The 72,089-nt window shown below is 41.5% G+C and overlaps 1 protein-coding gene across 1 annotated transcript; it reads right to left on the bottom strand.

Moving 5' to 3' along the window:
• Positions 1 to 16,247: 16,247 nt before the first annotated feature.
• Positions 16,248 to 49,810, bottom strand: LOC126335197 (chromosome transmission fidelity protein 8 homolog). The gene is made up of 3 exons (XM_049998206.1): positions 49,662 to 49,810; positions 29,217 to 29,334; positions 16,248 to 16,609 (listed from the first exon to the last, which is right to left on the bottom strand). Exons 1-3 carry the CDS (start codon positions 49,679 to 49,681, stop codon positions 16,403 to 16,405), a joined length of 345 nt encoding a protein of 114 aa, XP_049854163.1. The 5' UTR covers positions 49,682 to 49,810; the 3' UTR covers positions 16,248 to 16,402.
• Between the last annotated feature and the right edge of the window lie 22,279 nt (positions 49,811 to 72,089).

Raw genomic sequence — 72,089 nt, forward strand, 5'->3', positions numbered from 1 at the left:
ACAGAAAATTTCTGATGCTTGTACAGTTTCCAAAAGTAAAAATCGGATCATGCAAAGCTGTTTTTCAACAGCAAATTCTTTGAGTGGGCACGCCTTCGTAACTAAGGCCTTAGAGTTTAGACGTTATGTTTACATCAATATTAATCGAACAAATGCTTAACACTCTTTGCGAGGTTGCCAACAATCACTTAACAAAAGTCTCAATTCCATGCACGTCTCAACTACAAGCGTTTACATTCTGAAATTATTATTGGATGACCCTTGTAATTATAATTAATCAGTAACCCCCAACACCTGATTCCTTACATAATCGAACTCCCATGTACAAAACACCTTCAAATGTCTATTTACTTTACCAGTGAGTTATTGTGTCAAATATTTGACATTAAATGTGTAAAACCCTTATTATGTTGGATTAGTTGCTGTCGGATTATTCACACATAGACTAATGAAAAAGTGAAAACCAAAACTAGTAAACCAAAAAAGTAGTAACCATTTCATATGCTCAAGTGGAACCTTTCAGGCAAACAGCGCATATTGTCAAACCGGTTTATATTGGGCTTGATCACAGTAAAAGTAAGTTATAAAAGAAAATGTCAGTAAATTTGTTTGGGTGCATTATTAAACACTATATGAGTATACTGTGGCTAGTCTGCGCTCCGTTTTAAGACAAGCTAGTTTTCACACATCTCAATTTTTGTGACGTCATCTCTCCTCAACTACGTGTCATACGGTGATGTGATTTGAGGTGACACAAGTCATGGGATACCCCCTAACACCGTGTCGAAACTTCATTTACTCGGCGTGTGCAGCAGCTCGACGTGGGATGGATTCAACAAGTCGTTGGAAGACCCCTGCAGAAATTTTGAACCATGTCCCTCTACAGCCATCCATAATTGCGAAAGTGTTGCTGATGCAGGATTTTGTGCACGAACTGACCTCTCGATTACGTCGCCTAACGATTCGCCTGAATTGGCCAGAATGTTCTCCAAACAACTGTGGCCTGGTGACATGGCGCATTGTCATCTGTAAAAATTCTATCGTTGTTTCGAAACACGGAGTCCATTAATAGTTGCAAATGGTCTCCAAGTAGCCGAACAGTTTCTGGTCAGTGATAGGTTCAGCTGGACCAGAGAACCCAGTCCGTTTCATGTGAATACAGCCCACACCGTCCGCCGGTGTGGCCGAGCGGTTCTAGGCGCTTCAGTCTGGAACCACGCTGCCGCTACGGTCGCAGGTTCGAATCCTGCCTCGGGCATGGATGTGTGTAATGTCCTCAGGTTAGTTAGGTTTAAGTAGTTCTAAGTTCTACGGGACTGATGACCTCACATGTTAAGCCCCATAGCCATTTGAAACATTTTGAACAGCCCACACCATTATAGAGCCACCACCAGCTTGCACGGTGCCTTGTTGACAGCTTGGGTTCATGGCTTTGTGGTGTCACATTCGGACCCTACCATCAGCTCCTACAAAATGAAATCGGGGCTCATCCGATCAGACCACCGTTTTCCAGTCGTCTAGAGCCCAAGCGATATGGTCACGAGTCCAGGAGAGCACCGCAGGCGATGTCGTGCTGTTAGCAAAGGCACTCGCGTTGGTCGTCTGCTGCCATAGCCCATTAACACCAAATTTCACAGCACTGGCTTAGCGGATGCGTTCGTCGTACGTCCCACATTAATTTCTGCGGTTATTTTACATAGTGTTACTTGTCTGTTAGCACTGACAACTCTACGTAAACGCCGCTTCTCTCGTTAAGTGAAAGCCGTCGGCCACTGCTGTGTCTGTGGTGAGAGGTAATTCGTGAAATTTGGTATTCTCGGCACACTCTTGACACTGTGGATATCTGAATACTGAATTCCCTAACGATTTCCGAAATGGAATGTCCCAAGCATCTGGCTCCAACTACCATTCCGCTTTGAGAGAATGTTAATTCTCGTTATGCTGCCATAACCAAGTCGGAAACTTTTTCACGACTCACTGCCCTTTTATACCATGTGTACGTGATGCAACTGTCATCTGTGTAAGTGCATTCGCTATCTCATGATTTCTGTCATCACAGTGTAATTTTCGAAGTACAACCAGTGGAATATGTACGGGACCGAGACTTGAACTCAGGACCTTATGCCTTTGGCGATCAAGTGCTCTACCATCTGAGCTACCCAAGCACAACTCACGCCCCGTCCTCACAGCTTTACTTCTGCCAGTATCTCGTCTCCTACATTCCAAACTATGCGCATACTATTCGGAAAACGTGTTGTAAATAAAGCTTGTAGTAAAGAAGCAATAAATTAAAACGTTATTTCCCATGCTGAAGTTTTACTGCATGAACATTGAAAATGTGGCCGGCTATACGTAAATTTTATAATTTTTTTTTCCTTCAATTATTTTGTGGTGGGTGTCAGTGAGAAATAGTTTCAGAAAGGTTGGAAATTATGTGTAAAGTTTGTTGGAAGTTGCTAAATGCTCTCGTTCTCAAACACTGAATGAATGTACGGCCGGCTATACGTAAATTTCATAATTTTTTTTCCTTTCATTATTTTGCGGTGGGTGTCAGTGAGAGATAGTTTCGGAAATGTTGGAAATTATGTGTAAAGTTTGTTGGAAGTTGTTAAATGCTCTCGTTCTCAAACACTGAATGGATGTACAGGGAATATTGAAGGCAGAGAGTTAAAAATTGACACATATGCTCGAAATGACATGGAGTTTTATTGAAACCAAAACAAAGTGCACAAACAAACAACTAGTTCTCCGCAGCCAATTTTTCTCCATTCCTGGCGCCTTCCAGGGCTCAGAGATAGTGTACACTGATGGTTCGATGGTAGATGGTCACGCTAGCTTCGCTTATGCTCACGCTGGAGATACTGAACAGCGCTCCTTGCTGTATGGCTGCAATGTTTTCACTGCAGAATTGGTAACCATCTCTCGCGCTCTTCAGCATATCCGCTGTGGCACTGGTGAGACCTTCCTCGTCTTTAGTGACTCCTTAACCAGCCTACAAGCTCTCGACCAGTGTTACCCTCACCATCCTTTGGTAACGACTATCCACGAGTCTTGTTTACATTCTCGAACAACATAGACGTTCGGTGGCCTTCATCCGAACCCCAGGCCATGTCAGAATCCTGGGAAATGAACTTGCTGGTCCTGCCGCTGTGGCCGATCGGTTCTAGGCGCTTCAGTCCAGAACCGCATTGCTGCTATGGTCGCACGTTCGAATCGTGCCTCGGACATGGATGTGTGTGATGTCCTTGGATTAGTTAAGTAGTTCTAAGTCTAGGGGATTGATGACCTCAGACGTTAATCCCATTGTGCTTAGAGCCATTTGAACCATTTTGAACTTGCTGACAGGTTCGCCAAACAGGCTACCAGTAAACTGACTCTAGAGACTGGCACACGGGAAACCAATCGCCGATCAGTGTTACACTAAAGGTTTATGGGATTTGGAATACCAAATGGCACACCCTGTCTGCGCCAATAAATTATGTACCATGAAGGAGGCAACAAATGTGTTGAGGTCATTCATGCAAACCACTTGCCGGGACTCCATTGTCCTTTGCTGGCTCCTCATTGGCCATACTTAGCTGACTCGTGGTTATCTCCTCCCCAGTGTCGCTGCAGTTCTCGATAGACAGTCGTCCACATCTTGTTGGATTCTCAAAATTTAGCCGTCCATCATAATCTCCCTATGATTTCAGGTGACAATGCCACAACGGCTAATATAGTTTTAAGTTTTATCCATGAAAGCGGTTTTTAACATTCTATTTATGGGTGGTTACCTTAGCTTCAACTTTCAGACCTTCACTCTACTTGCATTCTTCCTCACTTCATCTGGAGCTGTCTGTTCAACTTGGTGTCCATCTTTTCAGCTTCTGTGTTTCTATTGCCTTGTGTTTTTTGGCTGGAGATTTTAGTGTGTTGCAGAATGACTGTCTCATCCTTTTTTTTTATTCTTGCAATCAACCAGGCAAGGCTGGTTGTTATATTATTTTATCACCTTCTACCGTCTTTTCCTTTTAGTTCATGTTTTCCATTTTGGCTTTACTCTTTCGTTTTGTGCTTCATTGTGGTTACACACATAGTTTTATGCATTTTGTTCCTTTCCTGAATTTCAGACGATAAGATACTTGTGGGGGTATGGTTTTAATCCGAGACTTGTGTGACTAAGGAAAAAGGGACTGTTGACTTTACAGTTTGGTCCCTTTAATCTATAAACCAACCAACCAACCGTCATATCACTCGTCTTGCCACTCATATGGTAGCAGGCCTGGCCAAGACTTGCACTCCCAGAGCAGTCTTGCACCCTGCAAGTGTAGCCAAGTCTGCTCTATGCTCTGGCTTCCCCCAACACTGCTCTATTCTGAGCAGGTTTGAGGTTAGACGGCTATATGCTGAAGGCTGCAAGTATGGTAAACTTAGGAAGACGTGTTTCCAACACAAACTACTTCTAAGAGGCGAACATTGAAGCATGAATTTATAACCAGGAGTCTACTTTCCACTTTTTAATTTTTCTGCCCAACAGTAACTTGTTGTTTTGTGTGGCCCTACCACAGCACAGGCCTACATTGATGTTTTAAGCGCCTTCTTGCTTCCCACTGTTGAAGAGCAATTTGGGGATGACAATTGCATCTTTCAACACGATCGAGCACATGTCCATAATGCCGGCCTGTGGCAGAGTGATTACACTACAATAGCATCCCTGTAATGGACGGGCCTGCACAAATTCCTGACCTGAATCCTATAGAAAACCTTTGGGACGTTTTGGAACGCCGATTTCGTGCCAGGCCTACCGACCGACATCGATACGTCTCCTCAGTGCAGCATTCCATAAAGAATGGGCTGCCAATCCCCAAAAAACCTTCCAGCACCTGATTGAACATATGCCTGAGAGAGTGGGAGCTGTCATCTAGGCTAAGGGTGGGCCAACACCATATTCAATTTCAGCATTACCACTGGAGGGCGCAACGAACTTTTAAGTCATTTTGAGATGTCGAGATACTTTTGATCACATAGTGTACAAACACATGGAGTTACCGAGATCAAAACCTGTTGAACCCTAACATTGGCTGGATGTCAATTTCATAAAAGTAAAAAAACTTTGGCACACATGTTTTGAACCAAGCATTGAAAGATCTGTATGGGATTCTTTGCACAGTCACAGATCTTGCTCTGGGGGCAACATTTTATGACAGTCTTGTAAATTACTGGATTGGACAAATAGGTCGTTGAGCTGGGTGCTGCACCGAGTGTCCATCAGCTCAAGTTCAAAGTAATGAGGTGCATTAGCAGCCAAAAGTGACAATGGTCTGACAAATAAATCTAAATCTGTCTTCAGGCATGCAATGTCTTGGAATCTTTGAGAATTCATGATAAAATGTTTCAATTACTGATATGTAATGTCACGTCTTGCCCTCATATGGTTGATTTGAGTTACTGGAAATGTCGCAAACTAGAAGCTCATTTGTCCATAGACTTACTGTTTTTTATATCATCAACCTTGTCTGTCATGTATTTACCAGATTTTTCTCCCCTTGGATTAAAACATTTAATAACCCTTGGATTAAAACATTTAATAAATTCAAATAATTGTTGATATCGACCATAAAAAGATTTTGTCATCACTCTGATTACCTTCAACTCAGATTTTCTCCCTAATAGCAGCCTTCAGTATGGCCACCATTCACTGTCGTTTTGCAGAAAAATTCATACTGTAGATAGTTTTGGAACGACGTTCCAGTAAGTGTTTTCTCTGCTCATGAAAGTGCGATGATATATTAAGCACTTTGCGTGGCGCTGAGACAATACAAAAAGTAAAAAATTCACATTGGGCACTCAACGATGTGGCTTCTACACTTTTTCTTCTTTGGACAAATGTGTAGACACCATAGCATTTTTAATGCAGAGCACAAATCCAATTTAACACAAATAGCATTGTCAGCAAACTGCTTGGCGTCTGACAACTGAATATTTCTCATAATAAAATCAACATGCGAAAAATAATGTATACAGGGCAACTCGAGATCACAAAAAGTATGCATCATCATATGATGTTTCACTTCAAAAATGTAATTATACATCCTTGATTTACAAGGATTAAGAAACTTCCTGGCAGATTAAAACTGTGTGCCCGACCGAGACTCGAACTCGGGACCTTTGCCTTTCGCGGGCAAGTGCTCTACCAACTGAGCTACCGAAGCACGACTCACGCCCTGTACTCACAGCTTTACTTCTGCCAGTATCTCGTCTCCTACCTTCCAAACTTTACAGAAGCTCTCCTGCGAACCTTGCAGAACTAGCACTCCTGAAAGAAAGGATATAGCGGAGACATGGCTTAGCCACAGCCTGGGGGATGTTTCCAGAATGAAATTTTCACTCTGCAGCGGAGTGTGCGCTGATATGAAACTTCCTGGCAGATTAAAACTGTGTGCCCGACTGAGACTCGAACTCGGGACCTTTGCCTTTCGCGGGCAAGTGCTCTACCAACTGAGCTACCGAAGCACGACTCACGCCCGGTACTCACAGCTTTACTTCTGCCAGTATCCGTCTCCTACCTTCCAAACTTTACAGAAGCTCTTCTGCGAACCTTGCAGAACTAGCACTCCTGAAAGAAAGGATACTGCGGAGACATGGCTTAGCCACAGCCTGGGGGATGTTTCCAGAATGAGATTTTCACTCTGCAGTGGAGTGTGCGCTGATATGAAACTTCCTGGCAGATTAAAACTGTGTGCCCGACCGAGACTCGAACTCGGGACCTTTGCCTTTCGCGGGCAAGTGCTCTACCAACTGAGCTACCGAAGCACGACTCATGCCCGGTACTCACAGCTTTACTTCTGCCAGTATCTCGTCTCCTACCTCCCCAGGCTGTGGCTAAGCCATGTCTCCGCTATATCCTTTCTTTCAGGAGTGCTAGTTCTGCAAGGTTCGCAGGAGAGCTTCTGTAAAGTTTGGAAGGTAGGAGACGAGGTACTGGCAGACGTAAAGCTGTGAGTACCGGGCGTGAGTCGTGCTTCGGTAGCTCAGTTGGTAGAGCACTTGCCCGCGAAAGGCAAATGTCCCGAGTTCGAGTGTCGATCGGGCACACAGTTTTAATCTGCTAGGAAGTTTCATATCAGCACACACTCCGCTGCAGAGTGAAAATTTCATTCTACAAGGATTAACATCAATAAAAAACTAATGACATTGTGTAGTGTAAGACAAACAATGTATTGTTGGTTTTATTTACAAAATAAATACATAAAAATACATAAGGAAAAATCTTAGGCTAAGGCATTCTTGTAACAAATTTTCTGCATATTATGTACCAATTTATGCATATTTTTGATACTTGCTCTTAAACAAACATTTCCTCTGTGAAATGTGAACTTTATTTCAGTTCTTGCTCAAAATTTGTTTCTCTCTTTCGTTTAGCTGCAGGCCTGGTTTCGACCTTACTTGATTCGTCCGGTTTTTGACGAAATCATTTAGTACCGTATTATCTGCAATATGTGTAATTCGTTCCTGGATCCCTCTTCCAAGAATGACCCAATAAAATATTAAGCAAACACCTTCCAGCTAAATTTTTTTTTGGGTCCACTGGTTCTTTCTTTGCAGAAACTGCACCCTGAAGTGGTTGAGTAATGCGGTTATCACAGCATGTACGTAAGATGCACACCATCACTCTTAACAGTACACTTTCTAGAATAATTTTTGTTGATAGTATTCTTAAACGTATGTACCTACAGATGTGTGCACTCTCTGCTATTAAATATTTTAGTTAGAAGGAAGTCGATATGATCTCACAGCACTACTAATTGCGAGTGAACATATTGTGGAAAAAGTCTGCATTGACGTACCACATAGTTGAAACCATTGATCAGCGGATAATACCACTTAAGCATCACACAAAATCGTGAATTCTCAAAAACAACCACCAGAAAGAAGCCCCCAATCCGACGACATAGGTGGCCTTTGTAGACTGGTCACTTCAACCCTCACCAACCAACCAACCAACCAACCAACACGTCATACCTACACTGACATTTACAACAGGTGTCGTTTAAACAAAATATTTAGCTCATCATGTAGCTGCTTCTTGAGCTCACCTATTGTGAATACCCACATATTCACCCTTTGCCAGTTCTCTCATGACTGGGTGAACTATTTATCAAATTCTGTTAATATACAGTATTTGCAGCATTGTGTCAACGTTTTTTAAAATTAACATCACATTATAAAATACGAATATAGTTGCCTCTACAGCCAGTTCGTCCTTGGAATGAACAAGATTATGTTCATTTGTGGAGCAATGGTGCTTGTTGTTAACTAATCCGAAAACAGTTGAGTGTATACTATAGGTGATGCCTGTTAACGGGTCCGCCATTACCTCTCTGTTGGGGTCAACAGTAACTGCACAACTTCGGTGTATTCAAGGAAACAACTTAATCCTGAGGTTTTGGATATTCCTGAATATGTTACAACGATTCAGTCGGAAAATTATAGTTTCCAAGATGATGGCAGTTGTGTCACTATTTTTTTTTCTTCTTTCAAATAACCCATTTGGAGAGTACGATGAATCAACTTTGGCTACTCTTCATTGTATTAGATTTGCTTCATCCTTTTAGTGTGTTGTTCCCTTTCTTCTTGAGTCCACATTTGTCTAGTTGTTTTCTCTCTCTCCTGAAACTCTGCCTTTTGAACTGCCTATCTGAAATGTGTTCTGTTTTTTATTGTGTCTATTGTAATTTCAGCCTTTCCCATGTTCTTTTCAGTCTCTATGAACCATAGGGGCTTGGATTTGTAGCTACTGAGTAATGTGAATATCCACTTGGTCAGTCTGTTGTTATCTACTCCGAATATATGTCCAAAACACTGTAGTCTTCTCTTCCTCATTACATCAATTATTTTTTCAGTTTTCAAGTATAGCTCTCTGTTTAGACTAAACCTGTATTCTGCATTATCGTTTCTTTTAGCTCCCAGTATTTTCCGTAACATCCTTATTTCGACCTTCTATACTTTGTCAAGATTTCCATTTCTTGTTAGTTTAAGTGTTTATTTGTTCTTGGGCATTATCTAGTGAATCTGTCATCAATGCCATGTCATCTGTGAAGGCTAAACAGTCGACAGTGACCTTGTTTGGATTTCTTCCTAGTTGAATCTATAGCATTGATGGCCTCCCTCCCTTCTCGAACTACCTTCTCTAACACACAATTGTAAAGCAGAGGTGACAAACCATCTCCCTGTTGAACACCTGACTTTATTTCAAACGATTTTGAGAGCTCTCCCCTAAATTTGACTTTCGATTTTGTATTTGTCAAAGTTGCTTTAATTATTCAAGTTGTTTTTGTATCAAGTCCCAATTCTTTTAAGATATCAAGCAGTGTATTTTTGTCAATTGAATCATAGGCTTTTTAAAAAAAATCCACAAAAGTAATTACATATTTTAAGTTCCTGATTTTCCTCATTTCTATTATCTGCTGTAAGTTTAATGTTTGTTCTACACATGACCTTCCCTTCCTAAGTCCAGCCTGATATTTTTGTCAAGTATTTCTTCTGCTCTCTTTAAAATTGCCTTAGACAAGATCTTACAGGTCACTGATAAGAGGGAGATTCCCCTACAATTGCTAGGGTCTGTGCCACTACTGTTTATTACATATTCAAGTGGCTGAAATCATGAAATATTTGTTCTTTTGAGCATTTATAGGAAAACTACTGAAACTCGTCACAGTCTGAATGCTGTAGACCATGTGTGGGCAACCTGGGATCTGAGGGCAGGAGCCCCGAGACTGGTTTCAATCCTGGCCAAAGGAGAAATTCACGAAGTTACTCCTAATCGTTCATCGCCTGGAGTTGCCTATCTCATCGCCATACTATGTTTTCTATTCTTTCTCGTATTAACAGTAGTAAGTAATTCTTATCTGTTATAGACACACAAGAACACTGAATCTATTGAAATCTAAGGCAATTAATAATGAATTACTTACAACCAGTTGCTTCTACAGATGGTTGTTTTTCTATGATGACATTTTCAGATGCATGGCATTCCATCTTCAGATGTTTACAACGATTTACATGGCATGAACATTGTTTCTTAATTAATGGCATTGCAAAATTTTGTGACAGAATTTTTTAGACAGCTATTATTAAACACCATAAGTAAAGAAACTTCCTGGCAGATTAAAACTGTGTGCCCGACCGAGACTCTAACTCGGGACCTTTGCCTTTCGCGGGCAAGTGCTCTACCAACTGAGCTACCGAAGCACGACTCACGCCCGGTACTCAAAGCTTTACTTCTGCCAGTATCCGTCTCCTACCTTCAAAACTTTACAGAAGCTCTTCTGCGAACCTTGCAGAACTAGCACTCCTGAAAGTGAAAATGTCATTCTGGAAACATCCCCAAGCTGTGGCTAAGCCATGTCTCCGCAGTATCCTTTCTTTCAGGAGTGCTAGTTCTGCAAGGTTCGCAGAAGAGCTTCTGTAAAGTTTGGAAGGTAGGAGACGGATACTGGCAGAAGTAAAGCTGTGAGTACCGGGCGTGAGTCGTGCTTCGGTAGCTCAGTTGGTAGAGCACTTGCCCGCGAAAGGCAAAGGTCCCGAGTTCGAGTCTCGGTCGGGCACACAGTTTTAATCTGCCAGGAAGTTCCATATCAGCGCACACTCCGCTGCAGAGTGAAAATCTCATTCTGGACCATAAGTAAAGATACAGTGTTAACAATGCACAAATAAACATAAATATTTGAAGATGGGGTGAACATAAAATGAATGTACTCTGACAAACATGTGTTTTGCGGCATAATTTGTTGGTGTGGACATTGTGAAAGGGGTGCCATTCATATTGGTGCGTTAAACAATTTCATGGACACTATAGTTTTGCCTTTATGAGCTAGGAGCACTGCTGTCGTCTCACGTGATGACATGGTCCTTCAGCTGATGGCATAGGCTCATAGGGCACTAGAGGTTTCCCACGGCTGGTGTAGATTACTCATTTCCTACACAGCTTTTACCTTTGCTATGAGATATTTCACACAGATTTAACTTCCTCTCTCTGGTGCATTTCTTTCTGTATGAGCCCTGCTAGAAATATTATGTGGATGCATGTTGCCAGACTGATGGGCCTCCTGCTAAACTGCACAGGGTTGTACATAAAAAGGAAAATAATTTTTTTTCTATGAATGTATTTTTTTAAACAATAAGATATGTGTAGACACAGCAGCTTAGCAGGTATGTGGCAGTTTATAAGACACTACTGACTAAGCCACAGTGTCTACACTTTTCACAAACTATTTATTTCATACTTCAATGAGGCAGCTGTCTCTTACTTCGTCTACCTGTTCCAAAGTGCAAGGGATGTATTCGCAGTTGCAAATATGATGACAATGAAAATTTCTGCCAAACTGGTTCTCGAACCTGGATTTCCTGCTTATCGTGAGCAGTTGCCTTACCATCAGGCTATCTGAGCACGACTCATGGCCAGACCCAAACTTCCACATGTCACAACCATTCGCCTACAACCTGTGTCCATACGTTCAGTAGCCACTTGCCTGGTGCCAACAGAAGTACGCATGCATGAATGCATGTCTGAAGAAACATTACATTGTAATTCAGGCTAACATAAGCACCACAATATCATATTTATCCGCTAACACCAGGCAAGTGACTGATGTATAATGTCTCACCTGTGTGGGAATATACATAAGGATGTACAAGTACAGGTTATAGACAAATGATTGATGACACACGGAAGTATGGGTCTGGCCATGAGTCGTACTCAGATAGCTTAATGGTAAGGCAACTGTTCATGTAAAGTGGGAAATCCAGGTTCGAGCTATGGTCCAACACAAATTTTAATTGGCATCATTCCATTGTGCAGTTGCAAACTAGCTAGCAACTTCATACAAAATTATCCACAGGAAATTATTGCATATGTACCCATACCATTTCCACGCCAAATGTCAAAGGTGAAATCCTAAAGTACTTACATTTGATCTAAAGGTAGAGTGATCTTATTATTGTAATGGATTTTACTGGAAATTACCCATTCAGGATATATGGCTTCCATGGGAAAAAATAGTCAAGCATCATTCCATCCAACTGTTTGTATTCCTCAAAAATCAGGAAGTGGAATCTATTAGTTTTTGTATTGTCATTAACTGACTATGGCATGAAACAATTACTGCTCATGTTTTGATCAAGGAGCTGATAAAATATGTAAAAACTCAAGTGGTTCACATTTTCCACACCCCTTATTTCAATGATTGCTCAAAAACCAACACAAATCATTCAAAAAATTTTCTCAGTTTGTGCTACAATAAAAGACTTTGGAATGACAACAGAATGCATTTTTTTTGCTACAAGTCATAAAAAGCCGCCTTCTAATGGGACTTGAGGTACAACACAGTGATTAGCAGCAAGAGTAATCCCACAAGTTAATAGGCATATTTCTACACCTGTAGACCCGTTTCATTTCTGCACTCAAAGTATTAAATTTGCTTTCATCAGTAAAAGAGAAATCAAAGGAAAACAGTCACAAGAGGAGATGTCTATACATGGGCAATCTCTGCAGGAATGAGAGAAAAATTATCATTTTTGACAACTGATAAAACAAAATTCAGGTCAGGAGAGTTTCAAAATATGCAAAATCTTTTCTAGCCAAAACTAGTGCCAGTAGAGAATGGGATATGTTAACATCGGACCTAGAGCCAGGACAATATGCTGCATGCACTTATGAAAAAAAGTGGTAAATTAGAATTTTCTGTGAAATATCTGCTGAATGGAAGAATGCTTAAGATACTTTATGTCTCCTCATGGCCCAGCAAATTAATTTCATTAGCCATCAAGCAGTGAAAAGTGTTGGGTTCTGCACCACAACATTACTGTAGGTTATTCCAGTTTCATCGGTGACAGTGTTTGGCTGGCAATGTAGTCTTCCTTGTGATATTCAACAGCAAATTAACAAAACCTTTAAAAAATTCAAGCTTATTGGAGTAAACGTAAGCTGAAGATCTGAAAAGAAATCTCTTCTATCTTTGGCCTGGAAAATTTAAAGAAAAAACATCATTAGACTTGGGATCTTGTGGAAGGAAACCCTTATCAGGTTTGGGATCCTGTGGTAAAGAAACCCACTCATGGCTGCTGTTGGATATCTTCAGGCATGACCCTTAAGTTGGTCGGGATGCTTGTTTTCGCACTTTACAAGAAACCTGCAGTGTGAAGCCACCATGAGCCATAGCAATGCAATTTATACAATTTTTCAGTACACACAAGTTCCACATAAACAGCATACTATATGAACAGAAAATATGCTGCACTCTAGATCTGAATTAAACTAACTCATCAATAGCATCAAAGAATAAAAAAGATACACTCAAAATTCTCATTAACTGCGTTTTATTGGCGGGACACTTAGAAAATGTAGATGTCGTTGTAGAACAAACCCTTTTTCAAAAGATGCCAGGCAGACTGCTATCCACATCACCAAAATTTACACATGTGACAAGGTGTGCGCAACTATTCTGCAATAGGTTTACTACTAAGTTTGTAGCAGTTGTTTCGATTGTGGCAAGTATTATATACAGCTTCACATTAGTCTTACTCTGAGAAACAGAAAATAGAGGATAAAAGCATTTACTTTTCGAACAAACAATTATGAAGATAACACAAATGTTTGTGAGTAAACTAATGTTACCGTTTGAAGCAGACTTATTCCATCTTTATGTAACTGCAAAAGTTTAAACAATAAGTATGCTAACTGGACAGTATGAAGATAAAAACATTGTTTCTGATAAAGTAAAAAGTGTGAGGTTATATTACCTAAAAAATATCTTTTTGAACATTCCATCTGTGAACAGTGACTGCAAATGTAAAAGCATGTAAACAACAAAGAAAACTCAAGAATATTCTGTCTCTGATTGGTGTAGTGAGGTTTTTGTAATTGTGATTTGGTTTTCACATGAGAGGATTGTCGTTTTACAAGAAAGTTAAAATGCTCTTTTGGGTTAAGATTCAAACCAGTAATCTATGATCATCATCTTATAAAATTTGACATTGTACCGAGCAAACAACTGACTTGAAGTTGGATAAAATTACAATATTCACTAGGAGTTTAATTTCATTGAAAGGTGCTATCCTTAGTTGCAACAGTGGGAAAGCATATCTCAAAGGTAAGTTAATGTTAACTTCACAGTGCAACACATTTTTAATTAAGTTCGTGAACTTGTGCAATGACGTGATGGCAATCCACCGGCACAGTGCCACCACATTTTACACATATTCTCATTCTCTGGAACACTCAAAAACAATTTTTCCATCAGTTTTTATAAATGTATTTGTGCAATATGGTACTAAATGCCATTTGTAACTCATTTTTCAAAACATAAATCACAAAACAATACATCAATGTGAATTAGCATTATGACAGTCGGAGCAATGAGCTAGTCAGTGACGTCAGTCATCACATGATTCAAATGGAATTTCATTTCCATTTTTATAAAAGAATACTGAAATTCAAGAGGGGAAAAAAGCTTGTTAGCAGCATAAAATGACATAATTAATCAATTAAGATAATTTCCATAAAACAGTCAAATGCCCTATTGTGTCTACTAGGGGTAAACCGAATGAGGTAACACTGTCTTAAAGTGCCCTTGTATACGGGAGGGTGAAGGCACTTCATCCAGCCATCCTGACTACAGTTTTATATGGTTTCACTAAATTATTTCTGGGAAAGACCACGAAGGTTCCTACGATAAAGCCATGGCCTTACCTGCCTCATACTTATCATTCTAGACCTGTACATCTGTATACGCGAATTACTTTATTTTTGTTGTTCTTAAATTGCAGTACCAAGGTATGTCCAATATCTTTGTAAACCACTACTACTGTAAATTACACTGCAGTTGTATCATTGTCATGGGCCCACATGCCATTCTCGTGAAAAATCTGTATATCTTTCAGCTAATAGTAATAGACGGCAAATCATCGAGTAAAACTGAAGTGATATCAGGTGTTCCCCAGGGAAGCGTCCTGGGACCTCTACTGTTCCTGATCTATATAAATGACCTGGGTGACAATCTGAGCAGTTCTCTTAGACTGTTCGCAAATGATGCTGTAATTTACCATCTAGTAAGGTCATCCGAAGACCAGTATCAGCTGCAAAGCGATTTAGAAAAGATTGCTGTATGGTGTGTCAGGTGGCAGTTGACGCTAAATAACGAAAAGTGTGAGATGATCCACATGAGTTCCAAAAGAAATCCGTTGGAATTTTGATTACTCGATAAATAGTACAATTCTCAAGGCTGTCAATTCAACTAAGTACCTGGGTGTTAAAATTATGAACAACTTCAGTTGGAAGGACCACATAGATAATATTGTCGGGAAGGCGAGCCAAAGGTTGCGTTTCATTGGCAGGACACTTAGAAGATGCAACAAGTCCACTAAAGAGACAGTTTACACTACACTCGTTCGTCCTCTGTTAGAATATTGATGCGCGGTGTGGGATCCTTACCAGGAGGGATTGACAGAGGACATCGAAAGGGTGCAAAAAAGGGCAGCTCGTTTTGTATTATCGCGTTATAGGGGAGAGAGTGTGGCAGATATGATACACGAGTTGGGATGGAAGTCATTACAGCATAGACGTTTTTCGTCGCGGCGAGACCTTTTTACGAAATTTCAGTCACCAACTTTCTCTTCCGAATGCGAAAATATTTTGTTGAGCCCAACCTACATAGGTAGGAATGATCATCAAAATAAAATAAGAGAAATCAGAGCTCGAACAGAAAGGTTTAGGTGTTCGTTTTTCACGCTCGCTGTTCGGGAGTGGAATAGTAGAGAGATAGTATGATTGTGGTTCGATGAACCCTCTGCCAAGCACTTAAATGTGAATTGCAGAGTAGTCATGTAGATGTAGATGTACACATTGACTATTACAACTCCTCAGATATATGAGAGCAAAATGTATGCATACTGCTGCTGCCACTGCTGCAGAATATTTTCAGTAAGAACATAAATCGACTGGGGGCTGAAATACATTAATCTTGAAAATTAATTTCTTATTATTGAATACAAATATGCAGACATTAAGTAATCTGATACATTTTTTTAAGTTATACAAGCATTTAGGTTGATGGTTCTGTAATGACATCACATATGTAACATATTTTCAGACATATCTGCAACTGCATAAGATGACATTGGCATTTTTCAACGACTGAAGTCCATCAAGTTTAATAAAATTTGCTTTAGAAAGTTACTGAATAAAACACGGGATAATGATAAACACTCCATTTAATTTTTATCATGTTTATTGTTTTCTTCGAAATATTTACAACACATACTATCAAAAAACTTTAGAGACAGGGGCGTATTAAATCTACAAAATATATGGTACACATAAAATAAAATATACGGTCAACACATTTCAAACCACTGTTCATAATGTTCAAACAGACTTATTTACTGTTGCGATAATGGGTTTTGGACGTGACTTGAAGAGAAGTTTTCTTTTTACAACTGCACGCACAAGGTACTCTGTTCTGGTGCTATCTTCTGACTTGTGCCTGACACGCTCTGCCACAATAAATGGTTTCTCCAGTGCTTGTTCCTTGCCATAAAGGATATGGTGGCCAACTATTAGAACAGGGACTCCCTGTATTAACAAAATCAGAGTCATACAAAGCAGGCTTTCACAACTGGTATTTAAATTCTAGGCCATATTATTTGTATAGACTTCTGTGTGATAGGTACAAGACATAAAACCATGCCTTAGACCAGGCCTAATGCCCATTAAACTACATTATCAAGAATGAAAATCCAAAGTTTTAATCATAAACTTGGGCATACAATTTATGACAGCTGTTAAAATCACAAACCTAAACCAACAAAAGTGTACAATGATTGCAAGGATTTAGATTGTTCGTTATGCAAGGGCTGTTTGGAAAGGAAGGTCCAACTGGTTGTGAAATGAAAACCACAGTGAAAATCGAAAATAATTTATTCACAACAGTTAGTCACACCTTCCAGCTACCTCTGTAAATAGTCTCCACTCTGACTTAGAACATTTGACGTGGGAGTGTACAAACTTTCTAGTATCTTCGTCACAGAAAGCATCTGTCTGTGCTTTCCACCAATTCTCTATGCTGGTCTGCCTTTCGTTATTTGTGCCAAAATGTTGTTTTCGTAGCCAGTGGTTCATGTAAGCAGAGATGAACAATGGAGGAAGCCAATTAAGGGCTGTATTGTGGGTGATCAAACACTTCCCATCGAAAATGCAGCAGTAGCATCTTCTTTGTCCCTGCAGAATACAACTGAAAATTGTCTCGAAGAAAGAAATGTATGTCATTTATGTTATGTGGGTTGCTTACCTTCAGGCCGAAATCTCTCACCAGATACACATACTTGACAGGAGATACTGTTGTTTTAGGCATTTCTACGTGATCATTTTTCACTCAAATGATACGAGTGACACGAGGCGAAAAGACACCACACTAAAGACAATGCCAAGCAAATCTGTGCAAAGTTTTATCAGATTTTCACAGTGGTTTCCATTTTGTACCTAATTGGACTTTTCGAATACACCTCATAAATCTAACATTACATACACTACAAAGAGTCTTTACATACCTCTTGGTGTTTTCTTGTGTATACGGATGGTATTATATGAAGTGAAACACATACTGTTTGAAAACTAGAATGAAAATAAATTGAAGCATTTGAGGTTTGGTGCTTTATAGAAGGACACTGAAAATTAGGTGGACTGATAAAATAAGAAATGAAGATGTTCTCTGTAGAATTGGATAGGAAGGGAACATGTGGAAATCATTGATCAGAAGGAAGACCAGGATGATTGTACATGTCTAAGACATCAGCAAATAACTTCCACAGTACCTGAGGGAGCTGTTAAGTGTAACAACTGCAGGGGAATGCAGAGGATGGAATACATCCAAGAAATAACTGAGGACATTTCATGTGGCTCTTAGATGAAGAAGTCGGCACATGACAGGAATTTGTGGTGGGCTGCATCAAACCAGCAAGACAAACAATGGATTAAGTTGAGTTTGTGTTTACAGCGTGAGTCATGTGGTACTTTATATGCGAAGACATTCACATAGTTAGGGGAAAAATAGAAAATTTAACATTAGCATTCTCTCCTTGGGGAAAGAAAAACAAAAGAATAAGTACAGACAGCACTTTAAACAGTCGCAAAGTGCACTGTAACAGTGCACGGATATAATCGACCAATGGAATGGATAGATTAATGACATTATTGTGAAAAGGATAGATCATTATCATGTAATGGAGAGGTTGAACTGCAGATAAGCACAACAAAAAGATTGTCAAACAAGTAAGCTTTCAGCCAGAACAGCCCTCATCAGAAAACACACACACACACACACACACACACACACACACACACACACACACAGGCTGGCAGCTGAGGCGCGCATGTGCGTGCACATGCATGTTTTTTCTCATTCTGATAAGTGCAGTTTTGGCTCAAAGCTTATCTGTTTGACAGTCATTTTGTTGTGCCTGTCTGCGACCTAACACCTCTGCTATGTGGTGAGTAGCAATCTATCCTTTTCACAATATTTTCTTTAGTCCAGGAATATAGTTGGAATTTTTAAAAGACGTTATGCAAAATTACAGTACTCAAATATAATACTAAAAGAGAAATACAAACACTTAATAGTTGTGCTAGACTTCAGTAGAAGTATAGGATCCTTCTCGGAGAAGTGAAAGAAACTGGCTGAGGTACGTTTGCCAGGGGGAGAAAGAGGGAGGGTGCTCAATGACAACACAGGCTGGACATGCCTACAAGTAAATGTAGCTCCAGCCTACGTCCGGAGGGCGGGACTTCGGCTTGTCGATTTCCAATAATAAAATACCAATAGCCGTTATTTTGTTTTTACTTCTTAGGCAACCAGTTTCGGTATTACATTACGCCATTTCAGGCCTGCATACATCGAGTTAGGATACTCACGTGACTTGGGACTCAGAGAAAGATAACTGAGCAGGCAGCATGGCCAAGGAAGGAGACAAGGTCACGGAAAGCAGAGCCCAAAATATGATTAGAGCAGCACGCTGCTAAATGAGTTGGTACATATTAAAAACTGTGGAGGGAGGCCTGAGTAACAAAATGGAGGGCCTTGGTAACAGCTAGCAGCTCTGCTGTGAACACACTACACGATCCAGCAATAAATGGCGTTCTAAGCCATTAGGAGACGTGAAAGTGTATCCCACTTTGTCTATCGTCTTAGAAACATCACTGTGGAAGACAATAGCAACCTAGAACTCTGTAAGGACGGAATGTACAAAAGGCCAGAAGACCATAGGGGCAACAGAGACCTTACGACACTGGAATAGGTCAGTCCTAATACGTGATCTAAGCACCATCCAAGGGGGGGGGGGGGGGGGGGAGGAAATACACAACAGGCTTTTCAGTGAAAGGAGATGGAGATCCTGAACAGAGGGATGTGAGATGCATTCCAACCGGCTATCACACCCGTGGGCAGTGATCAGGAGGAAGATGTCCCTTGCTTACAAAAATGACAAGGTATGCAGGATGGTCAGGGAATCTGCAATGGCGATTGCATACGGAACCAGGAGTTGGGTTCCATCATATTTATAGAGTGGAGAATCCCCACTTCTGTGAGGAGACTGTCAATGGGACTAGTGCGAAAGGAACCAACAGCCAAATGCACCCCACAATGGTGAACAGGATCAAGTATTTTCGGAGCAGAGGGAGCCACTGAGCCATAAACTTTACTTCCATAATCTAGTCTGGACAAGACCAGAGCACTGTAAAGATGGAAAGAGTAGCATGGTCCACACTCCAAGATGTGTGGGCCAGGAAGCAGAGAGCATTAAGCTTCCGCATGCATGTAGTCTTCAGATGGCAAATATGGGTTAGCCATGTCAACTTTTAATATAGAACCCTGTGGGATACCATTCTCCTGAATCCGAGAGATGCTGAGTGAAGAACCAACTGGAACCCGGAAGAGCCGGTGGGATACAAAATTGCGAATAAAAGTCGTAAGGGGGCCGCGAAAGCCCCAGTCAAGGAGGTCCAGCCATGTCGTATGCCTTATGTAGGTCAAAGAAGACCATGACAAGGTGCTGACTGTTAGTAAAAGCCAGTCTGAGTGCAGTTTCGAATCTGAGTAAATGGTCATTTGGAGATTGTCCTTCCCAGAAGTCACACTGATATGGGGAGAAAAGACCTCGAGATTCGAGCACCCAACATAATCGGAAACTAACCACCCCGTCAAGAAGTTTACAAAGTATGTTCGTCAGGCTAACTGGGCAGTAGCTGTCGAGAGACGTTGCGTCCTTCCCAGGCTTAACAGGATAACAATACTGTCTCGCCATTGTGAGGGGGAGGTACCTGTGAGGCAAATGTGGTTGAAAACCCTCAGTATATGAAACTTCCTGGTAGATTAAGACTGTGCTGGACCAAGACTCGAACTCGCAACCTTTGCCTTTCACGGCCAAGTGCTCTACCAACTGAGCTACCCAAGCACGACTCGCGCTTCGTCCTCACAGCTTTACTTCTGCCAGTACCTCGTCTCCTACCTTCCACAATTCACAGAAGCTCTCCTACATACCTTACAGAACTAGCACTCCTGAAAGAAAGGATATTGCGGAGACATGGCATAGCCACAGCCTGGGGGCGGAGTGTGCGCTGATATAATCTACCAGGACGTTTCATATCAGCGCACACTCCGCTACAGAGTGAAAATCTCATTCTACCCTCAGTATATATTGCTTCTGCGTAATGCCCAAGTGCTGGATCACATGGATGTGGATGGAATCTGGCCCTGGGACCACATCATGTGCCTGCAAGAATTCCCATTCAATGAAGGGTTCATTATAGGGATCAGTTTGTTAAGGGTTGAAACAGAAGGGGTGTCTATTCAGCTCTGTGTTTCTGCCAGAGAAAGGTGGCAGGATAGGAAGAGGACGCCGATATTGTTGCGAAGTGTGTTGCAAGGTGTTCTGCAAGGACCAATGGATCAGTAGCCAGAGCACCTTGGACAATAAGCCCCTGGACAATTGACTGTCACTGGTGGTACGTAAGGCTACAGAGCTTGGACCAAACCTAGCAGTGCCAGCAACATGAAGAATAGTGGCAGAAATACCCTGCATGACCATATCAATGCAGTTTGAGAGAGAGGTATAGTGCACAGCAGATGTACATAAAGGCCGATGGGCCCTGTGGAATGCCCAACGTGGGGTCCTGTCTCCCTGGCGGTAGCAGGAGAACGACAAAATCACTGGGAAGTGGTCACTGTCACAAGGATCATCAGGGAGTGACCAATGCTGTCAAGCCAAGAGAGCACGGGAGGAGATTGTGAGATCAAGAGCAGTAAAGGTTCCACGAGCGGCGCTGAAGTGGGTCTGCATTGTAACTGCTATCGCTTCCAGGTTAGTATGAAGAGGATCCAGTCACTAATGACGTTGGTGTGAACCAAAGTGCAGACACCTCCAGAAGCTATCCCGGGGCTGGCACAGTTCCGAAAGAATGCTCAGTAACACGAAACTTTAAAGTGGTCATCACGAAAGTGACTTTCTTGAGGAGCAAGACAGAACGAAGCGCAAGAGGAAACAAGGTATTATATTTCTGGGAGGTGGGGATAATATCCATTGCAATTCCACTGGATTATCATGTGATGAGAGCCCAGGTGAGACAAAGAAGTCGAGGGCAGGTCGAGTCATGTGGTCAGTGGTCTTCGCAAATCAGGATGAGGTGACATCCATAAAAACTGGGTCTGATTCGGAATGAGGTGGAGGGGCAAAGCCCTCTGGGTAGCAGATGAAGTGTCGTCCTTTGACATGTACTACTTCTTCTTCTTCTCCGTCAGAGGAGGAGGAGATTACTGTTTAACGTCCCGTCAACAACGAGGTCATTAGAGACGGAGCACAAGCTCGGATTTTGGAAGGAAATCGGCCGTGCCCTTTCTAAGGAACCATCCCGGCATTTGCCTGAAGCAATTTAGGGCAATCACAGAAAACCTAAATCAGGATGGCCGGACACGGGATTGAACTGCGCCCTCCCGAATGCGAGTCCAGTGTACTAACCACTGCGCCACCTCGCTCAGTCTTCTCCATCAGAGGGAGGAAGGAGGCGTTATCAGTAAGAGAATAGGTGGCAGTGACGTCACGATCGGACAGAGACTGAGCAGCTTTGGGGCCCTCAGAACGCGGGTCTCTCCTCCGGCCCAAGGATGTCAGCTTCCTATCCTGCGAATGCCAGGGAGGGATGTTCCAAGATGGAGCCCCATCCCTAGCAGGAGCCAGACAGGAGGAAGTTTTTCCTAGCTGAGGAGGAGGAAGAAGAGGAGTAGTTCCGTGAAGGGAAGGGACTGGACGGGAGCCACCAAGGGTGAGAAAACAGAAGGAGGGCAGGATGGTGGCGAAGGGGAGGGGTGAGGAGGGGAAGGCGTAACTGATATTTACAGGGTGAATGCTGTCAAATTTCTTACAGGCTTCAAAGTAGCTGAGACGGTCAAGGGTCTTTATTTTCTGAGTTCTTTCTTCCTTCATGTACACTGGGCACTCCAGTGAATGGGGAGAGTGGACACCGGAGCAGTTTACACAGTTAGGCAGTGGGATACAAGGGCTCCCCACATCAAGAGGGCAGCCACAGTCACCACAGATGGGAGTGGCATCTGAAGCAATGCATGGGAGGTGAAATGTACGGTTTCACATCACATCCGTACACCATTACCTTGACCTTCTCGGGCAGGGTACCCCTCAAATGTCAAGATGAACGAGCCAGTGTCCTTCACGAAATATGCAAGTCACAGTGTACAAACTGCCAGTGACTCAAGTCACAGTGTACAAACTGCCAGTGACTCAAGTCACAGTGTACAAACTGCCAGTGACTCAAGTCACAGTGTACAAACTGCCAGTGACTCAAGTCACAGTGTACAAACTGCCAGTGACTCAAGTCACAGTGTACAAACTGCCAGTGACTCAAGTCACAGTGTACAAACTGCCAGTGACTCAAGTCACAGTGTACAAACTGCCAGTGACTCAAGTCACAGTGTACAAACTGCCAGTGACTCAAGTCACAGTGTACAAACTGCCAGTGACTCAAGTCACAGTGTACAAACTGCCAGTGACTCAAGTCACAGTGTACAAACTGCCAGTGACTCAAGTCACAGTGTACAAACTGCCAGTGACTCAAGTCACAGTGTACAAACTGCCAGTGACTCAAGTCACAGTGTACAAACTGCCAGTGACTCAAGTCACAGTGTACAAACTGCCAGTGACTCAAGTCACAGTGTACAAACTGCCAGTGACTCAAGTCACAGTGTACAAACTGCCAGTGACTCAAGTCACAGTGTACAAACTGCCAGTGACTCAAGTCACAGTGTACAAACTGCCAGTGACTCAAGTCACAGTGTACAAACTGCCAGTGACTCAAGTCACAGTGTACAAACTGCCAGTGACTCAAGTCACAGTGTACAAACTGCCAGTGACTCAAGTCACAGTGTACAAACTGCCAGTGACTCCACTATTTTCTTTCTCTTATCAAAGTGCCAAAATGTACTAGAATAAATAAAATGTCTATAAAATGCTGCACTGTACAATGTTCTTGCAGTGAGACAGTCAGAATTTCTGAAATCCATTGCTCGTGAGCTCTGGCCTGCCAAGGAGCATCACAGTCCTGAGTCCACAGACAAATCACGAAAATCTGCCACATTACATCACACACTGAGAGACTTGGCCTGCAGGAAGATCTGCGAGACTAGATCCAATGGGCAGGATTTGCACATTAGTGGGAAATGATGGGCTTCAAATTGGCAAGCCCAATCAGTTAGACATACTCACAGAAATGTTCTGCAGTTTTGGCCGTTATGGAAGTCCACTGGTGTGGCCAGCTATTTACATGTCACAGACACCATGTTGACAAAATGAGACTGCAGTGACAATCCATGCAACAGATAACTTGTGTGAATACTCTGAAAGTCAATACTAATGATGATAGTTAACAACTCAGTGAAGAGTCGCATACAGGCACGTAGAAAAGACAATCACACTCTCACAACTAAATTTTTGGTCATAGCCACCTGTATCAACAGCCTCTGATAACCAGATCCAAACAAACCTCTCCTCACACCTCCCCTGCCTCTTGTCAGCAGCTACTAGGCTAGCAGCAAGAAATGGTGGCAACAGTGGCAAAGCTGGGGAGGAGCAGCAGAAACGGAAAACACAATAAAAGGGAAGCAGCTCACATACGCAATGATGATGCATGCCGTCTCAGTAAACATACCACTCCATCCACTGAGACGAAAACCAGACTTTTCCAACTTTTTTCCCCCCCAAATTTCCCTGACACGTTTGAAATTCCCAATTTCCAGAAGTTGTGGCAACCCCGGGTTCAGAACGGATTTATGTTCTCTGGTGTAAAGCTATGCAACAAATACCCAGATAGCACAAAGCAAGAAATTTGGAAATCAAACAAGTTCAAACAAAAATTAAGAACATCCTTCCTCAGCCTGTCTTTTAGCCAATTATCTGAATATCTAGATCCAAAAATTAGGAAGTTAGCAACATGATACAGCAGAATCTCTATAGTATGTCGTTCTTTTCAGTATTTTCCTGCATATTACATCCATTTGGAATTCGCAACCCCAAATGCGTCAACCACATGTTAAAATGACTTGTTTGTAAATTTTCCCCATCGCTTAGCATGGTCGAATTTGGCAGTATCTGTACTGTTTGACCACAGCAACTTTTGCTGCCCTGAGTTTTGCGAGTGGTGGGAGTAGGATGTTTGGAGCCAGAGGGGGTGAGGACACTTGAGGAGAGAGATTCCAGATTCCTGTTTAGTACAGGTAATTTTGCCACATCCTGCGGATAATCTGCTATGGTAGAAATGACATGTAGAAATAGCTCATATGGCCAGAACATCTCTTGGACATGGGGCCGGATCAATCGATCATTGTAGGGCGAATTTTCAACAGTATAAAATGTCATCATCATCATCATCATCATCATCCATTGACTGACATCCTGGGCCTGTGGATGCAGTATATATACCTCCACTAACCCTGTGTAAGAACTTCGCTATGTTGTGTGTTCAGTTTCCGCTGCATTTCGTGAATTTCCAGTGCCGGAGCACACACTATATTAAGTTGAAACTGATTATTCTTGTTGATGAGGTTCTCATGTAGCCACATTTCGATAACATGCTTGTACGCAGTTCCAATAGTGGGTTGTGTTTTGCCGATTTTGTGTCTTCGTACTTCACTTTGTGGTTAGTTTCAAGACAATGTTCACCAATTGCTGATTTTGTGGGGTGCTCGAGGTTGCTTCAATTGTGTAAATATTTTGTCCGATATACGCTTTCCCATACTCGCATGGTATATAATACGCTACAGATTTCCGGAGTCCCATATAAACTTTTACTGTCGCCATATAGTCTTTTACTGCCCCAAAATGAGATTTGGTCTTTCAACATCTCTATTCAGTTCTAGTTAATTAATCTTTGCTAGTTCCAGTAGCCTACACATGTGAAAGAAAATGACTGGGGGAAGGAGTCAAAGAAGTTATGAGAGCTACCAGTGAAATCTTGCATTTAAACGTATGATGAGAAAGAAAAATAATATTCTGAAGAAAAAAACCATATGCAAGACAATAATCTGTTGACGAAAAACAACAACTAAAAAAAGGACACAAAGCTGAAACACAACAACTGCCATTAAACCAGTACATACCTATGTTTGAGAACCATTACTTCTTTACAAGAAAGCAGATACCCAACATTCTGAATAAAAAAATTAAGAAAAATCCTAGGACAAAACTGCAGAGATGATCAGATTAAGAAGCAACCTACAACACCACACAGTGCAGAAACATTTGCAGCGACATTAGAAAATGCCAATTAAACCTAGGGTGAGCATGTTAGTGTATTTTATACACCAGAGTCACCTTTTGCACTTTACTGGAAAAATGCCAATTCTTGAGCTATCTCACTGGTGATACCTTTTTAGTCACTGTTCAGTTGTAACAGAGCGATTGCAACAAGATCAAGAGCAATAATAAGTTATTCGTGGAACTGCAGCTACAGTGGAACATATATACCTTGCACCTGGTCATGTAAGTACTATTTCAAATTGTCAACGTTATCTCTTGTACGTTTACACAAAGCATTGCGCTAGTAGTATATTTTACAGAAATCCATTATTATATTTGATAGGTACACACAGAAGAATGAAAACTCACCCCCCCTCTGCTCTCTCTCTCTCTCTCTCTCTCTCTCTCTCTCTCTCTCTCTCTCTCTCTCTCTCACACACACACACACACACACACACACACACACACACACACACACAGTACTACATGGTGCTAGCTGGAGTAACAGTGCCAATTCTATTTTTTGCCAGGTGGACAGTGTGTGGTGGGTAGAGGGAGAGGGAGGTGGGAGACAGGGAGAAGCACAGAGGTTGGCTAGTGGCTCAGATGGACACAGTTGGTTTGCCGGCTAGGAATGAAGGAGGGACGGGTAGCAGGTGTATGGGTTGGCATGACTGTATTGGCTGGTGGGGAAAACAGCACAAACTGAAGGCAATGTGGGGACGTGAATTGGAAGAGTGCAACATAATGCAGGAAGTGGAACTGTTGGGTGGAGGGTGAGGGGACAGTGGATTACATGAGAGTGATGCCAGAACGATTATAGGAGCAGAAAATGTGTAGTAAGGACAACTCTCATCTGCATAGTTCAAAGAAGCTGGTGGTGAAAGGAAAGATCCTGATGGCATGAGTTGTGAAGCACCCAATGAAATTGAGCATGCTGCTGCACATCATGCCACTGGATGGTCAACTTTGTTCTTGACAAGGGTTTGGCTGCAGGCCATTTATCCTAGTGGACAGCTGCTTGATAGTCATACGAACATAAAGAGCTGTGCACTTTTGCGGCAGAGTTGGTATATGACATGGCTACTTTCACATGTTGCTTAGCCTTTGATGGGATAGGATAAGCCTGTGACAGGACTAGAGTACGAGGTCATGCGTGCATGGATTGAGACCTTTGACTGCCACAGGTATGTGATCCCAGTAGCAAAGAGTTGGTATGGCAGTGGAACTCAATTTTAGGACTGGTGGGAAGGTTCTTGGGTAGGAAGTCCATTTTAAGGCAGGATGAAAGATAACCAAAGCCCTGGCAAAGAAAATGGTTCAGTTGCTCCAGCCCAGGGGCATACTGTGTGACGCGGGAATGGCCTTCAGCATACTGGGCAAGGGAGTTGTCACTGCAGATGTGGTGTCCATGGGTGGCTATGCTATATGGGAGGGACTTTTTGATGAAGGAATGGCAGCTGTCAAAATGCAGGTACTGCTGGTGGTTAGTAGGTTTAATGTGCAGAGAGGTGCGGAAAGAGCTGTCAGAGGTGCAGGTCAATGTCCAGGAAGGTCACGCATTGAGTAGAGGAGACCCACGTGAATCATCGTGAAGCCGATATGAATGAACCTTAACCTTACGCAAAATGTAAGTTGGTGGCAGTAGGGTTATACTACAACCAGCTTCAGATGCCAGATATCTAAATTTTCTCAACAGTGTCCCTCAAAAAGAACATTGCCTTCCCTACAAGATTTCACATTTGAATTCATGAAGCACCTCTGTAACACTTGTGTGTTGATCGAACATGCCAGGAACAATTCTAGCAGCCCACCTCTGAGTTACTTCAATGTCTTTTTTTAATTTGACCTGGGGGAGATACCTAACACTTGCACAGTAGGCAAGAATGGATCACACTTATGTTCTAAATGTGGTCTCCTTCACATGTGAACCACACGTTCCTAAAACTCTCACATGAAATCAGAGTCTAGCATTCGCCTTCCTCACTACAATCCTTACATGCTCTTCACATTTCACATCGCTTTACAGAGTTACGCCTAGATATTTAATCGACCTGACCGCATCATGTGGCGCACTAATACTGCTGTTTTCGAACATCATTGGATTTTTTTCCCCCCCAACTCATCTTGTATCATGCTACGGTCACTCAGTGACATCACCTTTCCATACACCACAGCATCATCAGCAAATAGCTGCAGACTGCTGTTCACCCTGCCCGTCAGATCATTTACGTATACAGAGAATAATAATGGTCCTGTTACATAATTTCCCTGAAGCACTCTTGACGATACCCTTAGCTCTGATGACCAACTGCCATCGAGGACAATGTACTAGGTCCTTTATGCTATTTACACATCTGGGGACTTATTCGGTACACTCTTACCTTTGTTAAAAATCTGCAGTGGAGCATGGTGTCAAATGCCTCTTGGCAATATAGGAAAATGGAATCTACCAGTAATTCTGACTTGTTCCATTTCCAAATGCAACAACACACAATAGGACATCTGCGATCAACAAAAATCAAATCAATTTCAATAACTCAAGAGAGGTGAAAAAGGAGGTTCTCCACATGTTATTCATGTTTTCACTGCATGCTACATGAGAACTTTAAACTTCCCTTGCCTTTGCCTGGTTGGTTAGATTAGACTGGAATAGGTAATCAGGTAGTGTGTGTGTGTGTGTGGGGGGGGGGGGGGGGGGTATTATTAAGGAACTGATGTGCAAAAAACTTATGAAGGGTCCAGACATACTCAAGAGAATAATGGAATAAGCTTACAAATGATTCATACCCAACAGCTTAGCCCTTAAACTTAAAAAAGGTCTATATTATGCAATTCCAAACAAGATTACCTGCATAATTTCATCCAATACTGCCCTGTAGTATAATATTCTGTAACAAGGCAGTTATTCCAAAGAAACAGTAAGAATATTGTGTAAAATTTATAATCAAACCCTTGCGGAAGTTGGTTTGGATACCCAAAGTGTCTTACACTTACATGACAATACAATTTCTCCCTAGTGGAATTTGTTGTTAACAGTGAACGGGAACCTGGAATGAACTGTGAAATCTTTAACGACAATTGTAGAACAATTATATATATACTATGCACCCCTAGCTAAGTTTCAGAGTAGCTTTGTGGTCCGGTGCTGAAGTCTGCAAGTCTTGCTGGGAGACATCTGGCAGGAAACTAGTACCTCATTAGCCACCTGTACATGAGAGGCTGTTCATAAAACAGAAGAGGAAAAATCTTTTATAAAAATGTGTGTCCCTTTGAGGATGACACGTAAATTAAAAGCTAGAGAGCTAACCAGCTGACGACACAAAGAAGCATGTTTACTGTTATGTAATAACACTACTAAATTAAGTGAATAACACTGTTACATTCACCTTTTCTGTGTAATGCAAGTCTCCAATAAACTGAGAATGTAGAGTGTCATTTGATCTGTTTCGAAGGTCTCCTTGTAACTCAATAAAGGCCCATTCACCCAGTTTACTGCCATCAGCACTGAAAAGGAAAAATACATTTTGTGAATATAAAAAATGTCAAAGTTGATTACATTCACACACTCCTAATAGCTCACATGATTACAAGATCAATAATAAACTATTAAAAGTAAAGACCATCTGCCCATTCAAATTCCAAAATCAATAGTGGCAAAATTTCTGCTCCAGAAAATGTAGTGTGCAAACATACTTTTTGAATACAAGTAGCAATAGAAAGGTCAGTTTGAACATTACTGTACTTTACAATGCTTATGTTTCTAGTAGGCAGTTCTTGTCATTCTTTGACCTTGACGTGACTTACCAACCCGGAGCTAAGTGGACTTATAATTCAACATGTAATCAAAATAACAGTAAAACTTGGCACTTTCCACTGCAAAATAAGCCCTATTACTGGAGGAGAAGGTAATGATAGTAGCAAGAAATATCCCAAGGGTACCATCAGAGCAAAGCTAACTAATGTAATTACTATAAAAAAGCTGGATGCTGATATACTGTTGGGAATTACCCAAAGATAAACAACATGGTCATGTATGCTTATGTACAAATCGCACAATTTTACTTAGCCCCTCTCCAATGGGTGCACTTCAGCTGAATTTGTGCCACTCTGGAATGTTTGTGGTCATTGCCAACCTTAGCTATGTAACAGTAATGCATACTGTAGCAGTAAATGGCCATTGGGAATCTAGTGTTGATTCATTTGTGGTATTGTAAGCAGTGACTGACAATATTATTTGTAAAAATAATCAAAGAGTCCTTCTAGTGACTTGCTATCAACTTCTGAGGTGCATTAATAAATTATGTGTTCTTTCTTCTAACAGCTATAAGCTGGCTGCTCTGGGAGGAGGAGGTGGGGCTTGTCCTAACAACTAATGTGCTATGAGCCAATCACAAGCTTCTGCTCCCAGCATCCTCTGCTCATAGGCCAATTTAAAGTGTGTGATCTGCCAATTATCATTTTGATGGAAATTTTTAGAAGCCACAGAACTGACAAGATGTCTTACAATACACTCAGAATACTCTTAAGATTACCAAAAGGAAAACAAAAATAATCCACACAAAAAATATTATTGTAAGACAATAGCTGCCCAAGGACTACGGCAGCATTGCACCACACTGTGGCCCTTATGAGTAAAAAGGACCAACTGATTGACCACCATGTCATGTGTTGCATGATATTTCGCAGATGCTGTGAGCATACCAATCTCCCAGCTGTTGCTGGTTTGGAGACCTTGCAGCCACTACAATTCATTTAAATAGATCCTCAGTTCAAAGTTGACATCACAATGAACCTACAAAGGAGACAGTTTACAAATGATTCGTCAAATTGTTCTAAAATATCGCTCAAGTGTGTGGGACATGTACCAAATAGGTCTAACAAGGGATACTGGAAGTATACACAGAAGGGGCATTTTGTTACCTGACATAGATCAACAAGCGCATATTGTAATCGGAAACAGTACAGTTCACAACTTGACATAGACATGATACTCATAACTGACAATAGTCTTTTTATCAATTGATGATTGTTACTCTGCAGCATACACTACAGCAGACCATTGGAAATTTCATTTTAACAGTTTTAAACACGGGTTAAAAAAAAAAAACTGTTCACTGTATGGATTATCAAGCAATCATGTCAACTGGATGACCCTTGAAGATAGATGTAGACTCTCCTGATGAAGTATATTAACAAAGTTCCAAAAACAGACTAAATGATGATTTTACGAATATACCTACATATGGCTCATATAGAGATAGTGAAGATAAGATTAGAATAATTACTGTATGTAGAAGCATTCAAACAATCTTTCTTCCCACGCTCCATATGTGAATGAAACGGGAAGAAACCCTAATGTAACTGGTACAATGGGACGTATCCAGTGCCATGCACTTCATGGTGGTTTGCAGAGTATAGCTGCAAATATAGAAATACTATGCAAAGCTGCAAATATTTTCACTGATAAATATTAAATAGTTCTATGATATGGCGACAGAAAATCCGCATCATGAATGAAGTACAGTATTTGTCCCAAAGTCATTTTTGTTTTGTGCCAGTTATGTACAAGGCAATGAAACCAGTACATTAAAGACATTATGTGTGTACATGGGAGATGTTGCCTGTAATTGAAAGAGAGTAAAGATCTTAGCCAAAGATCCTCAGTCTCCCCATCCCCAGTGCATCTTGGGTCACACAGAAGAATTTATGTTCTGTCTGACCCAAGGGCATCAGCTGTTGTCCAATACCACAAAGTTACTGTTGCAAATTCCTAAAATGAGATCACAAAAGCAAACCTTATTAAAATGAATTTTGGACTTGAAATTGTACTTGGCTGTAATAATATCCCCACCTCCTCTTATAAAGTATGTTGTCTACTTCTTCGAAACTTTTTATTGGGACTTCTGTATTAGTTTTTTATAGCATCTCAGCATTCTGAAACAAATTTATTACTGTATTTACTCGAATCTAAGCCGCACCTGAAATTTGAGACTCTAAATTCAAGGGGAGAGAAAAGTTTTAGGCCGCACCTCTAAATCAAAACGAAGTTGGTCCATTGTAATATGAGACAATTCAGATCGAATGAATGATGATACAGCTACAGTAGTTTGGTTCAAGTCGTAAGCTTAGCAGTTAAGCTTTACCAGGTAGCCATTGCTGTGTGTCAGGCACTCCGTCCGCATTTATACGGGTACCCTTCCTTTTCCATGTGCTTCACCTGGTTTGAATTGATTGCTTAATTTTCTTTGATCTGTTAAGTACCATTCTCTTTGTTATAGGTGTTTACGTCACTCTAAGCTGAAGGTGCATTACTGTACTGTGTCATGCATTGTTTGTTGCATTCTGATAATGAGTGCTGACAGCCTGCCACTGCTCGCAGCATGGCTTGCTTTTGTGCGTATTACCGCCACTTACAATTTTTTTTTTAAAAAAGAGAGGAACAGTCTCATTAGTGAAACAATGGCAAGAGACTGCTATTTGTTGAACGACAGTTGAGCGAAAAATTTTCTCCATTTGAAAATCTTTGCAGGCACCTCTAGTACATTGCATTCTGCACAGAAATTAGAGTCATCTTAGATTTAAAAATCTAGTCAATTGCCGTGCTTCATTTCTGACTGTATCACTATTATGCATAAGAATAATACAAATATAAATATGACATGATATGTATATTCTTCTGTGTTTGCTGTTGTCTCACTGTAGTTTCGTAGTTGATTAGGCTGACAGAATTTAAATGAGATAGCAGCAAACACGAAAGAATACATGGCAAAATGTTTATATTCATATTATTCTTATGGTGAAGAGAATACTGCATGTGATTCACAATTCATAAAAGTTCCTATTAACAACCATCTCTTCTCACAGGGAGGAAAAAATTCAGAACATAGAGTTGGTCATATCGACAAACATCCCTAACAGTCTTGCCAGTCGGATTTTCATTGTACAATGAAACACTGTAACATGCGAAGATGAACAAAGCGGAATTTGTATTTACTTCGATGGATAATGTATGAAAATGCAGTGGTTGAAACTCTGGGCAGAGGAAAAAGCTCCTCTCCCACTTTTTATTTTTTTTAATTTAATTTATTTACTGGCGCAGAGGTTTTGGCACCAGTAAATATCTTTGCACCTGCAAGGCAAGCCTGTGTAGCGCTACATATATTCGACGGCAGAAGTTAGTTGTGGCGGCACCTACAAACATTTTTCAGAACTTCCACTTTACACTCAATTCTAAGCCGCAGGCGGTTTTTTGGCTTACAAAAACGGGAAAAAAAGTGCCGCTTAGATTCTAGTAAATACAGTAACAGTGATCTGTGTGCCAAATGTAGATACAGGCACTTTGAAGAGAGAGTAATGCAGCTGAGCTAACTTTGAGGTAGCTTGTGATGTTGCAAAAATTGACAACATTGTTATCTGAAATATCAATTGAAAACATCAGTAGAATATTTCCATGAGCAGCTCATACAAGTTAAAATCAGCTTTTCCTTGTAAAAACCACTGATTATGTGTATGACTGATTACATGAGAACTCTTAAGTATAAAAATTAGATAATAACCTCTAGCAAACTGTGGTACCATACGAAAAGGTACTCATAAAATTAAACAGAAAATAACCATACATGGCCACCGACCCCACAACACCAAGACAAAACGGAAATATTGCTTGTAATGAGTTAGTGGAAAATATTGGCAGAATATTTCACGAACCACCTCAACTGTTACGAACTCTTAGAAAAATGGACTTTAGTGCCTCAAAAACCAACCAACCAACCCTACCTTGTAACTATCCACCGTGTCAATGTGCTACAATCAACTAAAGCGAATCTCAAAAACTATAAGGCCTCGGGAGGAAACTAAATCACAGCTGAACTTTGCAAAAGTCTCTCTCCAAAAATCTTTGAAACAATTTGGATAAATGAAAGATGGCCATGATTCACCTACTGCATAAGAAAGTGTCCAAAGCAAATCCCAAAAGCTACAAAGGTACCTCACTCATAGACACAACCTACAGGATATTCTTTGAAGTCTTACTAAACAGAGCAGAACCCCTACTTGACCATTAAATTAGAGAATATCTAGGAGTTCTCAGGAAAGGAAGATTCCTCTCACGACAAATTCTAAACGTCAATAACCTCAGGGCCTACTAAAAATAAAGAGGAAAACTATACACACTCACTTTCACTGACTATCAGAAAGCATATGACTAAATGGACTGGGAGTCCCTCATCTCAAAACTAAAAGAACTAAAGTTACATAACAAACCTAAACAGAGAAACCCCAATCAACACAAACTCCAAAGTGAAAGTCATTAGAGAACACACTAAACCTTTGAAGATAAAAATTATTGCATGGCTATGAGATGGACTCTCTTAACTGCTATTCAACTACATCCCATAAAAAGTAGTCAGACAGTGGAACACGCAGTCCCATAGCGGAATCCGGCTAAGGACAAGAACTAAGGTATCAAAGTAAACTGCCTAGCCCTTGCAGAGATCTCGCAAGAAGCCAAAGAATAGACTTTCGAACAGCGCTCTCTCTCTCTCTCTCTCTCTCTCTCTCTCTCTCTCTCTCTCTCTCTCTCTCACACACACACACACACACACACACACACACACACACACACACAAAATGGTCTCAAAATCTCCTTCATAAAGAACAATGATAAACACAACCACTGAAATATTTTACAATGGGTGAACAAAATATAGAAATCATTAAAGAAGTCAAATATCTTTGAGAATGGATCAGATGTGAAGTCCTTTAGAAAACACAATGGAATACAGAAACAAAGTTTAACTGGCATTCCAAAAAGAATATCCTCTCTTGAAACACACAAATAGACACTATAATACTAAAAATCATGTAGGAAAAGATAGAAAGCTACCTATCCAAAGATGCCATGTTAAGTTGCAAACAGGCACAATTGAGAAACACTTATATACATCATGACACTACGATCTGAAACATGGTTGTGAGCCAGCAACCACACAAGATTGTGTTGTGGTCTTCAGTCCAGAGACTGGTTTGATGCAGCTCTCCATGCTACTCTATCCTGTGCAAGTTTCTTCATCTCCCAGTACCTACTGCAACCTACATCCTTCTGAATCTGCTTAGTTTATCAGGGTGTATACCTGGACAAGGAAAAAAATTCCGGGATTTCCTAGTTGAAAATACACTTTCTTTTGGGTGAAAATACACATTTTCTGTGTTAAATGACAGTATACTTTTCTTCGGCACTGTAAAACTTATCAATCATTAGAATGTTTATGGTTTTTCTACAGAAACGTAGAATTTGCCAGCACTTTAGGAAACGAAACCCAGGGGGGGAAAAACACGTTTTGGAAAGATCTTTGATGTGCAGCAACATGTAGGCTGCATTTCTTCGTTTTACAGAGGTATAAATTCGAATTCCACCAAACACTGCATGTTACTTTCCGAAGCAATGAAATCAAGATTGCGACGCACTTTTGTAAGCCAGTCATAGCTCATGTCACGTGACCTCGGCAGCTGATGATAGCACAGGACACGTAAGGTAGTCAACCAGTAGCAAGGTAACTTAAGTAGCACAGACACACGAAAAGAAAAGTTAATGGTTTGCTAGAAGAAAAACAAAGCTTTCACAAATAATATTGGTCTCGAAGATTAATAAGCTACAAGAGAAGCTAAACTTTCCCATATAATGCTGATCATTTTGCGCGTGTTACACAAATGTGCCAGTAAAATTTTTAATAGCGACGTAAAGGTCTGATCTTCTGGGCTAGAAATTCTTCTACATGGTCATCCTCAAAGAGTTGATTTTTAGATGAAAGTCAAACGCTCTGTGATTTAAGAAATTCATAGTACATTCTCGCACATAGTTCATCTTGCGTAAAAGGAAATTTACTTTGAAAGTAACACTTTTCAAACCACCATTCGTAATATTTTTCTGTGACCTGCTAGAAATTGGTTCGTTTTAGCAATTGCCAGAGAGCGCCAGATAACAGGCATCACTGCGCTTGCGCAACTACAGTATTGCAGGAAGCCCGCAGGTTCGTACGTGCAAAACATTAAAAGATCTTGCATTATGTCATAAAAGAAACAAGACATCAAAGGATACTTCAGGATCATCGGAACTTCATGAACTATACTAAAATGCATAATTCGGCTTAAAGTGCACAATCATATGTTCAGATTCGGATGTAAATTTTCTTGAGTACCAGTACTGTATTATCTCGTGTTTGGTTCTTTCTTATGGCATTATGCCATACGAGCCAGAAGATGGAAAACGTGCACTTGAAATGAAGCGAACAGTTGAAACTAGCCAACAGTGTGAAATTAAACACTTCGTTTCAAATAAATTGACTGCCTCAGCACAAAATATTAATAAAAGCCAAATCTCTTTAGCAAACCGACAAAAATAACTTCATTGTTCTGCAATGTGATTAACACTTGACTGTCAGAAAGGTGAAACTAGTAACGTATTTTAGCCTTCCGTAACTATGCGAACGTATTTAATTCATCTGGTAGCTCCCAGCCACAGAAATCAGATTTTTGTTTTCATTTAATGCGAGAGCAATAAACGAAGAGGAAACAGCAAAATCACTAAACGTAAACACAGGTCACGCGGAGACTACCCACCTCCCCACTACAACTCAAGACTGCTCTATGCATCAGCCCTGGATCTATAATGTTTCCGAATCAGAGCAATTAGATAGTTGCGCCCAGCCACACATCTGTAGCCAGAAGCGGGAGAACATACTACTCACAGGTGACAACTGCGCATGCGCAAGAGCCCGCCCACAACAGCTCAAATGAATCAAATGTAAACAGTTGTCACGTCACGCTCATCAGAGGCAATTTGTTGTTAGGAAGCATTGCATAATCTTCCTAAAGCCTTTGACACACTGTGGTTGGCAGACACTTGTATGAGCACTGTGTGTTGTTGTTGTATATGGCGCATTTCCTTTGAAACTTAAGTTTTGTGTGTGTGTGTGTGTGTGTGTGTGTGTGTGTGTGTGTGTGTGTGTGTGTGTGTGTGTGGTTTCCCCCCCCCCCCCCCCCCTGCAGCGTTATTCTGCAGAAGCAGGATACAGTAATATCCTTCGTTAGAGTATTGGTTCTTACCAGTCAAAAGAACAAAAATTTAATTGGCGACTAAAACAAGGAAAAGTTCCTGGAATTATAAAAAATTCCCAGGTTTTTCCAAGTTTCCTCCCGGACAAAAAAATTCCCGGGTTTTTCCCGGATCGTATACACCCTGTGTATTCATCTCTTGGTCTCCCTCTACGATTCTTACCCTCCAATAATAAATTGGCCACCCCTTGACAACTCGGAACATGCCCTACCAACCGATCCCTTCTTCTAGTCAAGGTGTGCCACAAATTACTCTTCTCCCTAATTCTATTCAATACCTCCTCATTAGTAATGTGATCTACCCCTCTAATCTTCAACATTCTTCTGTAGCACCAAGTTACAAAAGCTTCTATTCTCTGCTTGTCTAAACTATTTATCGTCCCCATTTCACTTCCATACAAGGCTACACTCCACACAAATACTTTCAGAAACAACTTCCTGGCACCTAAATCTATACTTGATGTTAACAAATTTCTCTTCTTCAGAAATGCCTTCCTTGCCATTCTATATTTTATATCCTCTCTACTTAGACCATCAACAGTTATTTTGCTACTCAAATAGCAAAACTCATTTACTACTTTAAGCATCTCATTCCTAATCTAATTCCTGTAGCACCACCCGATTTAAATCATCTACATTCCATTAGCCTCGTTTTACTTTTGTCGATGTTCATCTTATATCCTCCTTTCAAGACACTATCCATTCCATTCAACTGCTCTTCCAAGTCCTTCGCTGTCTCTGACAGAATTACAATGTCATCGGCGAACCTCAAAGTTTTTATTTCTGCTCCACGGATTTTAATACCTACGCCGAACTTTTCTTTTGTTTCCTTTACTGCTTGCTCAATATACAGATTGAGTAACATCAGGGAGAGGCAACAACCTTGTCTCACTCCCTTCCCAAACAGTGCTTCTCTTTCATGCCCCTTGACTCTTATAACTGGCATCTGGTTTCTGGCCAAATTGTAAATAGCCTTTCGCTTCCTGTATTTCACTCCTGCCACCTACAGAATTTGAAAGAGAGTATTCCAGTCAACATTGTCAAAAGCTTTCTCGAAGTCTATAAATGTAGAAACATAGGTTTGCCTTTCTCAATCTATTATCTAAGATAAGTCATAGAGGTCAGTATTGCCTCATGTGTTCCAACATTTCTATGGAACCCAAACTGATCTTCCACAAGGTCTGATTCTAGCAGTTTTTCCATTAGTCAGTAAAGAATTCCTGTTAGTATTTTGCAGCCGTGGCTTATTAAACTGATAGGTCAGTAATTTTCACATCTGTCAACACCTGCTATCTTTGGGATTGGAATTATTATATTTGTCTTGAAGTCTGAAGGTATTTCGCCTGTCTCATACACTTTGCTCACGAGATGGGAGAATTTTGTCAGGGATGGCTCTCCCAAGGCTATCAGTAGTCCTAATGGAATATTTTCTACTCCCTGGGCCTTGTTTCGACTTAGGTCATCCAGTGCTCCGTCAAACTCTTCATGCAGTATCCTATCTCCCATTTCATCATCATCTACTTCCATTTCCATAATATTGTCCTCAAATACATCACCCTTGTACAGACATTCTATATATTCCTTCCACCTTCCTGCTTTCTATTCATTGCTTAGAACTGGGTTTCCATCTGAGCTCTTGATATTCATACAAGTGGTTCTCGTTTCTCCAAAAGTCTCTTAATTTTCCTGTAGGCAGTATCTATCTTACACGTAGTGAGATATGCATCTACATCCTTACATTTGTCCTCTAGCCATCCTTACTTAGCCAATTTGCGCTTCCTGTTGATCTAATTTTTGAGATCATTTGTATTCCTTTTTGCCTGCTTCATTTACAACATTTTTATATTTTCTCCTTTCATCAATTAAATTCAATGTATCTTGCGTTACCCAAGGATTTCTACTAGCCCTCATCTTTTTGCCTACTTGATCCTATGCTGCCTTCACTACTTCATCCCTCAAAGCTACCGATTCTTCTTCTACTGTATTCCTTTCCCCCATTCCTGTCAATTATTCCCTTATGCTCTCCCCGAAACTCTGTACAACCTCTGGTTTAGTCAGTTTATCTAGGTCCCATCTCCTTAAATTCCCATCTTTTTGCAGTTTCTTCAGTTTTAATCTACAGTTCATAACCAATAGATTGTGGTCAGAGTCCACATCTGCCTTTGGATATGTCTTACTAATTAATGGAAAATCTCATATAAAGATGTGAAACAATTACTAACAAAGAGATAGAGGGGCTGGCCAGTACTTACCTCAGCTCAGTACAGCCGATAGAAACACAAAAAACAACCGAAAATTTAAGTTCCTAGCCTTCGGAATAAATGTTCCTTCATCAGGGAGGAGAGAGGGGAAAGAAAGGGAAGAAGGGAAAGTGGATTTAGTTACTCACAACCCAGGTTATGAAGCAACAGGGAAAGGAAAACAGGGAGGGTAGCAAGGATGGAGGCATGGTTGTCAGAGGGAAGCCAAAGATATTCTACTGTAGGTACTGTGCCAGCTTCAAACCAAAGAGGATGCATACAGAAGTAAAGAGGTGTATAGTATAAAGATGTAGGATGAAAAGATGCATGAATGGCTAAAGAGGAAAGGAAAAGAGGAGAAGACTGAAAAGTAAATGGGAGTGAGGTTGTTTAACGTAGGTTCAGTCCAGGGGGATGGCAGGATGAAAGGATGTGCTGGAGTGCAAGTTCCCATCTCCGCAGTTCAGAGGGACTGGTGTTGGGTGGGAGAAGCCAAATGGCACATATGGTGTAGCAGGTTCCTAGAATTATGCTGGAGGGCATGCTCCGCTACTGGGTATTGGACATCTCGTAGGCGGACAGTTCGTCTGTGTCCGTTCATGCGCTCAGCCAGTTTAGTTGTTGTCATACCAATGTAAAAGGCTGTGCAGTGCAGGCATGTCAGCTGATAAATGACGTGTAGTTTCACACGCGGCCCTGCCTTGAATTGTATATGTTGTACCAGTAGCGGGGCTGGAGTAGGTGGTTGTGGGGGGATGCATGGGGCAGGTTTTGCAGCGGGGTCAGTTACAGGGGTAGGAACCACTGGGTAGAGAAGGTAGCCTGGGAATATTGTAGGGTTTAACAAGGATGTTACGGAGGTTAGGGGGACAACGAAAGGCAACTCTGGGTGGTGTGGGGAGAATTTTGTCAAGGGATGATCTCATTTCAGGGGTTGACTTGAGAAAGTCATATCCCTGGCGGAGTAATTTATTGATGTATTCAAGGCCGGGATAATATTGGGTGACAAGGGGGATGCTTCTGTGTGGTCTGAGGGTAGGAATATTGTTGTTGGACGGGGAGGAATGTAATGCTCGGGAGATCTGTTAGTGGACAAGGTCTGCAGGATAGTTGCGGGAGAGGAAAGCACTGGTCAGGTTATTGGTGTAATTGTTGAGGGATTCGTCACTGGAGCAGATACGTTTGCCACGAATACCTAGGCTGTAGGGAAGGGAGCGTTTGATGTGGAATGGATGGCAGCTATCAAAGTGAAGGTACTGTTGTTTGTTGGTGGGCTTGATATGGACAGAGGTGTGGATGTGAGCTTCAACAAGAGGAAGGTCAACATCCAGGAAGGTGGCTTGGGTTTTGGAGAAGGACCAGGTGAAATTCAGATTCGAAAAGGAGTTGAGGTTATGGAGGAAATTAAGGAGTGTTTCTTCACCATGAGTCCAGACCACAAAGATGTAATCTATAAACCTATACCAGGCCAGGGGAAGCAGCTGTTGGGTCTTCAGGAAAGCCTCCTCCATGCGGCCCATGAAGAGGTTGGCATAGGACGGAGCCATCCTGGTTCCCATGGCAGTTCCCCTGATTTGTTTGTAGGTCTGGCCTTCAAAAGTGAAGTAATTATGGGTGAGGATGAAGTTGGTAAGTGTGATAAGGAACGACGTTTTAGGAAGATCTTCGGGTGGGCGTTGGGAGAGGTAGTGCTCAAGGGCAGAGAGACCATGGGTGTATGGGATGTTTGTGCAAAGGGATGTAGCATCTATGGTGACAAGAAAGGTTTCAGGTGGGAGAGGAGTGGGAATGGATTTGAGGCGTTCTAGGAAGTGGTTTGTGTCCTTGATGTAGGATGGGAGTCTGCAGGTGATACGTTGGACGTGTTGGCCTACCAGAGCTGAGATACGTTCTGTTTGGGCTTTGAAGCCTGCTACAATGGGATGGCCAGGATGGTTCTCTTTGTGGATTTTGGGTAATAGGTAGAAGGTAGGGGTACGTGGCTCAGGTGGAGTGAATAAGTCTATGGAAGCCATTGTGAGGCCTTGTGAGGGACCTTGGATTTTTAGGATTTTCTGCAGCTCAGTATAGATGGAGGGAATGGGATCCTGGGTAACAGCTTTGTAGGTTGAGGTGTCGGAGAGTTGACGCAGTCCTTCTGCCACATACTCCACACGGTCAAGTACCACAGTTGTGGAGCCTTTATCTGCCGGAAGGATTACAATAGAGCGGTCTGTTTTCAGCTGCTTAATGTGCACAGGATTCAGCTGGGGTGATGTTGGGAGTTGTCAGGATGTTCTTCAAGAAGGACTGGGAGGCAACACTGGATGTGAGGAATTCCTGAAATGTCTGCAAGGGATGGTTTTGGGGGAGGGGAAGAGGATCCCATTGAGAAGGCGGTCGGAACTGTTCTAGACAAGGTTCAACACTGGGTCTAGTATTTGGGGGCTGTGTTTGGGTAGTGAAGTGATATTTCCAGTTGAGGTTCCGGGTGAATGAGTGGAGATCTTTAACCAGGGCAGTGTGGTTGAATTTAGGTGTGGGGCTAAAGGTTAAGCCTTTTGATAGAACAGATGTCTCTGGACGAGAGAGGGATCTGGATGAGAGGTTTAGAACTGAATTGGGGTTGGTGATATGTGGCATTTGACTGTGGTTATAGTTGAGATTTGGTCAGTGTGGGGTATGTGCTGGGATGGGGAGATTGAGTAGGGTGGCTAGGCTAGGTTTGTTGGCTATGAGGGGCGTTTGTTGACGGTTCTGTTGTGGTTGGTGTTTGTGAGGGATAGGGAGAGGGACCCCACTTCTTAGGTGTTGCACTAACAATGTGGATAGTTTTTTCAGGTGGTGTGTGGCATGGGACTCAAGTTTGAGGCTGGCTTCTAGGATGATTATCCTGAGTGTGTTCTCCAAGCAAGGGTTTGAGAGATGGAGGACTTGGACATGTCTTACAATTTAAAACCTGTTTCCTAAATCTCTGTCTTACCTTTATATAATATTCTGAAACCTTCGAGAATCGTCAGGCCTCTTCCATGTATACAACCTTCTTTTATGATTCTTGCATCAAGTGTTAACTATGATTAAGTTGTGCTCTGTGCAAAATTCTACAGGCACACAAGAATATGATTTGTATAATAGGCCTACAGCTAACAGGTTGCAACAAATTTAACTTTGCCTGATTTCTACAGCGACTGTGGGTGTGTCTTCTCTCCGAAAATCCAAAATAATTACCTAAAAAAATTACAAAACCATTAAAATGGAGGAAAATCAAGAATAGATGGTGATTATACCAAACAAAATTATAATATGTCTATACTCACATGTACTGACTGATGAACAGATTTATGGGCAAAACACACCGATCATATCAATATTACAGGTACTGTAACTGACATAAAAATGGTACTTGTCAGTAAAAATTATAGATACATGATGTAGCACACATCAGTGACAGCTCAGAAAATATCAAGCAAATCATCCAGATCAGGCATGAAAAGAAATTAAGTTAGCTTTCTTGCCTTCTGCCTGTAAAAAACCATTTGATGCTATAGCTCCCAATAACTTAGTACAAATTTTATATCAGAATTTTAAACAGAACTGACATAAATTTTACAAATGAAGTTTTCTTACTGGAAAAAGTTTTAAAGTGTAATTTAATTACTAATTGGTCTTATCAAAATCTGACTGTAGATCTAAAAACTGGTCTCAATAGCATAAAAACTGATAGCTCTTACCAGGCCAGAATAGCTCATGATGTGTGTGTAAACAAAACTTTGGGTTATATTTAAAGTACAGATAACTGTGACAAAAACTTAACTATAAGTATTAATGCAAAGCTTAATGGGTATCATCCATTAATAATGAAATCCTAGTTGTTGCTAGCAAATAGGAGTACGTAAAAAAAATGACAGGTTTTTGAGGTAAATCATGCTTTCAAGGTACATGAGGACTCCACTGCAGTTTTGCAAAGAGAATTGGATCCTCTACACAGTAATGATGCAAAAATTCTACTCAGACCGCTTCACAAGACAGCTGATTAACAACAAGTCATGGCCTAAAAGTCACGATCTCAGTTTAAATTCTGTGCGAGCATACTGAGCAACTGGGTCAGTGTTTTTCAATTAAATCAAGGGTGGATCAACGCTTATTAATATATAGAATGTGCAACTCTTATTAATAAACACTTATCTACCTACCTGCTCCCATGATTTGATTGATAAACATAGATCCGTTTAGTCTGCTCGAACAAATCAATTGCGACATCATTTCACCACCACATTTGATACATTTTCATGTGTGTGCAATTAATCCATGAGACATGCACCAACGGATGACATTGCCATGCAGAACTATAGGACTTGAATGAGTCCACTTTATAGCAGTCACTGCCATAATCGCAAAATATTTCTCTCGAAACACACTAATACACTGGTTTCAATTATGGAGCTAGAAATACACTGCCTCTCTTCTTGCCTCTCATTGGTTGTGTCACAGAAACATCCCATTGGCTACACAAACAAATGCATTGCCAAACTCTGAGCAGTAGATAAGCAGTCCTGTGTGCCAATGGATGTACATCTACATCCATACTCCGAAAGCCACCTGACAGTGTGTGGCGGAGACTTCAGCCCCCTCATTCTCACAAAAAAGGCTTTTTCATTCTTCCATTCATAGAGCTGTTTCCACTCCTTTACCTGACGAAAATCTCGATGCTAAGAGCAATTTGATTAAAACTATCACAGTCAATAATGGATACAAACCATCCACAGTGGACAATACTTTCAAAAATAAAACCAATAATAGAATAACCACTATGTGCACTTCTTTAGCGGTTCCTATAAAACAAACATGATCACGGCTGTAAAATTGAATTTTTTACTAATAACAGGTTGAAAAATAATCTTATTCATAATTTGAAAGCAGTGCACTCTCCCTTACAAAAAACAGGTGTCTATAAAATTCCTTCTGACACATGTGTCTAGCCTATTACATAGGACAGATAGGATGTGCAATTGCTGTTGGATTTAAACAACATGTCCTAGATACAGGAGGTACAAACGTTTATAACTCGTCCTTTGGTGATCTTATTAATCACAAGCAATAAGCTTCTGTTCATGCTAGCCTCCTGGATGCAGAAAAGCTTCAGACTGAATATGCTTCAGGAATTAGAAATTTTCAAACACCATCCCCTTGATGGTTTCATTGTGAATGAACAGCTGCAACTATGCAATAAAAATTCTTTAATGGTATAAAGCCATAACTTAGAAACGCCTAAAATTGACACTTTTTCCTTAGAGTAAACTCTAAAATCTTAGCTTCCCCCTCCTTTTATTTATTACATGGTAATTCATTTTTACATAAAATGTACAGAATATCAGCTAGCTGTTGTTCTATATAAATTTTTATTTTACATAAAACTAGCGGTTGACTTGTGAGATGAACACTTATATGCTATTTAAACTATATATGTTTAATGCAAACAGCTGATTTGTTTGGTTGTTAATAGGGCGGCACGACTTGTTTTGTGTGCATGTTGTGGCAACTTTGGCCTGTGAGACTCTTAGAGGCCACCTCCAGTGCATATTTTCCTCATAGTGTGCCACATCAAGCAGCTATAATTTTTACTGCGAAGTGCCAATGATACGTCAGTTCCAGTACCTGAGATTTTTATATGGTTTTAAATTTAATTTCTAATAAGTTATTTTATATGATGAGAGCATTTTGCTCATAAATCTGATCATCTATCGAAACATTTGAGTATAGTCGTCTTAAATTTGTTCATTATAATAATCTAATCTTAGTTTCCCTGTATGTTAACAATTTTGTAATTTTTTAGGCTATTGCTTTGAATTTCCTGATGAAGATACCAATGTCAGTGTCAAAACCAGGTCAGGTACAATCCTGTTGCAACCAGTTGGCTGAATTACACAAATCACATAATACAGAAATGAAACTGGAGGCACTATACACAGTCACAACCATCACCAAGCATGGCCCAGATAAAAGGCTGCAGATCAAAGGAAATAAAATATTAAGAAAGATTTCCATAACAAACTAATCAACATCAGAAATGAAACCCTTTGCCAAATGACTGAAATAGCCTCATACACAATTACAAAACGAATAATTGATATTATGAATACATTCTCAGAATGTACCCAAATACTGTGAACCAATTACATACATAAAAAAGACGTTTATGGAAACAGAAGAATGTCAAACAATTCCAAACCACAGAAATTATGCTCACAGGTAAAGCTGCGAAAAAACATTACCAATGACAAAAAATGAGGGTCAAAATCAAAACCAATGAATAACACAAATCCCTGAAGAAGAAATGAAAGCAACACCAGAAAGAATGAAACAATAATGAGTTAGCAGAAAGCCAATGAATATTAAAAAGGGGTTGGTGTAATGTACTCCACAGTCAGGTGAAACAAAAGAAATTTAGTGGCTCACTATTAAGTTTTAAGTTGGTGTACTTTAAGACTATTTACAATTTTGTAACGAAATTAAACTTCGCTATTTGATTAAATGAAAAAGTTATGGTCCTGACTTCGAATGAAAGTGTGTTGCACTATTTGTATGACAAGCAACCTCAAAATTAATTATACGAATGTCTCTCTCTCTCTCTCTCTCTCTCTCTCTCTCTCTCTCTCTCTCTGTGTGTGTGTGTGTGTGTGTGTGTGTGTGTGTGTGTGTGTGTGTGTGTGTGTGTGTGTGTCGCGCGCGCTTGTGTTTTACTATTATACACTCATGCTCATAAATTAAGGCTAATGCTGATACAAGGTGAAACAACGCTCTGGTGGGCAGTTTGCCGCTTTAATTCACCCCGGGGTATGACCATATGGTGCATTTGACCTGCGCTCGTCGCACAATGGCGCTTGCAACGGTCCACGTACGCAGGTGTGTGTGGGTGCATGTCACAGTACTGTGCAGCGAGCAAGTGTGCAGACATTTTCAGATATGTGACTGAGTTGAAACTGGCTCAAAGAACACACATTGTTGACATTATGAGGGGTAGAATACTAGAGCAGCTGGAGTCTGGTCAAACAGCAGGTTGTAGCACGGGCCCTCTGTGTACTACAGAGTGTGCACAGTGTGATCTCACAATTATGGCAACAAGTCCAGCAGACAGGAAATGTGTCCACGCACTACAGTACGGGACGTCCACAGTGTTCAACATGACAAGAAGACCTATATCTCACCATCAGTGCATGCAGACGGCCACATAGTACTACAGGTAGCCTTGCTCGGGACCTTACCGCAGCCACTGGAACAATTGTCACCAGACACACAGTCTACAAACAACTGAACAGACACGGTTATTCGCCCAGAGACTTGCAAGTTGCATTCCACTGACCCTGGTCACAGGAGAGTCAGTAAAGCCTGGTGTCAAGTACACAGCACATGGTCACTGGAACAGTGGTCCCAGGTTATGTTCATGGACGGGTCCAGATATAGTCTGAACAGTGATTCTCGCCAAGTTTTCACCTGGCGTGAACCAGGAACCAGATACTAACCCCTTAACGTCCTCGAAAGGGACCTGTATGGAGGTCGTTGTTTGATGGTGTGGGGTGGGATTATGATTGGCGCACATATACCCCCGAATGTCTTTGACACAGGAACTATAACAGGTCAGGTGTATTGGAATGTCATTTTGCACCAGTATGTCCACGTTTTCAGGGATGCGGCAGGTCCCACCTTCCTCCTGATGGATGATAACGCATGGCCACACCGAGTGCCATCATGGAGGAGTACCTTGAAACAGAGTATATCACGCGATTGGAGTGGCCTGACTGTTCTCCAGACCTAAACCCCATCGAGCACGTCTGGGATGCTCTCGGTCGACGTATCGCTGCACATCGCACATCTTCAAAACCCTACAACACTTCAGGAGGTCCGACAGGCACTGGTGCAACAATGGGAGGCTATAACCTAGCAGCTCGACCATCACCATCTGATCCAGAGTGTGCCAACATGTTCTGCGGCCTGTGTACATGTGCACGGTGATCATATCCCATATTGATGCCAGAGTATATGCGCAGGAAACAGTGGCGTTTTGTAGCACATGTGTTTCGGGACGGTTTTCTCAACTTATCTCCAATACCATGGACTTACAGATCTGTGCCGTGTGTGTTCTCTATGTGCCTATGCTATTAGTGCCAGTTTTGTGTAGTGCCACATTGTGTGGCACCACATTCTGCAACTATCCATAATTTATGAGCATGAGTGTATTTAGCTTGTCCTCAACCTAAAACCCCCAGTTTCCCACGGTTGTCCAGTAAGTTTGACTGTATTTGTGGTGGGAGATATTGTCTTATTTATATGTATTTCCATGTTTGTTGTCATGCGTGTGTTATGACGTCATAGGTGCCATATTGGAGACGCTTAGAACAGCCATTTCCGTCATGGGTGGAATCGGACACTTCTGTAATCCCGAAACATATGTCAAAGAATGCAAATTTATAAAGAAGAAATATTATTGCTCCTTCTCTGAAGAACATACATCCTGTGATGTGAACCCAAGGCTCCAGCAAGCACTCTCTCACAGTATGATTATCTCAATATCAAAACGGTATTTATCTGCATGACACTGAACATTTTTGCTAGTAGTAACACTTAACCACATAACTCAAAACTGCATTTATAATAATAATAATAATAATAATAATAATAATAAACAACATGTACTAACAGGCAAAGAATATCTATGGGCTCATACCATGTAAGCTCATTGATACTTTGAGAGAGCCTAAGGTGACAATTTCAGAATTTAGTCATATTTACTACATGGATACCTACAAGCCTTAATAGTAAAGCTGCCAAATAGGATTGCCCTAACTCTATCACTAACAAATTCGAGTCTAAAGGCACAAGGGTGTGTACCTGGTCATTACTGAGGCACCAATTCCCCCGCGTTCAGAGATTTACTACTTAGTAATGGGTTGACCTACAGACCTCTATTTTATGCATCTAGCACATAGTCCATCAAGCTGATGCAATGTATAATAAGTAGGGTACATCATGTGAATTTATTATGAAAAATAAACGTTTTCCATGCTGTGCTTTAAATTTGTGATTTTTTTTTACAAAGGTACAACTTTGTAGAAAGTAATAGTGCAGACCTCGGCTTGTGCTGAGTACCAGTATTAAGTACAAATAATAATGAAAAATATTTGGCATTGGCAGTTAACAGTTCTTATCTTCTCTTAAACATGGCTCGACTTGGGGGGGGGGGGGGGGGGGGGTCAAATTTGATGAGCTACAGCACAGGGAGAATAGTTCTAGAAACATGATTGTACTGCACATGTCTAGTCAGTTACTAACACCATGCTTTTTACGATACTCAACGGATGCAAATGTGACCCCTGCTGCTACAGCACCTCATGAAAACACTTAGGACAGCTGAGAGTGAGGCAGAAAACTGGTAGATAGTACTCATTTCCCAGGTATCATATGAATTTAAGGATGTTGAGATTAACTGTATGTCTCCCACTGAACAACAGTGCCTTTCATGGCCCCAGTGGAAAAGATGCTGTTTGGGTCCCCTTCTCCAGTGTTATTTGTAAGGTATATGTACCATCATTAAAAAGTGACAGTGCACAGTTGTATAAACTTTAAGTGGTATGAGATCTTGTCTCTCACCTTTAAATGAACTTATGTCATTATTAGACCAAGATGTCAAGAAAAACAATGGTATCTGCATGGGGATACTGTTTTAAAATATCATTTCCTCCTTTATATTTAAATTTGTTTATGAAACAACTTTGCCGAATCCATGTTTATGTGTAACAGTATATATGTAAAAAGAAATATTAATGTCTCATTATTGCTTGCAATGTATTATTTAATTTCATACACGTCTTTTTAATTTACAGTAACAAAATAAGGATACATCATTTTATTTGTGCACCCAAGGTGTGTGTCGAATTCTTTACAGTGAAAAGACATTTAACTATCAGATACAACATATACATTAATAAAAATGACTGATAACGGATTTCTGCTCTCGTCTGGTTACAGATCTGACCTACAGGTCAACCACAAACATTTTAAGTTTTCAAGGAATACACATGGTTTTTATTTACCAATTCGCGGCAGTGTTGAATATGGATGGTATGCGTAAATGGTATTTTCATGTTAGTCTTTGCTAAAGAATAGGGTCAGTCAGGATATTCTTCTTTGCACGTAAGTTTGCTACCAGATATGTAAAGATTCCAGCAAAAAATCAAGTTGACATTAACACATGCACCAAATATAATTAAATCCTAAAATGGTTACGCTATTGCCTCATGGGAGATTGCACAGGGTGACTAAATAGTAAATTTTGCCAAGAAAAATATACATGGTAAACTTACACAATGCGACAGCTACATCGATGTCCTATACAACTTGTATGCTATCCATTTCAAATACCGATCATTCGTTTTATTTAAATATAAAACGTTTTTAATTTGAACATAGGAAACCAAGCCGCATTCTGCATAATAAGAAACTTACATTTTCACTGGTATCTGCATATTTCATGAGTAATGTCAACACTTCTCAACACTTCCCGCCAAAAACAATTCTGGCGGAAATGCAGAATAGCCGAAGCAAAGATGAACAGTAGTTACATGCGCAAAGAACTTTATCACTCGCATGAATCTGTGAATTTTATACGGAGAACACTTGTATGTACGTACTATTATATACCTCTTTGGTTCTCGTGTTATACATTTTAGAACACATGTAAAACGTTACAGCAGATGTAACCTTTTAATAAGCTTATATACATTAAGCATATACTCTCAAGGAAATTGGAAAAATACACTGACTTCTCAGTGCTTTGCAAATATAGATGTAGAACTGTTGTATGCCATATAAAGAATACAAATTTCAGCCCTTTCTCAATGAAAGAGGAATAATGAGGCTAATGGAATGCATGTTAGCGGTAAATCCAAATAAAGTGCACTATTAAAGTTATGCACCTATTACGATTTTTACCGTTTTCATCTATAAAAATATTGTGCTCAGTCCTACCTACAGTTCCCGTTCCCCTTTATCTAGTACACGCTTGACAAAGTCCATTTATTTTATCACCATCAAGCGACTACAGCAGTAGCACTAATGTCATTCAGTCCGAAGTCTTCGATAAGTAGTACGATTTGTAAATACGTCCAATGCAGTTCACTAGCTTTTGGTTCTCTTTATTGTGATAATGTTAATGTATGCAATTGATTTTGTTTGTATACTGTCTACTAACGAGTAACTTCATGTGGCAATGTTCTTTTTCTAATTTACGCACAATGAATGTTGAATCATTACTTCTCTCAATGTTATACACTTTCATTAGGTATCCTTTTGTTTCTTGAACAAGTGGCTCTCATTTAGAGTGATCTGGCTTCAAACAGCTCACAGCAGATGACTGTTATTGCAGATTGTTGGCGCTATCGATAATGGGAGCAGGAGAAAGAAACTGAATAGTTGACAACACATATCCTCTGCTCCCCTCCCCTCCTGCTGATTCCTAAAACCGGATGTGTCACACACGCCTTCAACATACTCTAAACCTAAAAAGCCTATGTCCAACCAATCATATCCTTTCCAATGTTACCATATAGGATGATGAGGGTGTTGCGGTGCTGGACACATATTGGTAGGAATGCGCATCAAACCCTCTTCCGCTTCAAATCGTCTTCTGACAATCCAAATTTAGATTTCCCAAGGTTCCGCTAAACTCAGCAAGACTAATTCCAGGCAGAATTCTATGTAAAGGACACATGGATTTCTTTTTCCACTCTCATCCTGTTTGAATTTGATCTCTGTCTCTACTAATTTAATCGTTTACAGAATTTTATATCTTAATCTTTCTTCTCTTATCAGTATCAGCTATATTTCCATCGAAATGATACTATTCAATCCTTATCGGAAACTCTAAACCCTATTCCTTTCTAGTCCTATGTTCATCTAAAGTCAATGAAATTTTGGTCTGTCCTCTCCAACGTTATACAATCATGAACCACCAATACCTTCCTTAAATGCAACACAGAAATATCTGATTATTTCAACTCTTATCGCTAGTCTTGAAACTCTGCAATGCATCTGTAATTACACATCAAGACACCTTCTAAAAACTCTTTCACTCACAGTTTAACTAATGGATCTGAACAGATGGATTTGAGTTTAGGATGTTCGAAATTTGTGTCATTAGCGTATTAATAATAATAAGAGTAGCAGTTTTATTCATTTAAGGATCACTTTTACGAAGATAATCGACTTCTCACAGTGTTACAGCAGTTCCTACCCCTGCACAACTAATAAATAAATTAGCATGAGATAAGAAATGCTCCTGTCATGATGCATTACTACGTCAGACATGCTGATATCGCAAGATGTTCTTACCAGATTGTTGCATTAGGAGGGCTATCTTAACCAATTTTTAAAGAGAAGACCCAATGTGACTGCAAGTTACCTAATTCACCACCTAGAACTTTGCTTTACCTGTGTCTTATACAGGAGTCTTGATTTCTCAGTTGGTCTTCTTCTCCACTGTTCATGGCTCCACATAAGCATACAACGAACTTTAAAAAATTGAATTGATAGTGAGAAAAGCTCAACGTTTCTTTAGAAAAACTCTCGAAATAGTCGGTGACACATTGCTTTTTAATAGAAAAAATCAAGGAGAAAAACAGTCAGTTTAATGGCAATAATTGAATGGAAATTCAAGGATTCTTGTCATCATGTATTGAGAACTATTTCTAATTTACACAGAAATCTCCACGTGAATATAATGACAGTGTGAAGTTGCTCACTTGCAAATTTGCATACAAATGTTTTCCAATCCACTTTTAACTTGATATTGAAGCAGGGAGTTGGGGTCTAAAACAATTATTCAGAGAGTCAGTTGATTGAGTATACAACACAAGGGCAAATTGCTTTTATAGAGACCTCGAGTACAAACAGCATATTTAGTGTAATGTAATGACTGAAGATTAACATAAGAATTACTAACAGGATAAACCTACTAAAAATTGAACTGCTGCAGCAAAATCTTTTTTAAAAAAACAGTTTCTAATCTTTAACTTCCATAACATAGTTTCTGATAATCAAAGGCAGCAGAATGTTGAGACAAGAATCTTTAAAAGCAATAAATCCAAAATTATTACTTTTATAAAATATAATACAAGCATCTTGATGTATCCCCTTTATCAAACAAACATAATAATGGAACCCACTGGTCTTTCGACCCAGGCTGTAGATGAACGCCCTTTTCATAAATACAGAAATCTATAATGAACACAAAATGATGCTTCCCTTCTGTTCAGCAGCCCAAAACCCCTGTTACTATCTTGTCCAGTAATTCAGCAGCACAGAACATGTGTATAGCGTATTTTCCATCTACAGAAGCAACATTACATCTCCCCACTTTTGCTTGAAACTTCGCAAATTGTGTTACGTCCTCCTGATGTCACATCAATTTCAATAATCAGTGCCCTCTGAGGCAGCAGCTAGCCTTGCATCACAGATCACGGGAAAAGTTATAAAACTTGGTGTAAGACTTCCTCTCTCTCTAAATTTGAAATACGCCAAAGTTGTTTTTCCATGCATTTTTGTCACCCGAGAGATGTTTATCAGCTGATTATACATTTCTTAGTATGGCCCAAACGCTCATCTCTTGCCAGGCAGAGTTCCATCGTCCAGAACAAGTGCTTTCAGCTTGATTGGCCAAATTGGATACGTGCGATAAACTGCACAATGGACTAGGTGCTAGTATGATGCTAACCGAGGCCATTTTCCCTAAGACAATGAGAGGCTAGCTTATATCTGTCGATTTCTCGCACCCCCTCCCACTAGCAATTCTACAAAGGCCGCACTCCCTCATCCCGAAGGGGGTCAACTTTGGTACCGCACTGTTGCGACTCTCCTGTCCTTACCCTCAGGCGTCTCAATGCTGAAGCTCCCTCATAAAAGCAATTGAAAGAGCCAGTAGCATTCTAAATTAGAAAATGCTTAAAAGAAGAGATGACATCAGTGCGTACAACCACTTTGTTAATCCATATCAAAATTTATATTATCAGCCCCCTTTCTAAGTGAGCTCATTTACGGTCATATTATTTATCGATGATAAATGAAAGTGACCAGCCACACAGCTTTCTGCATTTCAAGGCTACTTGCATGAGACCACGGAAACATTTTCCTGCTGACCAAGCCATTTGTTTTCGTCCGCTATGCGAGAGATGCCATGGCACACTTATAGGAGCTGAACTTTACAGATGTATTTGCGAGCTTTACTAAAAAAAGTACTGTAGCTGCACTCTGGGGACATTTTTACTACTTTATTGAAGAAAGCACCGCAGCTCCTAATGATATGTCGATATTCCAAAACTGTGTGACCGTTTAACCACAGATTCAGTTTATGCTTACTTCTTTGCTGCCAAACGTCTCTGGCACTTTGTGTATCTGTGGCCCCATGTGCAGTGACGCTGTCCACAGATGTAAAAAGAGAGAACGAATGCATTAGCTTCAGTTTGATAATTCAGTCAGAAGATGACGAATGGTATATGGCCAAAATATAGTACACGCTCTAACTCAGGGTCGTCCAATCTTTTGGCTTACCTGGGCGACACTGGAAGAAAAAAAAAAAATGGGACACTGAGGAGGGAAAAAGGAGGTAGGGAGAGAGAGAGAGAGAGAGAGAGAGAGAGAGATAGAATGGGATGTCTCAATGAGAGAATACCGACGTGTGACAGAGTTCCAAATTCAAAATATTCAATTTATCATCACTTTTCATAAACGGATTTTTGTCGATTTTATAGATTTCTTACCAACAGGTTAATAGATGCTCACTTCTTGGGCTGCACTGATACTTAGTGGGCTACATGAGGCCCATGTCCTGCGGGTTGGCCATTCCTGTTCTAAATGTAATGGATCATTCACTAAGCCTAGAAAACATAGAGATTGATGTCAGTGAGTACGTTATGTTAGTAGTATGTGCATTTCTGAGAAGTAAATGAACACCATATCACCAGCCTTTTACGTTTTAGATTTTTTTTTTCAAAACAGCATTGTACTCTAGGACAAATGATGACGCACTTTTAAGCAACCAGGCCTTGTATTCAGGAGTGGTTACTCTAATCTTGTGGCTTCAGCATCTTAGGACCATCGCGAACTAGAAATCGAGAGTCGTGTATCGATTCACTTACCAACATTCGTCACTACATTCTCAGTCCGAATGGGCTTCTTGGTTTCTCTGGTCAAGCAAGAAGGCACTGTGAGTGATATGTAGGCTGACTGAGTTAAATGTCATTAACTCCAATATGTGATCAGCTGAGGAAAAATGCTCCTGTCGGACACCCAAAATGGTGAAATGTTCTTTAAAACACTCTGACAGAAAATGTGGTTCATTCCTCATTCCGCCTTCCTGGCCAAAAACTTTGACCATGTGGACATATTCGAGCTCTTTTAACAAAGAGCATTCTAAATCCTTTTACCCAGTCCCTCTTTGTAGTTAAGCCTTCATACTCAGCATCTCCATCCCTCCATCCCTTTGCCACAGTCTACACACATCGACTGAAAAAAATAGCAACACCAAAAAATAACTAATGTAGAGTAATGAAATTTCGGGAATACATATGTCTAGGTAACAAATGTAGGTGATTAACATTATTTATCACAGGTTAATGTAAGCGCAAGATAAGCCATTGCAAATGTGGAATGCTGGTACATTAATAACTAGTGTAAACGACAGAATGTTGAATACAAACATGCAAACGTGCATGTCTTGGGATGTACCGGTGCTGTATGTGAGCTTGTGGGGTGATGTCCCATGCCTGGTGCACTTGGTTGGTCGATACAGGGACGGATAATGCTGTTTATGGATGATGCTGGAGTTATCATCTGATGATGTTCAGTATGTACTCGATTGGAGAAGATATGGTGATCGAGCAGGTCACATGTCAGTACTCTGTAGAGCATCTTGGGTTACAATAGCGGTATGTGGGCGAGCGTTATCCAGTTGGAAAACACTCCCTGGAATGCTGTTCATGAATGGCAGTGCAACAGGTCGAATCAACAGATTGTCGTACAAATTTGCAGTCAGGGTTTGTGGGATAACAAGCAGAGTGCTCCTGCTGTCATACGAAAGCGGACCTCAGACCATAACTCCAGGTGTTGCTCCAGTGTATCTAAGCCGCAGACAGGTTGGTTACAGGCGCTCAACCTCCTGCTAATCAACGCACGACCGTCACTGGCACCGAGACAGAAACAGCTTTCATCAGAAAACACGACAGATCTACTCTACCCTCAAATGAGCTCTCGCTTGACACCATTGAAGCAAATGGCGATGATTTGCGGTCAGTGGAATGCACGCTACAGGGCATCTGGCTCGGAATTGTCCTTGAAGTAACGATTTGTAACAGTTCGTTCTGTCACTGTGGTACCAACGGCTGCTCAGATTCCTGCTGCACATGTAGTATGATGCGCCAGAGCCCTAGACCGAACACGATGTTCGTCCCTCTCGGTAATGCCACGTGGCCGCCGGGAGACCAGTCTTCCTGCGACCTTATATTCTCGTGACCACCTCTGCCAGTAAGCGCGTACAGTGACTGCATTCCTGCCAAGTTTTTGTGCAATATCGCAGAAGGAACATCCAGCTTCTCGTAGCCCTATTACACAAACTCGTTCAAGCTCAGTGCAGTGTTGACAATGGCGCCTTTGTCTCCTTAAAAGCATTCTTGACTAACATCATCTCACCATGTCCAATCTCAAAGGTAACTAACGCTCACGACCGTTATAGCGTGTATTTAAAACAACTTGATTTGTATCCTTATAGTGGCGTTACTAGCGCCACCCTTATGCGAATGACTTGAAATTTAAATACACATAATCTCTGAGATATAGAAACATGAGTGCTAACTTTCGTTAGTGTTACACAACTCCTTCTCGGCACTGAGATTTTTTTCCCGTCAGTGTATGTCTTTTTCCCATTGTCTCCTTTTTCTCCAATTGTTTTACAGCAAATCCCACTGCCACTGTGCCCACTCTCACTTACACTGTCTCGTTATGTCTTTCTTTCCCACTGACACTGTCTGCACGATACCTTGGCAGCTCAAAAATTCTGGGCCGTCCAACATACAGGGTGTACATAAAGTCCGGGAACATCCTGAAAGTTTTTTTTTCATGTGTTGGCCAACTGCCACAGCGTAGTTTGGTAATTTGCCGATGTCGGCGCTAGTCGCAAACATGACAGCCGTGCTACAGAAAGGGACAGCTGTTTCATGAAATGGCTCTGTGTGACTTTATTTCTGTGGGGACACATTAAAGATATATATACCGCCTCTACCACGTGTGTAGCAGAGCTCTGGGAGAAAACAGGGAAGCAACTGCCACAGTCGACGATGCCATGCTAGGAAGGGTATGGCAAAAATTAGATTACCCGTATTGACGTCTGCCATATCACGAATGGTTCGCATATCGAATGTTTGCAAAACAAAACTTTCAGAGTTTCTCTTCAAATTGTATTATGTATGACATCTGTACAATGTTTAGTTCTTGTGCAATAATTCATTGAAAGTTTTTCCAGACTTCATGTACACCCTGTATTTTTCTTTTTCCCTGTGATCACGTGTTTAAATTTCGGCACAAAATGCGCTCTCCCTTATACATACATAGGTTGGAACTTAAATAGCGGCAAAAGCGCCGTGGAGACACTATGCAGTGGAATCTACTATTGTCGCTGATATAACACATTGTTGACATACCTACCTTATCTCCGAACAAATGCACTCGCCAGTCCACGTCACAGGCGTGCACACAATCGAAAGAAAAACAGTCACTTGTGAGCGAGCGGTCTAAGTAACGGTGTCACTATGTATTCGAAACAGGAACGACGGATTGGATCAAGATTGAATGTGCCTGAGGTCGTACAGCACGACAGTGTCATCAAGGTCTTCAAGAGGTGTGTGGGGAATCAGCATTGCCCTACAGAACAGTAGCACGTTGGGTAAAAGCCTTCGACGAAGGCCGGCAAACTGTGGCAGACATGCATCAGGCAGGTCGTCCTAACGTCTCTGAAGGAGAAGTGCATGCTGTTGCCGCGTTAGTGGACAGTGATCGACGCCATACGATTCGTGAGCTCGCCCACGAAACCGGATTAGCATATACGACTGTGCTTCGCGGCCTGAAGGAAAGCCTGGGCATGCGAAAAATTCCATCACGATGGATTCCGCATGACTTGACGGAGATGCAGAAATGGATGCGTTACGACACTGCGTCATACGTATGTGGGAAGCTGGTCGGACGCATCGACGGACTGCTACACCTGTTGGGTACAGTGTATCGGTGGTGTGTTGCTGTTTTCAGCAATGAAATATGTCCATACCAACTAGACCAGATTTTGGACGTTCGAGTACTACACAACGACGTCAAGATCGACGCATTGTGCGAACAGCAGTGGCCGACCAAACATCGTCCAGGGAAGAAATTCTGGCAGATTTTCCACTTGCTGTGTCACCGAGAACCAGTGGGAACCATCTGCTTGAAGCAGGACTAAGATCACCTATGCCTCTGGCCAAGCTACGACTGACACCGAGACACTGCCAAGCCGGCTACTCTGTTGTCGTGAAAGAGTCGACTGGACAGTGGAATGGCACTCTGTCGTCTTAAGGGATGAGAGTGGGTTCTGTCTGTATGCGAGTGGTGGACGTACACATGTCGGCGTAGGCGTGGTGAGTGGGCTACTCCGGAGTGCAGCAGCAAACAACAGATCCCACTCCACGCCTAATGGTGAGGGAGCCATCAGGTACAACCAGTGGTCATATTTAGTGTTTCTGCAGCGTAAAGTGACTACATTGCACAGGCTGTCACCCCGTGCTGGTGCCAGGAAGGTGATGTGCTTTCTCAGCATGATAATGCACGACCACATACGGCTGCTACTATGCAAACGTGCCCTTCGTGGTGTACAACTGCCCTGGCCAGCAAGAGCACCAAATCTGTCGGTAACTGAGCACTTATGCGAAATGATGAAGTAGGAACTTACTCCTCCTCTAGAGCACATAATGCATCTTCTTGCCATTCTGTTGCATTCTATTATTTGTTGAACAATATCCCTCTTGTCTGCAGCAATAGGCTACTCTGTTATGTAGCCTTTCCATTCTTGATGTAGAAAACTGTGGACACGTAGATGTTTACAATAAATAGCCTTATCAAAGGCGGACTTCAATGCGAGACGCCTATAACAGTTACCACAACGACACTTTGTCTCGAAACCTGGCAGAAAATCCAAAGAGATTCTGGTCGTATGTGAAGTATGTTAGCGGCAAGCCTTCTCCGCGCGATAACAATGGAGATACTATCGAAGACAGTGCTGCTTCGAATCGAGAACAGCTGGCGACATAAGTAACATAGAAGTAAATATCCTCGGAGTAGTGAAGCAATTCAAATCACTTAATAAAAGCAAGTCTTCTGGTCCAGACTGTATACCAATTAGGTTCCTTTCGGAGTATGCTGATGCATTAGCTCCATACTTAATAATCATATACAACCGTTCTCTCGAAGAAAGATCCGTACCCAAAGATTGGAAAGTTGCACAGGTCACGCCAATATTCAAGAAAGGTAGTAGGAGTAATCCACTAAATTACAGGCCCATATCGTTAACGTCGACATGCAGCAGGATTTAAGAACATATATTGTGTTCGAACATTATGAATTGCCTAGCAGGAAACGGTCTATTGGCACACAGTCAACATGGATTTAGAAAACATCATTCTGTAAAACACAACTAGCTCTTTATTCACATGAAGTGCTGAGTGCTATTGACAAGGGATTTCAGATCGATTCCGTATTCCTGGATTTCCGGAAGACTTTTGACACTGTACCACACAAGCGGCTCGTAGTAAAGTTGCGTGCTTATAGAATATCGTCTCAGTTATGTGACTGAATTTGCGATTTTCTGTCAGAGAGGTCACAGTTCGTAGTAATTGATGGAAAGTCATCGAGTAAAACAGAAGTGATTTCAGGCGTTCCCCAGGGTAGTGTTATAGGCCCTTTGCTGTTCCTTATCTATATAAACGATTTGGGAGACAATCTGAGCAGCCGTCTTCGGTTGTTTGCAGATGACGCTGTAGTTTATCGACTAATAAAGTCAACAGAAGATGAAAACAAACTGCAAAATGATTTAGGAAAAATATCTGAATGGTGCGAAAAGTGACAGTTGACACTAAATAACGAAAAGTGTGAGGTCATCCACATGAGTACTAAAAGGAACTCGTTAAACTTCGGTTACACGATAAATCAGTCTAACCTAAAAGCTGTAAATTCAGCTAAATACCTAGAAATTACAATTACGAACAACCTAAATTGGAAAGAACACATAGAAAATGTTGTGGGGAAGGCTAACAAAAGACTGCGATTTATTGGCAGGACACTTAGAAAATGTAACAGACCTACTAAGGAGACTGCCTACACTACGCTTGTCCGTCCTCTTTTAGAATACTGCTGCGCGATGTGGGATCTTTACCAGGTAGGAATGACGGAGTACATCGAAAAAGTTCAAAGAAAGGCAGTACGTTTTGTATTATCGCGAAATATGGGAGTGAGTGTCACAGAAATGATACAGGATTTGGGCTGAAAATCATTAAAAGAAAGACGTTTATCGTTGCGGCGGAATCTTCTCACGAAATTCGAATCACCAACTTTCTCCTCCGAATGCGAAAATATTTTGTTGACACCGTCCTACATGGGGCGTAACGGTCACCACGATAAAATAAGGGAAGTTAGAGCTCGTACGGAAAGATATAGGTGTTCATTCTTTCCACGCGCTCTAGGAGATTGGAATACTAGAGAATTGTGAAGGGGGTCGATGAAGCCTCTGCCAGGCACTTGAATGTGATTTGCAGAGTATCCATGTAGCTGTATATGTAGAAAGCTTTCTTTTCTCAACGCAAGCTTCTCGTCAACTGTACACTTTAGGTCTAGACGTACGTGCGGATAGTGAAGAAATGACAGCGCTCACGCTATCCAATTATAAAAATTAGAATTACGCGAGTGGTGGTGGGCGGAGGGCGGGATGGGGGGGGGGGGGGTTGTACTTGCACACCATTAAGCGAAACGTCAGTACTCCGGAGCCCCGAAGCGATTAGCTGAGGCTGTGATGACGTCGACACACATACATAACACCACTGACAACAGTGGGAAGAGGGAGAACCATTGATGTATTCCAACAAAGAGTGCAAGATGTTTGGAACACTCTATTGCAGTGTGTCATTTGGTAGCTTTATCATCGTTTGCATGCGAGAATTCAGGCTTGCGTTGGCGCCAGAGAGAGCTGAGGGCTACACCATGTGCTGAAGCGACACAATTTGGTCAGCCTTTCTTGTGTGTTCATTCCGTCTGGTTTTGTTGTCATACACTCCATATTGCTACAATGATGAACCATCTGTCACATCATTTGTCAATAAAATTACCTTGTCATTGTGGGGATTGCACTTTTTTTTACGGCAGTTTCTATACTTCGACCTTAATCTGGTCGTGACTCAGACAAAGCGGAATGTTTAATTTGCTTCTAATTGCATTCTCTCTTTTCTTGATATCCTCATAAAAATTCATACTTCTACAGGATGGAAGCAAGAATGATCGACGGCAAGGATATTAGAGACAAAGAATGATCTACGTCTGCACAAGGTTGGGGAAGGAAACCGCTCGTGTGAATCACACCACCGTTTGTCTTAAATTATTTACATCTGTCACAATATCGTCACTATCGCGATATCTTACGGTTGGGCTCTTTGCAAAAAAGAAAGTAGCACCCCGAAGAGGAAGTCACACTGGGGCGACAACTATAGTGTAGTACATGGAGAGCACTGAAAAAACTAAGGACAGGAGTCACAAAGTGAAAGTAAATATGTTTAAGTGGCACTACTCTGAAGGTAACCAATGTGAAAGCGGAAGAACACAGCCTTGAACATTTGCTCATGTGCCCAAGGACGGAGGCAATGACAAGTCTATTCAAGCTGCAGAGTTCTGGAAGAAGAGAGTTCAGATGTTCTTGCCGGGACAGGGAAAGTAAAGTAAGTATACATTAGTTGCCTTCGTGCTAGGTGGGACAACACCCCCAATGCGCTGGCCAGACAGACGGTGGATTGTGCTTGGTGACCGGATCACAATATTCTGCTATTAATGTGCAGGAGTCTTATAAGCTCTCAGATCGACCATGGTAGCGGTTTGTTCTGCAGAGGCAACAGGGAATTAATTTCGAAACTAGAAAAAGAGTCCGTTTAACTGCGTCAGAACTTACCCAGCAACAATGTGTTCGACGCCAACAAACGCATTGTTAACGGATGCTACAGAAACGCCCAACTATTTACGATATAACTTAATGACAGACATGTTTCATCTGAAAACACTTTCTGCAACTGACCACCCAGTGATACAGAAGCTCGACAGATTGACTCAAGGACAAAAATGGATCGAGAATAACCGCTGCCCAAAAATCAGACTTTTGTGCAAGCTTCTTAAGTTTATCTAGTCTTCAAAGAATGCCAACTTACCCTAATTCAGATTATTAATATAACGAAATAATTTCAGCAGCAGACGTTTCCTACATTGCAAGAAAAACATTCGCGAGAGCAGAGCTGATAACTTCCCGGTATATTTCGTCATATACAGTGTGTCAGTATTCAGGGATATGAGAGGAACATACAATCGAAACAAAAAGTGCAGTAAACGTGGCTTCTAATATTGGTTCCTCTTCCCAGTGAAACTTCTAGTTCTTCTGCAGAAGCCAAGACTGTACTTACCGATTTACATTACTTGCAGAACCTAACAGTACAAAACATTTTTGGTTAAGGGATTGTAGAAACTTGCTGCAAGATAGGCAGACAGAGCCCTTCTCAGGAAAACTAATCGAATGGTAATGGATATTTCGAAAGCCATTATGGAAAACGAAAATAGCGGGACGATGGTAAAATTTATGTGATTCAAAGGACACGCTAACATTAAATGTAATGAAACTGTCGATGAGTCAGATAAGACCGCCGTTCAAAAAAGCGCATTTAAAACATCTTATTACCGCTACCACACATGGTTCAAAAGGCTCTAAGCACTATGGGACTTAACATCTGAGGTCATCATTCCTCTAACTTAGAACTACTTAAAGCTAACTAACCTAATGACATCACACTCATCCATGACCTAGGCAGGATTCGAACCCGCGACCGTAGCAGCAGCGCGGTTCCGGTTCAACAATGGCTCTGAGCACTATGGGACTTAACTTCTGAGGTCATCAGTCCCCTAGAACTTAGAACTACTTAAACCTAACTAACCGGACAGCACACGTCCATGCCCGAGGCAGGATTCGAACCTGCTACCGTAGCGGTCGCGTGGTTCCAGACTGTAGCGCCTAGAACCGCACGGCTACAGAAGCCGGCCGCGGTTCCGGACTGGAGCGTCTAGAACCGCTCGGTCACAGCGGCCGGTTATCAGACATGAAGTCTACATGACATAGCAGAACAAGGCACCAATGAGGATGTGAATATCAGTCGTCGATATGCATTAAAGGGGAATATTATGTGCAAATACAGCCAAACATACCCTTAAAGAATTGGTTCGACAAAATTAAGACAAATACAAAATTTAAAATTTCTTTAATTCGTATGAAATTTAATCACGAATCATTCAGCAGTGGTCTTCACTGAATGCTAGTTCGACATGATACTTATACTGAATGTGATGCTGTAACAATAAGAGGTATCATGCACATTTTTTTCCGAATGTAAACTGCATGAAGACCAGAAAATTGATTTCTTACAACAGTTAAACCTGATGTTTAAGGGGCAGTCAAATGAAAATAAGAAAGTTGGAAAAGAGTAAACAAACTTTATTATTTCAGAGGTAATCGTTATAATTGTTAATACATTTAATCCACGACGAGACGAGAAGTCAATGCTTTCATGGAAGAATGCTTGTGGTAAACGATGATTGTACCCAGCCAAGGCAAGCACTTGTTCGTCCGAAACAAATCGACAGCCGTGAAAGTTTTTCTTCACGGCTCCAAAAGCTTAAAGGGATCGGGGCTGTTTGGAGTATGGTTAAGAGCTTCCCTGCGAAACCTCTGCAGCGGTACCACATGTTGCCAAGATTGTTTCGACTATATTGCAGAAGTTTCGCTGGGAAGCCCTTACACATCCTCCATACAGTCCCAATGTCTTCCCATTCGATTTCCATATTTTAGGAGCCCTGAGCTGTACCCGTGGTCTAGGGGTAGCGTCTTTGATTCATAATCAAAACGTTTTCGGTCCTGGGTTCGAACCCCGCCATTGCCTAAATTTTGATAAATAATCAGCATTGGCGGCCGAAGACTTCCGGCAGAAGAAGTCAGCCTCATTCTGACAACGGCCTTGTCAAAGAGGGCGGAGGAGCGGATAGAGGTTCAGGGCACTCTCTTGTCCTAGGGGTGGGAAATTGCCCCTAAAGGCGGAAGAATCAGCAATGATCAACGACATGAGGATGCAGAAGGCAATGGAAACCACTGCATTAAAGACACGTAACGTGTATCCACAGGACATGTGGCCTGTAGTTGAAGAAGTGTCATGATGATCTCTCCATTGGCAAAAGATTCCGGAATAGTCCCCCATTCGGATCTCCGGGAGGGGACTGCCAAGGGGGAGGTTACCATGAGAAAAAGATTGAATAATCAACGAAAGGATAATGTTCTACGAGTCGGGGCGTGGAATGTCAGAAGCTTGAACGTAGTAGGGAAACTAGAAAATCTGAAAAGGGAAATGCAAAGGCTCAATCTAGATATAGTAGGGGTCAGTGAAGTGAAGTGAAGTGGAAGGAAGACAAGGATTTCTGGTCAGATGAGTACCGGGTAATATCAACAGCAGCAGAAAATGGTATAGCAGGTGTAGGATTCGTTATGAATAGGAAGGTAGGGCAGAGGGTGTGTTACTGTGAACAGTTCAGTGACCGGGTTGTTCTAATCAGAATTGACAGCAGACCAACACCGACAACGATAGTTCAGGTACACATGCCGACGTCGCGAGCTGAAGATGAACAGATAGAGAAAGTGTATGAGGATATTGAATGGGTAATGCAGTATGTAAAGGGGGACGAAAATCTAATAGTCATGGGCGACTGGAATGCAGTTGTAGGGGAAGTAGTAGAAGAAAAGTTTACAGGAGAATATGGGCTTGAGGCAATGAATGAAAAAGGAGAAAGACTAATTGAGTTCTGTAACAAGTTTCAGCTAGTAAAAGTGAATACCCTGTTCAAGAATCACAAGAGGAGGAGGTATACTTGGAAAAGGCCGGGAGATACGGGAAGATTTCAATTAGATTACATCATGGTCAGATAGAGATTCCGATATCAGATACTTGATTGTAAGGCGTACCCAGGAGCAGATATAGACTCAGATCACAATATAGTAGTGATGAAGAGTAGGCTGAAGTTCAAGACATTAGTCAGGAAGAATCAATACGCAAAGAAGTGGGATACGGAAGTTCTAAGGAATGACGAGATACGTTTGAAGTTCTCTAACGATATAGATAAAACAATAAGGAATAGCGCAGTAGGCAGCACAGTTGAAGAGGAATGGACATCTCTAAAAAGGGCCATCACTGAAGTTGGGAACGAAAACATAGGTACAAAGAAGGTAGCTGCGAAGAAACCATGGGTAACAGAAGAAATACTTCAGTTGATTGATGAAAGGAGGAAGTGCAAACATGCTCCGGGAAAATCAGGAATACAGAAATAGAAGTCGCTGAGGAATGAAATAAATAGGAAGTGCAGAGAAGCTAAGACGAAATGGCTGCAGGAAAAATGTGAAGACATCGAAAAAGATATGATTGTCGGAAGGACAGACTCAGCATAGAGGAAGGTCAAAACAACCTTTTGTGACATTAAAAGCAACGGTGGTAACATTAAGAGTGCAACGGGAATTCCACTGTTAAATGCAGAGGAGAGAGCAGATAGGTGGAAAGAATACATTGAAAGCCTCTATGAGGGTGAAGATTTGTCTGATGTGAGAGAAGAAGAAACAGGAGTCGCTTTAGAAGAGATAGGGGATCCAGTATTAGAATCGGAATTTAAAAGAGCTTTGGAGGACTTACGGTCAAAAAAAATGGACCTGAGCACTATGGGACTCAACTGCTGTGGTCATTAGTCCCCTAGAACTTAGAACTACTTAAACCTAAGTAACCTAAGGACATCACACACATCCATGCCCGAGGCAGGATTCGAACCTGCGACCCTAGCAGTCGCACGGTTCCGGAGTGCGCGCCTAGAAATTACGGTCAAATAAGATAGATGGGATAGATAACATTCCATCAGAATTTCTAAAGTCATTAGGTGAAGTGGCAACAAAACGACTATTCACGTTTGTGTGTAGAATATATGAGTCTGGCGACATACCATCTGACTTTCGGAAAAGCATCATCCACACAATTCCGAAGACGGCAAGAGCTGACAAGTGCGAGAATTATCTCACAATCAGCTTAACAGCTCATGTATCGAAGCTGCTTACAAGAATAATATACAGAAGAATGGAAAATAAAATTGAGAATGCGCTAGGTGACGATCAGTTCGGCTTTAGGAAAAGTAAAGGCACGAGAGAGGCAATCCTGACGTTACGGCTAGTAATGGAAGCAAGGCTAAAGAAAAATCAAGACACGTTCATAGGATTTGTCGACCTGGAAAAAGCGTTCGACAATATAAAATGGTGCAAGCTGTTCAAGATTCTGAAAAAAGTAGGGGTAAGCTATAGGGAGAGACGGGTCACATACAATATGTACAACAACCAAGAGGGAATAATAAGAGTGGACGATCAAGAACGAAGTGCTCGTATTAAGAAGGGTGTAAGACAAGGCTGTAGCCTTTCGCCCCTACTCTTCAATCTGTACATCGAGGAAGCAATGATGGAAATAAAAGATAGGTTCAGGAGTGGAATTAAAATACAAGGCGAAAGGATATCAATGATACGATTCGCTGATGACATTGCTATCCTGAGCGAAAGTGAAGAAGAATTAAATGATCTGCTGAACGGAATGAACAGTCTAATGAGTATACAGTATGGGCTGAGAGTAAATCGGAGAAAGACGAAGGTAATGAGAAGTAGTAGAAATGAGAACAGCGAGAAACTTAACATCAGGATTGATGGTCACGAAGTCAATGAAGCTAAGGAATTCTGCTACCTAGGCGGTAAAATAACCAATGATGGACGGAGCAAGGAGGACATCAAAAGCAAACTCGCTACGGCAAAAAAGGCATTTCTGGCCAAAAGGAGTCTACTAATATCAAATACCGGCCTTACTTTGAGGAAGAAATTTCTGAGGATGTACGTCTGGAGTACAGCATTGTATGGTAGTGAAACATGGACTGTGGGAAAACCGGAACAGAAGAGAATCGAAGCATTTGAGACGAATGTTGAAAATTAGGTGGACTGATAAGATAAGGAATGAGGAGGTTCTACGCAGAATCGGAGAGGAAAGGAGTATGTGGAAAACAATGATAAGCAGAAGGGACAGGATGATAGGACATCTGCTAAGACATGAGGGAATGACTTCCATGGTACTGGAGGGAGCTGTAGAGGGCAAAAACTGTAGAGGAAGACAGAGATTGGAATACGTCAAGCAAATAATTGGGGACGTAGGTTGCAAGTGCTAAGTTTAGCACAGGAAAGGAATTCGTGGCGGGCAGCATCAAACCAGTCAGTAGACTGATGACCAAAAAAGAAAAAGAGGAACGACATTAGTGGCCTTCGATTTGCTTTGGACAAGCAGGTGCACGCCTGAGTACAATCATGGTTCCGTAGAAACCACAAACACTTATGAAGGCGTTGACCGCCTTGTCTCACAGTGCGATTAATGTATTAACGGTTACGGCGATTATTTTTTAAACAAAGAATAGTTTAGTTACTGTTTGTCAATCTATCTCGTTTTCTTTTGACTGCCCCTTATAATTAAAGACTACCAGCTGCACTGAAGCGCCAAAGAAAGTGGTGTAGGCATGCGTATTTGTCCGCAGCTCGTGGTCGTGCGGTTGCATTCTCGCTTCCCACGCCCGGGTTCCCGGGTTCGATTCACGGCGGGGTCAGGGATTTTCTCTGCCTCGTGATGACTGGGTGTTGTGTGATGTCCTTAGATTGGTTAGGTTTAAGTAGTTCTAAGTTCTAGGGGACTGATGACCACAGCTGTTAAGTCCCATAGTGCTCAGAGCCATGCGTATTTAGATTCAGATATATGCAAAACGAGGCAGAATACGGGGCTGCGGTCGGCAACGCCTTTATAAGACAACAAGTGTCTGGCGCAGTTGTTAGATCGGTTACTGCTGTTACAATGGCAGGTTATCCAGATTTAAGTGACTTTGAACGGGGTGTTCTGGTCGGCGTACGACCGATGGGACACAGTATCTCCGAGGAATCGATGAAGTGGGGATTTTCCCGTATTACCATTTCACGAGTGTACCGTGAATATCAGGAATAAGATAAAATATCAAATCTCCGACATCGATGCGGCCCGAAAAAGATCCTGCAAGAACGGGACCAACGACGACTGAAGAGAATCGTTCAACGTGACAAAAGTGCAACCCTTCCGCAAATTGCTGCAGATTTCAATGCTGAGCCATCAACAAGTGCCAGAGTGCAAATCATTCAACGAAACATCATCGATATGGGCTTTCGGAGCCGAAGGCCCACTCGTATACCCTTGATGACCGTACGACATAAAGCTCTACGTTTCGCCTAGGCCCGTCAACACCGACACTGGACCGTTGATGACTGGGAACATGTTGCCTGGTCAGACAATTGTATCGAGAGGATGGGCGTGTACAGGTATGGAGATAGCCTCATAAATCCGTGGACCCTGCTTGTCTGCAGGGGACTGTTCAAGCTCGTGGAGGCTCTATAATGGAGTTGGGCGTGTGCAATTTGCATTATATGGGATCCCTGATAGCCGGCCGTTGTGGCCGAGCGGTTCTAGGCGCTTTAGTCTGGAACCGGGCTGCTGCTACGGTCGCAGGTTCGAATCCTCCTCGGATGTGGATGTGTGTGATGTCCTTAGGTTAGTTAGGTTTAAGTAGTTCTAAGTCTAGGGGACTGATGACCTCATCTAAGCCCCATAGTGCTCAGAGCAATTTGAACCCTTTTGGATTCCTGATACGTCTAGAAACGACTCACGGGTGACACGTACGTAAGCATCATGTCTGATCACCTGAATCCATTCAAGTCAATTGTGCATTCTAACGGACTTGGGCAATTCCAGCAGGACAATGTACACCCCACACATCCATAATTGCCACAGAATGGCTCCAGGAACACTCCTCTGAGTTTAAACACTTCCGCTGGCCACCAGACTCCCCAGACAAGGACATTATTGAGCATATCTGGGATGGCTTGCAACGTGCTTTTCAGAAGAGATCTCCACCCCCTCGTACTCTTACGAATTTATGGGCAGCCCTGCAGGATTCGTGGTGTCAGTTCCCTCCAGCACTACTTTATACATTAGTCGATTCCATGCCACGTCATGGTGCGGCACTTCCGCGTGCTCGTGGGGGCCCTACACGGTATTAGGCAGATGTACCACTTTCTTTGGCTCTTCAGTGTAATATAACAGCTCTTCTTCATCAAAATAATATATTAATTTTAAAACTAATTATGAATCTTCTAAGTAAATGCAATATTATTCCGTAACATCCTACAAGCTTCCTATAAATTCTAAAACATTGAGTTACAGGGTTAACAAACAGCGTCTCGTCACGGCCATTGGTTGTGTCGCCCTGGGCAGCGCGCAGCTTGGTCAACACTCCCGCAAAGTGGTACTGACACAATCCCTGAAGCAGGACAATATGGAGCTTAGGCGGCCACGCCAGCTGGTGCGAGACACACTGGAGGGTGCGGAATCAAACTGTGGACCCCAGGACGGACGGCGGCAACTCACAGTGGCAATGTGTACCTGCACAGGAAATGGCGAACAGCAACAGAGTGCCTGCAGAGACGATGGCAGCTCGGGGGCTAGGTGGCCAAGGAACGAACCATAGTCCCCCAAGATAGGCAGTCAATTGAAGAACGAAGCGAGTCAGCATATGGCCGGCTAGTTTTTAGGCACCATGTCAGGGGCATTCGGGCTTAGAACAGACACCAGGCCTGCAGCTAATGGAGCCAGTGTCTGTCGGTGGCAGCTTGGTGCCCCATTTCTTAGTAACGCCTGTCGTAGCCTTCCACTCGTAGCTTCTGACTGAAAATTGAGTATCTGAAATCAGTAGTTTTTTTCCCTTTTTTCACTTTTGGTTAGTTTATTCATTGGCGAAATACTCTCAGACTTCAAGAAGAATGTAATAATTCCAATCCCAAAGAAAGCAGGTGTTGACAGATGTGAAAATTACCGAACTATCAATTTAATAATTCTTAGCTGCAAAATACTAACGCGAATTCTTTACAGACAAATGGAAAAAAAACTGGTAGCAGCCGACCTCGGGGAAGATCAGTTTGGATTCCGTAGAAATATTGGAACACGTGAGGCAATACTGACCGTACGACTTGTCTTAGAAGAAAGATTAAGGAAAGGCAAACCTACGTTTCTAGCATTTGTAGACTTAGAGAAAGCTTTTGACAATGTTGACTGGAATACTCTCTTTCAAATTCTAAAGGTGGCAGGGGTAAAATACAGGGAGCCAAAGGCTATTTACAATTTGTACAGAAACCAGATGGCAGTTATAAGAGCCGAGGGGCATGAAAGAGAAGCACTGTTTGGGAAGAGAGTGAGACAGGGTTGTTGCCTGTCCCAGATGTTATTCAATCTGTATATTGAGCAAATAGTGAAGGAAACAAAAGAAAAATTCGGAGTAAGTATTAAAATCCATGGAGAAGAAATAAAAATCTTAAGGTTCGCCGATGACATTATAATTCTGTCAGAGACAGCAAAGGACTTGGAAGAGCAGTTGAACGGAATGGACCGTGTTTTGAAAGGAGGGTATAAGATGAACATCAACAAAAGCAAAACGAGGATAATGGAGTGTAGTCGAATTAAGTCGGGTGATGCTGAGGGAATTAGATTAGGAAATAAGACACTTAAAGTAGTAAAGGGGTTTTGCTATTTGTGGAGCAAAATAACTGATGGTTGTCGAAGTAGAGAAGATACAAAATGTAGACTGGCAATGGCAAGGAAAGCGTTTCTGTAGAAGAGAAATTTGTTAACATCGAGTATAGATTAAAGTGTCAGGAAGTTGTTTTTGAAAGTATTTGTATGGAGTGTAGTCATCTATGGAAGTGAAACATGGATGATGAATAGTTTGGACAAGAAGAGAATAGAAGCTTTCGAAATGTTGGAAAGTAACATCCGTCCATTTGTAGAATTGAAGGTTTATTAAACCTTTACCATGACTTCGACAAACATAAATTTGTCTTCTTCAGAGGGAAAATTGACTCATAAAATTGTATATTGATATAAACGGATGTTGAAGCCATAAGGATTTTATCTAGTACAATGTTCATGTCACCCACAAACATCAGCAGTTAAAATGATAATTGAAGACAGCAACCCAATGCTGTAGGGCTTTGTCGTAAAAGTTTAAAATAAAGTTCGTGTGACATTGACCCCACCAGACACGGTACATTGCAGGGCTTGTGACGTGCGCTGAGTAAGATGTGCAGGCACTGGCGACAGGTAACTATGATTAGTGAGTGACCGAGTGTGCACTTATCTGCACTGAGCAGCCATCTCAGCTTCTTTTTCCAGGCATAGTATAATCGAGACACCAGGTGTGGCTGTTAGGCAACCAAAACCTCTGCTCTAGTTTTTCCGTTTTGTCAGCAAGTTCATCGCCCTGGCTGTTATGTTACAGTGTAGTATTTTTTTTCTTTCAGAAGCCTAGCCTGGTACTGCTGCAATGTCAGCGTAACCAGTATACGGATTTTGTCCCAAGAACACCTATTCACCCCCTTATGCTGTGTTTTCTTGGACCACCCTTGTTATGACGTCTCCGTGTAAGTCGGTCACACGATTCCGTTGTTACTCCAGGCGAGGCAATGGTACAATACGACTCCGAAGAATGCGGGCTGATCACCACCTGTGGTGGCATCGCCTCTTCAGAAGCACAGAGCGAGGTGGCGCAGTGGTTAGCACACTGGACTCGCATTCGGGAGGACGACGGTTCAGTCCCGTCTCCGGCCATCCTGATTTAGGTTTTCCATGATTTCCCTAAATCGCTTCAGGCAAATGCCGGGATGGTTCCTTTGAAAGGGCACGGTCGATTTCCTTCCCCATCCTTCCCTCACCCGAGCTTGCGCTCCGTCTCTAATGACCTCGTTGTCGACGGGACGTTAAACACTAATCTCCTCCTCCTCCTTCAGAAGCAGGGTGAGCGCAGGAAAAGGAAATGGAGACGTATTCATAAAGTCAGTGATTGGGCTGGCAAGGCGGAACTTTTGAGGAGGGTTCCCTGAGGCTTGGAATATCGCTCGCAGAAATAATGTTATGAAAAAGTATATCTCTGGACTCGATATACTAAAGTCGATGGAGTATTTTCGATCTTCTTTTGTAAAAACACAAGGAAGGCTCACTAAGAATTCTTGCACTTTACTTGATTTCTTATCCTTCTGCTGTCTAGATGGATGTAAGGAAGAGGTATTTGTAATTTTAAGTAAACTGAGAATAATAAATTTTCTGATGAGTTAAATAATTCGTTGTTCATTGAATTTATTTCTTATACGTAATTTATTATTTCCATTAAAGGATTTTATGGTTCAGCTTACAAATTCCCCTGGGAAATGCAAGTTTGGTGATGTGATGACTACGCACCTTCCGCGTGTTATCACGTGCGTATTTGCGTCCTCTCTTCCAGAAGCTGCAGTCTAATATTATTTACAATACGAAGTCCATCAGTTTCGTTAAGGACTGCGACATATTTCGTCGCATTGTGTTACATTTTAACATGGTCAAACATCACCCAACTTACCGC

Source organism: Schistocerca gregaria, chromosome 2, assembly GCF_023897955.1.
Source record: "Schistocerca gregaria isolate iqSchGreg1 chromosome 2, iqSchGreg1.2, whole genome shotgun sequence".
Lineage (NCBI taxonomy): Eukaryota > Metazoa > Arthropoda > Insecta > Orthoptera > Acrididae > Schistocerca > Schistocerca gregaria.

Excerpts from the sequence above, each read along its gene's own strand:
- LOC126335197 (XM_049998206.1), bottom strand. The coding sequence starts at position 49,681 with ATGCAGATACCAGTGAAAAT. Across the intron at positions 29,335-49,661 it reads ATGCAGATACCAGTGAAAAT|TGCTGATGGCAGTAAACTGG; the intron begins GTAAGTTTCTTA and ends TTTCCTTTTCAG. Across the intron at positions 16,610-29,216 it reads ACTTGCATTACACAGAAAAG|GGAGTCCCTGTTCTAATAGT; the intron begins GTGAATGTAACA and ends TTGTTAATACAG.